The 72,089-nt window shown below is 31.4% G+C and overlaps 2 protein-coding genes across 2 annotated transcripts; one reads left to right on the forward strand and one right to left on the reverse strand.

Annotated features, from left to right (window-relative positions):
- Positions 1 to 10,045: 10,045 nt before the first annotated feature.
- On the reverse strand, positions 10,046 to 15,787 carry LOC130902898 (RING finger protein PFF0165c-like). Its single transcript, XM_057815180.1, has 4 exons — positions 15,680 to 15,787; positions 14,236 to 14,420; positions 13,298 to 14,168; positions 10,046 to 10,456 (listed from the first exon to the last, which is right to left on the reverse strand). The coding sequence occupies exons 1-4, from the start codon at positions 15,785 to 15,787 to the stop codon at positions 10,046 to 10,048; spliced, it is 1,575 nt and encodes a 524-aa protein (XP_057671163.1).
- A 3,603-nt stretch (positions 15,788 to 19,390) lies between these two features.
- LOC130902899 (uncharacterized) lies at positions 19,391 to 19,825 on the forward strand. The gene has a single exon (XM_057815181.1). It carries the CDS (start codon positions 19,391 to 19,393, stop codon positions 19,823 to 19,825), a length of 435 nt encoding a protein of 144 aa, XP_057671164.1.
- Positions 19,826 to 72,089: the final 52,264 nt, after the last annotated feature.

Here is a 72,089-nt window from a genome sequence, read left to right on the forward strand (position 1 = left end):
CACTATGCAATTCAATCAAACGTTTATTCCATAATTGTATCAATTCGAGTTAAAGATCATTATTGGAGGTATCTTCGGCTTCATTTTCCAATCCTTCATACTTATACAATTCGGAATTATGTGATTATATCAATTAAGTTCAGAAAGAAATCATTTTCATTTACGTCTCAAACGATAAGCATTCTCACATCTTATTTGAACGTTTTAGCTAGTCTCCATTATAATCTATAATTACTCAACCAAGTCACATACAATCAGAACTTTTCAGGACATTTCTCCATTACTCGTTTAGTTCGATTTGCACATATAATGTTGAATTTGTACAAAGTGATTAGATTGGTTAAATGGTAAGTGCCTTGAAAGTTCTTATTTAAAAACAAAGTGATACGACAAAATTCATTTATCAATAATTTATAATAATAAACATCTCAATGCAAAACTTATTTCCATTAGGCTAGTTTAGAATTTTTAAAAGAAATCTCTAAGAAGGTAAAACCTAACCGTAAGTACATTGCTGATTATTTGAAATATGGTTTTTGTGGTTACTGGCACAGATGACGACCAACTACTTCAGTGCGTTTTATGTTTCGAGGTATTTGCTGATGAGAATATGAAACCTTCAAAACTCTAAAGACTTTTCACAAAAAAAACATATGTATTTCTTTTAGTATGAAGAAAAAAAATTCTTAAAGTCAAACTCAATAATAAAAACATCAATTTCTGGTGAGTAAAATAGACAAGCTACAATTGCATCATATCGCTTATCCTTATTGATAGCTAAAAAAGGAACAGAACACACTGTAGGGTAGAATCTGAAGTTTCATTCACAAAAAAATCGGTCAAATTCACAGTTACAGTTTTAAAACAAACTTTTCACTCCAATTTGATGAAAGTACTGAAGTTGCTGGCCAGGCTAATCTATTTGCCTCTGTTAGGTTCGATCCCAATGAAAGCATAAAAAGAGTACTTTGTTGCAAGTCTTTATCATCAAAACCACAGGAGAAAAGGCTTTTAGATATCTCGATGATTTAATTACAGATAACGAAATAAAACGGACAAAAAGGATTGGACGGATGACTGATGGTGCTCGTGCTATGAACTGAAGGTTGTAACTTTCGCGGCCGAAGCAATGCCGACTTTTTAACATTCTGTGCGATAAAATGAATGAAAGTACTGTCAATATTGTTTGAGCTTGTTAATGAATTATGATTGTTTTTGTTGTAAAATGACGCGATGGGGCATAATTTTATCTTTTTGATTTCCTTATTTCTTTTTCTTTCTTTCTTCATTTTACACTTTTGACTTTTCTGTTTGTTGTTTTTTGTTTTCAGCATCATTTTCCTCATCCGAGGAAACATTCAACATCCGAGTAATGATTATAACTTTATATTATTCACCGAATTCCACATCTCCATGTATTTCAATTTTATTCCAGAGTCGATATATATTATCGAGTATCCTATCATCCGAAGTTTCATATTTATCTTGTCTATTTTTGAGGTATTCTGTAGATTTTTGGATTAAAAACGATGTATCATAACACATAATACACTGAGAACGATGAAGCAAACTTAACGATAGTTTGTTATTGTTTTCCCGAATCCGAAAGCTAACATGACATTATTCGAACATGTGCCATGAAAAAGGTAAAAATTGAGTTTTAAAAAATGGATATAAACATATGATTGCGTTATAGCTGGTTTCAAAGAAAATGAAATATTCGAAATATGTGTATTTAAGGTATTTTTAAAAATAATAAATTGATTCAATTATATAATTTGTTGTTGAACTAAGTGGTTTTTAAAATATTTATTTTGTCAATCTATTGCGAGATTTTAAAATATCAAATAAATCATTAAAAATTGAAACAAATTCAGCTGTAGTACCTGCATTATGGAAATATTTATTAATATCAGTTCTCGATAAATAAAGAAGGACATCTGTTGTACTTTTACTCAAAATTTGGGTTGCCAATTTTAACTTTTCTTTTTTCCTTTTCATAAAAAGTATGACTTGTTTTAATTTTTGTCCACAACCTAAGTCTTTCATTAACATGAAGTTGCTTGGGCGATGAGATGGTTAAAAATTGTTTTTAAAGAATTTAAATTTGGAAAATCTGCCCGTAAGACTTAACTCTTTGCCAATTGGCCATGGCACCGTCAAAAATCATTGACAAAACATTTACCCAACTTTCACGCATAAATTCATGGCACTTTTTTTATCAAATTAGCTTTTTCGCTACCACAAAGTCCTTGCACAAAGAAGTAAGTACCCAACAGGTCCCTTGCTACGGGTAATTCATCAATATTCACGTTTGTTCCAATGTCGACATACCCTGTAAAGTTTTTTCCTCTTCATTCAATCCGTCTTCTTATTGCAAATTTCATCCCAAATCAAATTACATACAATTTCCCTGTCACATAATTCTTTTGCTTTTGGTTTTAGAGCACTTAAAGCTTCTCTGCACCAGCTCGGTGAACCATCTGCACTTTAATACCATTTTGGAATGGTAACAATGTGCGGTAATGATTTATGGAATGAAAGGTTACACGACCTTAACTCTGGAGAATACTTTTCTTTACTTCTTTTCAAAATTTCATTAGTGCTGCATGGAATTGAAGCCTAAAAATAAAAGTTTGGCTGTATGAATTTTAGAAGATTAACTTTCATTTGAGACTAGAGGGAAGTTATTTTGCTCTCAATCAAAGTTAATCAAACACCAAATAAGTGTTTTTGATTTAAATGAAGCACAATAGTTATTAAAATACATTTCTTAATAGCCTGCTTATAGAAGATCTATTATTTTTGAGAAAATTGTTACTTAAATAACTTACCAACAAAATTTTTTTGGCATTTTCAATAATTAAAGATTTTTCTTTTAGAACAGATACCGGAGATTTGGAACAATTTACTTTAGACCCTAGTCTTCGATCAGGTTGATGGAGTCGCTTAATCTATTTTCTCTGAAGAGCCACTCTATTTTTCAGAATACTCATATTTTTTCTTGTCCTTCTTCGGTGTATCGAAATTAGAACTACTGAGAATTCCTGCAAAGTTTCTTGTTTTTTTCTGGAACATATGTGTAATATATGCAAGAAAACAAACCACAAAGAAGAAAACTGTTTTTATAAGAAAAACTGAAATTCAAGTAGTCACTCCAAACATGCAAAAAATGACCAAAACAAATTAGCATTGCTGTCTCAGGGTTCCTCCAGCAAATTTTAAGAATTTGTCGTAGATTCAGGATGTACTTCACACATGACTAACAATGTAGAAATCTTTAACTGCACAGAAAACACAAAAAGTGATATATTTGTTGCGAAAAAAAAATGAGAAAATGCAATGCAAAGGAAATATAGTAGGTGAAAAGTACGTACTGAATAATGTGCTATTAGTATCAGAGTTGACCAGAAATTAGCTTTCAGTAAATCCAGTTGTTGAAAATGGGGGCGAAGTCTCCGAAACTGTCTCGAAAACTGTGTTTAAGAGATTGGCAAAAAAATTAGCACATATAAATTTCGAACAAGTTAAAAAACTCCGAAGAACAAGATAATCCTCATTGTAGTGGATTATCTTGTGGATTTTTCAGGCTATAGATTTGTATTTTACTTAAAACAAAAATCAGAAGTTATTGATAATTTTGAAAAATATATTGAAATGACCAAAAATTAGACAGGATGTCATATAAAAAGACTTCGAACAGATAATGGCCTAGAAAGTAAATGGGTGCTTAAACAAAAAAGTGGTTTCCAACAAGACTACGATAACGAACTATATGAAATCTACGCTCCTGTAGCCAAGTTGAATATATTTCGTATGTTGCTTGTAGCATTTTATAAAGAAAAGGATAGTAGAACAGTGACAATGTTAAAACCATTTGAGGCAAATTTGCACACCATCTAGTTACTTTTACGCTTGTACTTCATAAAAATGACCCGTAGCTTAGTACCATCTTAAATAAACAGCATTATTTTCAACAACTAAATTTTTTTGGAAAGATCTCAACTAAATGTGAAGTTTTCTTTATCTTCGAAATTCGAACAGACAGTACATTGTTGCCGATTTTACTTTTTATTACGAAAGTGACACAAATTACCTATTCGATAGGAATCTTTACAATAGATAGATAGGGTGTATTTTGAAATATCTTGTCTCTAATAATGTTATAGCATGTATTCATCTTGAACCGAAAATAAACTCAATCTCAGTACTAATTATTGGTCACCAATTTCACTGTATAAAAAAAAGATTTTTGTAATGAATTCGTGTAGCACTAGCAAATGAAACAAATAATTTTTCATTGTTCTGTTAATCACTTAAATTTGGGATAGAAAGAAGGATCCTTGCACAAAAGTATATAAAATATATATACTTCCCTTTGGTGACTGAAATATTATGATTTTCGAATTCACAACCTCTGTCATGAATGTATTTTTGAAACATTCATATTTTGATGATATTTTGAAGAGGCGAAAAAATAAGTTCTGGCTATTTTGTATGTTTTTCTAATTTTCAGTTGATTTATGTGATTTATCCATTTTCCCCTTTCTTCCTGGGAAAAATATTTTTGATTTTGTTCCGCTTTCGAACGGTATTAATATATTTGAGAAAATCAAAAACAATAACTTGTAAAAAGTTCTAACTATACTAATATTTTAAACGTAACGTGATGAAATATACTAAATGTATCATAATACAATATCGTATTGATAATTCAATTAATGACATTGTAGAATTCTTCAATTGTGCAATATGTCCTTTCTTGATATTCGGAACTTACTAAATCTATTTATTGCTTATAATTCTAAAGATACCTAGATGATAATTTTTTAGCATGAAGGTTCTAGAACAGTAATAATTTATAATATTATTGATGTTCTAGTTTTCGAATTTTTTCATTAATGTCAGCTTGGGACCAACAATTTTATAAAACATTATTCTTCATAACAGTAGCTGAATCAACGTTATCGAAACGTTGACATAAAAAAGATTTTATTCTTCTATGATTCCGCATCTATTATACCTCCCATTTGGATTCATCCAACAATACCATTTGTCAGATAGATTCAGGGGATTTTTCACGTCGGACAGGTATCTGTACTTGTCGCAAGAGTCGTAATACACGTAGAGACCGACGTTTCTGAATTCTTGAAGTGATCTCATTTTCTCGTAGAAACTCTCGTTCGAAAAGTTCATATGTTCCTCCTCTTTCACATCCTTGGAATTGGCGTCGCTACAGTTCATTGGTGGTGACGAATCGAACTTATTTGCAGCAGTCACGATAATCTTACCGTTAGCATATTTTTCCTCCTTTGGAGCTTGGAATGATACCATTGAGTTTTGGTCTTGATAAGTTTGTTTTTTCTTCTCCTTAACCAACTTCAACCAGTTATTGAACTTTGTCACTACCAAATTTTTGTAATACAAATTGATTTCTTTACTCAAAAACGACATTTTAAAATTTCTATAATTTTAATATACAAAAAACACTTACTTTCATTCACTTAAAATATTTCTGACAATTGTTGACTTTTAAAATTCAAACACTTTCAAATGTTCAAAATAATCCCTAATCCACTGGCTTTTATTTCACTGCCCTTTTTTGCTACACAAATATCTACATTTTTCTCTACAAAATTTTTAAATAGGCTTTTATCATTAAACATGAGGGAGGTAGAGCCTGAATATAAAACAAAAATATTGTTCTTATGTGTAATTGGTGAGGTTTCCTACTCTATTTCATAGGATGAAAATTACACTATTTTATTTTTATTATGTGAAACATTTTCACCATGCCTATTCCTAAAATAACAATCATTTTCAGTGCAGTTAGTTTCTTTACACATTGTTTGTCTATTGTTTCACAGTTCTTAGCATAGTGACCTCCCTTTCCGCAGTTATAACATTTATTTCACTTGTCATATCTCTATCCCCATTTCTACGCAAATGAGTAATATCCCCTTTTTTAAGCACCTGTGATATACCATTGCATTTACATTAAAAGCAACCAAGTGACCTTTCTCTTTATTTATACATGTTTCATTCTCGGATATTAACAAAGCTGTAAGATTCTTGAAGGTTGTCTTATTTTTTGAGGTGGATTTCCAAGCAGTTTTAGAAAAATTAAACCTATCCGGCCAAGAACTTAAAATTTTTGATATTAACATATCTGTTATATCCAAATCGGCGATAATCCAAATTTTCTAACCTAGTCATATGCATGGATATATCACACCGTTTTTCGTAAGAATAATTTAAAAAATCCTGTAAAATTCTACATTTTTGTTGTTCAATATCTTTCCTAAATATTAAACATCATTTTTCTTACATTTCACATGAGGTTTTGCAGTTAATAAGTACCTTCATATTTATTGTGCCAATAATGATCCTTTGTGCACGAACATCAATTTGATCCATAGCTTCTTTTTCTTATCATCTGTAATATCTCTATATTTTTCTTCACCCTGCACAATTCCAATCAAACCATTTGTCTTCGGGGTGACTGTTATCTGGAAATTACATACATCAAATGAAGATACATCACTTAGCTTTTCCACATTTGCAATTACCTTCCATGGCTCCACTATATTTTATTGTTTTATTTTAGGTTTTCTTCTTGCTCTTCAGATTTTCTAGGGCTCAAACGTTTCAAAAATATAAATATTTCTGCTTCTCTTTTATCATGAATATCAAAATAACGTGATCTATATATCAATATAAATTATCGAGAACATTTAGTTCAAATATATATATATATATATATATATTCAATATTCTAGATAACTATCTTTCTTCTCAATTTCTATTCTCATTTGGTTTGTATATTTCTTGAACTTCTAATAAAAAATACAAACAATTCATTCAACACAACAGTGGAAAATATGTAGTATGTAAGTCAAATAAATTGAATTACCAAATTTACGAATTTAAAAAAGTTGGTCCAAAGCAAGGATAAAATTTTATCCAAGCAATTTAACGAAAATTTAGGTAATCTTGTGTTTATTGACAGTTTGCTTAATGTTTTAAAAATATTTTGGTTTCAATTCAATGTAACGAATAAATGACTACTTTCAACTCTCAGGAACTATTTTGAAAACGTCTGCAAATACTTTAAAACGCTATTTAAAAAATGGAACACAAAAATGGTCACACTGAATTAAAAATTCAATAAATTAATTTTCAACACAAAAGGAAAAGAAATTGATGAATATATGGAAATTAATACCGGGAATGTTGGGCTTTACAATGGGTGGATAATGATAGTACCAAGTAAGATAAATCAGACGCAAAAAGAACTAAGCAGCTGCAAAAAAATAATTCTAGGATTAAATGAAACAAGTTGGTATGGGTCCGGTAAAATCAAACTACAAACTTACTATACTCATCAAAAAAAGACTTAGTCTTAGACAAAGAATTTGATGTTAAGATAAATAAAGAGACAATATCGAAAAATCTAGAATAGGAAAACGTATCAGGATCATATGGACTAAATTTAAGCAAAAATTTAGAGTCTTGCTAATGGTGAATGTATATACACCAACAAACCAATAAAACGTTGAAATTAAACAAGAATTCTACAAAAAAATAACGTGCAATAATCGATTGCTGGAAAATTGAGGAAGAAATAAAGAGATTAAGACAAAAAATAGTAATAAAAGAAAAGAACATAGATATAATGATAGTCGACAAGGCAATGAAATAAAAGGAGAATTGCATCGTGCAATGTCATAGCAATTCTGGCAAAGAAGGAAATTTCAAAAGAAATGTTGGATTGCAAAATAGATATTTTGGCTCGTCCTTCAGATTTTCTAGGGCTCAAACGTTTCAAAAGTATTTCTGCTTCTCTTTTCTTCTCCTTTATCATGAATATCAAAATAAGATGATCTATAGATTTAGATGCATTATATATATATATATATATATATATATATATATATATATATATATATATATATATATATATATATATATATATTCAATATTCTAGATGAGAAGTCGGTTAAATTAGCAAATTAGTATTTTTTATACAGCATTATTCTAAATCTAAAAATAACCAACTTATTAACCACTCTAACAAGTAAGCTGTGGATATTTATTTTTTTAACAAATTGGCTGAGATAAAACTCAGGTATAATCTAAATATTTTATTACAGTATAAAAAACGAATACAGACTAGATTAAATGTGCAAAAATATCGCCGTTTTGTTCAATACATTTTCAAGTATTCTTTAGTACACGTAGCGTAGCTTTAAAAATGGTTCTGCCGTCGATGGATACTATAATGTGTCTGATACTACCTTGAAATTCGACCAGATTCGTATATTTTCTTTAATAGACCTCGTTCTTAACATAACCCCAAATGTAAAAGTCTAGGGGAGTTATGTTAGGAGATCTAGGGGGCCAACGTCTAGGACTATTTGTAGCAATTCACTTATCTTGGAAAAATATTGCCAACAATATTCTGATTTCGCGTACCTGATCGAAAAATTTTCTTCGTCGGTCCATGTGCCAAAACATTTACTTCTAATTGTTCGCTTATTATGAATTGTTTCTTAGTTCTCACCTTTACAAAACAGTTTCGTTATTTCTGAATTTTCTATTCAACTTAAGAAAATATCTTCTGTCTGGCTGATCACGTTCGGGATACATTTAATCATATCGTTCGAATGCTTGAAAACTATTTTTTCTATAAATAATATAAGCTTCTAACATATAGCATTTCTGTAACTGTGTAAACACCATTTTACAAACATAGTTTTAGATCTTAATCCACATAGACTAATACAAATTACATGTTCTTTGGCAGCAGTGTAATCCTCTGATGCATGAAATGATGTTTTTTGTTTGACGAACACCGCCAACTTGTCAAAAGAATCGATAGCCAACTTGTTAGAAAGATGAATATGCTAATATGTTGGTTATTTTTAAATTTACACTGATGTTGTATAAGAGCTTTTATATTCTGTGAATAATTTGGAGAAGTTTGAGCCAAAAATATACAGGGTGTTCTATTAAAAAATATTCTATTTTTCCGATTTACTTGACAACGGTATAAGCAATTGTTTTTCCGTTTTCCGTTTTTAAATTGATTGTAGTATCTGTTTATCTTTCTCTTGAATGTTATTCATCATTTTTTACGGTTAATTATTTTCTTTCAATGCAGATTTCAATTTTTGAATATCCAAGCATCCAAATTACGGATCTGATAGTTGGATAGATCTATCAGCTAAACTTATTATCACTGATCTTTTTTGTGACATAGGATGACAATATCATATTTTGATAAAGACTCAAAGAAAATTCGAAGCGTCAAAATTTATCTTTCTTTTAAAAATTATCAAAAAAACTAATTTTGAAACAGAAGAGACCTAAAATCAAGAACATTTAGATGCATAAATATATCAAAAGGTCTAAGAAACAAGAAATTTATATATATATATATATATATATATATATATATATATATATATATATATATATATATATATTTAATAATTTTAAAACAGGTCTCTTCTGTTTTAAAATTATTTTTTATGATTTTTAAAAATTATTTCTGAACATTTGATAGCTATGTAGTTTTATAGGATATAATAGACAAATCACGAGAGATATCATTTTCATGATTAAATATTGATAGTTTATGATTTTTTTATAATACTATGAATACCCAAAATTCTTTTGACACTGCAGCTGAATTTTAGCATTTATCAAATAGTAGACCAATAATCAGAAAAAAAAATTGTGTGCAGAATGTCCAAGCATTTCTTTTATATCCGTATGTTTGAGAACAATATGAGAACCAAAATATTTTTGGCCAAAAAGTCGTTCTTTGATGCAACGATTATCTATTCTATATTCATTATAGTTAAAATTTGGACTTTTTCAATATTTCCAAAACCTACATAGAGGGAAGGATTCTACATCTACATTTGCTTAATCGTCCGTCTTATCAAATATACATTAAACTGTGTGAAAAATCATATAATTTATTAATAGTGTATAAAATAGTCATTCACTGTAACACGACACATTCTGTATTAGATTTCTAAGCTTCACTTGTCGAGTTCAACGAATCTTCTTTTTCTTCCAATGTTTTCATCAGACAAATATTATTCTCTTTTAGATTCTTGAGATTTTTTATAAGATTATCGTTTTCTTTCTTCAAGTCCATGATATGTTGTATCAATCTTTGATTTTCATTTCCGATGTTTCTAAGACAGTCCTCCAACTTCTCGTTTTTTGCTTTAAAATTATTTAATTTAAGAGTTAAAGTATTAATGTCTGATTCTAAGTTACTGGTTTTACTTTTGTGTTCTAGTGTTTGAGAATTAAGGTCAATGACAGAATCTTCAAGTCTAGTTACTAAAAAACTTAATTTTTCTTGGGTAGAAGTTATCAAACTATCTTTCTTCTCAATTTCTATTCTCATTTGGTTTGCATATTTCTTGAACTTCTCCTAATAAAAAATACAAACAATTCATTTAACACAACAGTGGAAAATATGTAGTATGTAAGTCAAATAAATTGAATTAACAAATTTACGAATTTAAAAAAGTTGGTTCAAAGCAAGGATGAAATTTTATACAAGCAATTTAACGAACATTTAGGTGATCTTGTATTTATTGACAATTTGCTTAATGTTTTAAAAATATTTTGGTTTCAATTCAATGTAACGAATAAATGACTACTTTCAACTCTCAGGAACTATTTTGAAAACCTCTGCAAATACTTTAAAACGCTATTTAAAAAATGGAACACAAAAATGGTCACACTGAATTAAAAAATCAATAAATTAATTTTCAACACAAAAGGAAAAGAAATTGATGAACATATGGAAATTAATACCGGGAATGTTGGGCTTTACAATGGGTGGATAATGATAGTACCAAGTAAGATAAATCAGACGCAAAAAGAACTAAGCAGCTGCAAAAAAATAATTCTAGGATTAAATGAAACAAGTTGGTATGGGTCCGGTAAAATCAAACTACAAACTTACTATACTCATCAAAAAAAGACTTAGTCTTAGACAAAGAATTTGATGTTAAGATAAATAAAGAGACAATATCGAAAAATCTAGAATAGGAAAACGTATCAGGATCATAGGGACTAAATTTAAGCAAAAATTTAGAGTCTTGCTAATGGTGAATGTATATACACCAACAAACCAATAAAACGTTGAAATTAAACAAGAATTCTACAAAAAAATAACGTGCAATAATCGATTGCTAGAAAATTGAGGAAGAAATAAAGAGATTAAGACAAAAAATAGTAATAAAAGAAAAGAACATAGATATAATGATAGTCGACAAGGCAATGAAATAAAAGGAGAATTGCATCGTGCAATGTCATAGCAATTCTGGCAAAGAAGGAAATTTCAAAAGAAATGTTGGATTGCAAAATAGATATTTTGGCTCCTCAAGAAATACGATGGAAGGGAGAAGAACAAATAAATAAAGGAAAATATGTTCTGTTTTATGACGGAGAAAGAAAAACGGGTTTTATGATAAGCAAAATAATTCTAAGAAATGTACTAAATTATAAGTGAGAGAATACCACACAATAAAAAATGGTGTAGAAAATAGCAATAAATAATATCTACGCATCAACAGAGGAACAGAGGAAGCAAAAGACGAAGATAAAGATGAATGCTATGAAAAACTCGTTAAGGTATTTAAGAATCTTACAAGACATGATACATTAATAGTTTTTGGAAAATGACCGCAAAACATAAAAACAAGACTAATAAGTACCAAGTTGTGTGGCTGAAAAGCACACCTTACACGAAACAACTTACGATAATCTGAGTTGACCATCAATTAGTGATAATTAAATATTAAATATAGAATGGTAAATATAGTGAACAAGACAATAAAAGGTAGAAAATGGAATTGGAAAAAACTGAAACGAATACGGAAAAGAAATAGAAAAGCAAGGAAAATATACTATTCATGAACAATGAAACGAGATTGAGAAAAGTGTTATAAATGCAACGCAGGAAGTCATTCATATAGAAGATATGAGAAGCAATAACAAATTGTTTCACCAAGAATATATAATAAAAACTAAAGGGGAAAAAGAAGGTAGGTTGAAATGAAAAAGCAACAAGCATATTATGATAATATATATAATATATAAACAAACTTGGATAATGATAATAAAAATAATGTGAATATATATTTAACGCACTATATCAAATATTAAGAAGAATAAAGGAGTCACTATTTTAAAATATTATTCCCGGAAATAGAAAATGAATACAAAGATGATATAAGCGATAATGGTTCAATACTAGAAAAGAAATACCGATGGAAGTGGCATGTAATGACAGGATATGGAAAAATTGAAAGTACCCCAAAAGTTGATATGACTATCCTAAATTATAGGGGACCGGTAATGACCACCTGAGGAATTTGAAATAAATGCTGAGGTAAGACAAAGTGATGGCCTCTCAGCGGTATTGTTTAACATTGCAATGAAAGGCATAATGAAGGAATATAATATCGAAGGAAGAATCGTTAATGAATCAAAATAAATAATAGCATTTGCTGATGATTTAACTTTAATAGAAAATTAGAAAAAGTATAGAGTAACATAGAGTAACACTAAAAATAACGTAATAATTAATTAGAGAAATCAATAGCGGTATTCCAGCAGAGCTAATGAAGTAACACACATATCTTTCAACAGCAATACTTCACTCACTCCTGATAAAAATCTGGAATGATGAGAGTAGTCCGAAAGACTAGAATAATTGTAAAAACTGTCATTCGGTACGAGATGGAGTAAGCTCATAATTATTTTGGATTTTCACTAAAAGACAAACTGCCCAATAATGAAGCTGTATTCAAAAGTGGTAACTCTTGCATTGATCATATTAGGCCAGGGAAAATAATAATGGTACAAAATGAAGCTATCTGCCGCCAACTTTGTTTAACATTGTAATAGATTAGATAAAGAGGCAAACAGAAAAAAATGAAAACCAGGAAGACTATGAATTCACGGATGACATATGTCTGTTAACAACAAATAGAAATGAAACATTTTTACTATTTAGGCAGCATAATAAATACAAAAGTGATAATTAAACTGACATCAAATCTGTTTCATACCAATGTAAAACGTTCAAAATTCGTTGAGAACTATATGTTGCTGTTGCTGTGTGATTTGTCAAATATTAAAGCTGGCACTAATACTTCAAAATTACACAAATACATTCCTTGAATATTGCCTTTGTGGATTTTATATTAATATTCTAAGTTTGTACTGATAATGATTAGTATTAAAATGTTAATCTTACTTGTTCCTCATCCCTTGCTTTAGATAATGTATTTATATAATGAACCAATCTCTTTTTTTCATTTTCTTGATCTTCTAAGCAAGCTTCCAAATCTTCTAACCGAATTTCTAAGGAATTTCGCTCTATTTCTACATATTTTGTTCTATCTAGTTGATCTCTCAATAAATCACATTCATGTTCCAATCCCATCAGAGTTTCATATTTTGATTTGAATATATCACGCTCAGCTTTCAATGCTTCCAAACATTGAATTTGTTTCCTCATTTTCTCAACATCTTCTAACTTCCTTATCATTTCCTCAAGACTGTACTTCAGATGATCACGTTCTACCCTTAATCTTTCTTTGTCTTCACATAAGGATTTGAGATTTGTTATTTTCTGTTCCATGCAAACAATTTTGGATTCTAAAATCTCTCTTTCCGCTTTTCTGTTGAATTCTTCTCCTTCGACAATAGACAATTTCCGTTTTAATTGATTCAATTCTATTTCCAAAAAATTTTTCTCTCTTCTCATTTTTAAAACACAATTCTCCAGTTCATCCACTATAGCTGCTTTCTTTTTTAAATTATGAATTTCTTGATCTAGAATACCCAGTTGCTCTACTTTTTGACTTAGTCTTTCTCGATCTATCAAGACTTCCTCTAGAAGTAGAGATCTTTGCCTGAGCACTTCAACATCGTTGAGTGAGTAGGTGTACAAACAAAGTTCTTTTTCTAAATTGCGAACTTTTTCTCTTAGCTGTTTCTCTTCATTGGTGGCTTCAATTTTGAGTTTGAGTTCTTCTATTAACTTTGGAGTGACTGGAAAGCATCCTAATTTGGAGAATGAGTCTTCATAAAAAAATATTTGCTCCTTCAGTTTGTCATTTTCTCTTTGTATGATTGACAGTTGTGAGCAATATTTTTCATTACCTCTACTTCCTTTCTTATTATTCTAACCCGCAATTCAGGTGTAATGTCTTGATTGCATTGTTGCACTGTTTGATATTCTGGTCCAATTGTTTGATTTCATTGTCCATTAGTAAGATTTCTAGGTTTTGGGGTAAATTAGAAGGACCTGCTTTTTCGGCATCGTCTTTGGAAGCAGCCTCTACATAGCAAAGTTTTTGTTCTTCATAACTTTCCTAAAATCAGAAGACGATAGTAAAATATCTGTGTTGAATAAAGCAAATACTAGGATTTGTGAACAGAAGGTAATCACAGGGAATCAAATAAGGTAAATGTTGCGATAGAGGCAATAAATTAAAACGCTAATTATTCTGCAGCAGGTCCTTATAGTACTATAAAAGTATAATCAATCTGAAGTGCAAGTGGAGATAGGTTAGTATATTAAAAACAAATGTGATTGCAAAACTTCACAATTCAAAAAGAGGACTACTAGATGTCTGAGGTAATAATGAAAAATGAAAAATTCTTAATTTCATAATTCACAATGTCAGATGCCGAAATAGAGGAATTACAGGAAGTAGTGATTGATATTTAGATGGAGAAAATGATATTTGGTATATATGTTATATTTTTGGATCAGCTAAATTAATTTTTAATGTTTACACCTTTAAATGATGCCATTTTGGTCAGGTACAATTGTCGTTAACAATCTAAATATAGGTGATCTAGATACTTTGATATAACATCAATCATAAATAGTTAATTTTAATACCAAGCATGTGAGTTCCATTGAGCATTAGAAAATATTGTGTATTTTACTCCAATTTAGATTGATTCAAGTCTCATTTTAAATTGTTACGTGGTTTTTAGCATGAAAACTAAAAAATGTAAGTAAATTTAGAGAATCCCACGAATGATATTTTATAAATTCCAAATTAGTATTGGATGAGCTTAGTATTTCTCAACTTTCCGATTCTTTCCTAAAATATATTAAAAGTTGAGGTGCCAAATGGGGGTGAGGATAATGATTCATCAATACGTTTTCCAAATAATCTCGCATATTCCAAAAGATTCCTCTCTTAATTTAATAAGTACTATTTTATGTCTGCACACTTTCTTTTGAAATTATTTAGATCAGTTTTGGTTCATTACATCCGTTAAGAATGGTCAATTGGATAGATTTAAAAATAAGTTGTTAAATGTAAGAAAACTTAATGATTTAAGGCATATTTGTCAGATGGTAGTAGCTGTTGAATACATTAACTGTGAACGATATTTTGAAAATTAACCTTCACTTCGTAAAAAAGTTTATCCATTCGCATTCTCAAGGCAATACAGGACAGTGATATTCCTGTGATTCCTTTGGAATGGAATTTTATCATTATCATTTATTTATGAGAATTACATTCTAATTTGTTTAAAAAAACCTTGTGGCTACCTCTCTATAGAACATACACTGTTTCCTAATAATTATAGAAGTATGATTAAAACTTACCACTAGATTATTCCTCAATGCAATTATTTCAGTATCTTTAGGAATAACTAAAGCATATAAATTTTCTTTAGAACCTATTGTCGTGCAATTTAAAATAAGTCTACCCATTTCTTGTTTTGACTGACTTTTTATATTAATTCTTCTTTTCTTAATATTTTGTTTTTTATTGCCATTGTTCAAGCTTCCTCTTCGTCTACAGCTTTTTCTGCCGATTTTACCAAAGTTACACCTTTCTTCCTTTTTTTTCATCAATTGATACTGTTTTGAATGTTGTGCTATCAAAAAATAATAAGTAGAAAATTTAGAACGTTTTATTTTGAAAGAGCCAGATTTTTCTGATCGACTTTTGTTTATTGGAAATTGTCTTAAAACAGATTTAATCTTCTGCATTAACCTTAACTTAAACTTTTTTTTATGAGATAAACTCGATTCAGGAATTTCCAGTCCTGAAATTATGGTTTCAGTTATTTTACTCATTTTTGTATGTATATGTGTACTTTGTGCTGGGAGCATTTTTAAAACTTGAGATGATTTTGGAGTTTGATCCACTGCATCTTCAAATAGCTTATCTATAAAAATAAGAGTCTTTCAAGCAACGTGTTGAAATAAATGACAATAAAAGTAATTCAAATGTTACTTATATCTTATTTGATAATATGGTTAATAGTAGGGTATTGATTCTCATTTATCCCGTTGTTTCCATAATTACATCTGAAAGGAAAAGGATGTTGGAAATAGTAACAAAAGTTCACGAGCCGCGTGGCGACATCTATATTCATTTATTGTAACACAATGGATGTATTGTCTTCCTTCGTTTTCTTTCTTTTTTGGTAGTCAGTTAATAAACACATTCAATAGCGTCAACACGTTGTTTGTTTTTCAGTACCCTTTTTTCAACGTTTTACCTAAAACTAAATTAGTTATCTGCTCAAATAAATTAGTAATAACAATAGGTTATTGGCCCAGATCGTTTCCAACGCGAAGTTTCGGGTATTCAGTAGTTCGGGAAGTGGAGAAAAACAGTTTTTATTTGCGTATCGCGGGCGTTTGTATTTCGCGGAAAAGATGGCAGTCAACTATTTGACGAGTGTGCCGAGGCTTTTAGGTCGCGAGAACTATGATGAATGGGCATTCGCAGTTGAGAATGTGTTTGTGCTCGAAGGCTTAAGCAAATGCCTTGACGATAAGGAAACCGATACAACCACCATTGCCAAAGCAAAAGCTAAGTTAGTTTTAACCATAGACCCAAGTTTATTTTCTCATGTGAAGGATGCAAAAACTGCCCAAGAAGTATGGACAAATCTCAAAAAGTTGTACGAAGAATTGGACTTCTGCGTTTGCTGATTTCTGCGAGACTTGAAAATCACGACAGTATGGAGTCTTATATAAACCAGATTGTCGAAACGTCTCAAAAAATAACGTCGTACCGGATTTAGCATAGATGAAGAGTGGGTGGGGTCGTTGCTGTTGGCAGGTCTTCCTGAAAAATACGCCCCTATTTTTATGGCTGTGGAGCACTCCGGAATCTCTATCACTACAAATTCCATCAAAACTAAACTGCTTGACATGCAAACAGATACCTAAAATAATGGTAACAACGGTCCGTTTGCGGCTAACAGGAATTTCAAACCAGGTTTCCGCAAGCAGTTCAGAGGGGGCGCCGGCAGAGCTAATTTCAAATGTAAATCAGCTGGTTCTGTCAGAGGTAGCCATTTTGGAATGTCAAATAGAGAACGTCAATCGAGTACAGCAATAGCTGATTCTAGTGACAACAAAAGGGATTTCAATAACATTGTATGTTTCAAATGCAAAAAGAATGGACATTTTATGTCAAAATGCCCCAATACTAATAGATCTGAAGGTGGATTCAGTGCTGTGTTTACTACAGGAGATTTCAAAGACACCGACTGGTATGTTGATAGTGACGCCAGTGTGCATTTGACAGCATTTAAACAATGGCTAAAAGATCAAAGGAATCCAGATTTGCCTGAGATTGTGTGATGGCTAAGAAATCTAAAATTAATGTGGAATGTGCTGGTGATATTGAAATTAACACAGTCACAGATAGAGCACACAAAATATTGTTAAAAGGAGTCCAATATGTCCCAGGTTTGATCACAAATTTGTTATCTGTGTGTCAATTAATTAGAAACGGAAACAAGGTATGTATTCATAATAATGGATGTGATATTTTCAATCAAAATGATGTTTTAGTGGCAACAGCTAGTCTGAACAACAATGTTTATAAACTGGATGTTTGTAAAGACAATAGCCATACGCCTCAGCAAAATGGAATGGCTGAGCGTTTCAATCGCACAATTGTTGAAAAAGCAGAATGTATGCTATTTGATGAAGATCTGAGTAAATGTTTATGGGCTGAAGCTTGTAATACAGCCCGTTACCTGAAAAATCGTTCAGCATGTTCAAAACTCCCAAAAACTCCATATGAAATGTGGACAGGTATCAAACCCAAAGTCAATCACCTTCGTATTTATGGCAGTGTGGCTATGGTTCATGTTCCTAAGATCCATAGGAACAAGTGGGATCAGAAATCAATCAGACATATTCTTATTGGCTACGATGAAATAACAAAGGGATATAGATGCTTTAACCCCGCAACAAGAAAGGTGATAGTCAGTCGTGACGTGACTATTATGGAGAAACAGCATACACAATTACCTGTCACGGAGTGCCACACACTTCAAGAAGTCCCGAGTGAGAATTCCTGTTCAGTGGGAGAAAGTGACAACCACGGCTCTGATAATGACAGTGACTATGTTCTAGCTGAGCCTTCCAATGAGCCAACTGCACTGGAAGCACCAAGAAGATCTCAAAGAGAACCGAATAAGAAAGCCTTTGATGAATACATAACATATTTCAATGGTGCTAGTACAAGTGAAAAAGCACAGGATAGCGTAGATGTTCCAAGGAACATAGAGGAAGCACTTTCAAGGCCAGATAAGCATGAATGGGAGCAGGCCATGTTAGAAGAGATTCATTAATTCAATGAGAATGAAACATGGGAGCTCGTCGATCCACCAGAAACGGGAACAGTTGTGAAGTGTAAGTGGGTGTACAAAGTGAAAAGTGACAGTGACAATAAAAATAGGTATAGGGCTCGACTGGTAGCAAAAGGGTACACACAGAAAGAGGGCGTTGATTATTTCGAAACCTTTGCTCCAGTAGTGAGACACTCAACTTTTAGACTGTTGATAGCATTAGCCGTTAAGTTAGATTTAAAAATATTACATTTAGATGTTAAGACAGCCTTTTTAAATGGGTTTTTAAAAGAAACTGTATTCATGTAACAACCAGAGGGTTTTGTTTCAAAAAATATTGAAAATAAAGTATACCTGTTAAAAAAGGCTGTGTATGGATTAAAGCAATCTAGCCGTGTATGGAATGAAAAAGTTGATGAGGTTTTGTCAAATGTTGGATATAAAAAATCCAAATTTGAACCGTGCTTGTATATAAAAAGGAATGAAGAGAATCAACTTACAATAGTTGCACTATATGTGGATGATTTTTTTGTCTTTTCTGCTGATTCCAATGAAATAAGTTTTATTGAGGGTCATTTAAATAACCATTTCAATATAAAAAATCTTGGAGGCTAAATAATGTTTAGGAGTTAGAATTAACCGCGATAATGTAGAAAATTATGTAACTTTAGACAAGAAACTTTATATAAGAGACTTATTAAAACGTTTTGGAATGTTAGAAAGTAAGGCAGTTAGTACTCCTCTTGATAATAGTGGCAACTTGAGTAATGTTGAGGGTGAGACTTGTGATCCGAAGATTCCTTACCAGGAACTTATCGGAAGCTTAATGTACTTAGCTGTAATGACTCGTCCTGACATATCTCATGCTGTTAGTCTATTAAGTCAGTATAATAACTCTTATACAAAGTTACATTGGCAATATACAAAACGTATACTTAGGTATTTGAAAGGAACTACAGATTTTTCCATGAAATTTAGTAAAAATAATTCAAAATTAACAGGATTCACAGATGCTGACTGGGGGGCAGACAAGAAGGACAGGAAGTCTTTCACAGGCTATGTATTCAAACTTTCTAGGGGTCCCGTTTCATGGAAAAGCTGCGGACAGTTGCTTTATCGACAAATGAAGCTGAGTATATGGCCTTAATCAAGGCAGCTAAAGTAGCCATATACTTAAGAAATCTTTTGTTTGAGATTACAGGAGAATTGGATTGCATTAATATATTTAATGACAATCAAAGTGCTCAAAAACTGGCATGCAATCCAGTTTTTCATGATAAATCAAAACACATTGATATCAGGTAAGAGATGCCTTATCAGAAGGTAAAATTAATATAAAATATGTGTCAAGTGATGAAATTGTGGCTGATATATTAACTAAACCATTGCAAAGTAACAAAAATTGCAAATTATTTAGGTTTAGTAAATTGTATATGATTTGTTTTTCATTAGATTATTATAGTTTGTGAACTTTCGTTAAGTGGGAATGTTGGAAATAGTAACAAAAGTTCACGAGCCGCGTGGCGACATCTATGTTCATTTATTGTAACACAATGGATGTATTGTCTTCCTTTGTTTTCTTTCTTTTTTGGTAGTCAGTTAATAAACACATTCAATAGCGTCAACACGTTGTTTGTTTTTCAGTACCCTTTTTTCAACGTTTTACCCAAAACTAAATTAGTTATCTGCTCAAATAAATTAGTAATAACAATAAAGGAAATATTCACCTTTATCTGTTTCAGAAGATTTTTGTTGTACTTTTTCATCCCCCTTAATTTGATTGTATATATTTTTGCAATTGTATGTTTCCATGCCTTCCACAATTCCTTTGGATTTTATGCTTTCTTTATCGTCTCTGGCCTTTTTGTTACCAACTTGCATTTCACAGGTACTTCTTTTGATCTTAAGAATATTAGTTGATACATCTGTAGCATTTGGTTGGTCTCTAGTAATTTTTAATACGTTATCCTAGAATATTGAATGCCAAAGTTATGTGGTTTTCAAAAACATATCTATCCCTTTTTAAAAACACACAAAATACACAATATAATCATATAAAAGAGATTATAAAATTTATAGGCTATTTTGGAAACGAAAAAATTACAAATTCGAAAAGAGAAATAGTAAATCTTTTATTGTGTTATTTGTATACCTCGTTATATTTTGAAAAAGAAAAGTGGATAAAAAAGAAGGGATTTTCCAGAAGTAAATAAAATAGACTTTGAAAAGTTAAGACAAATATGTACTTACATTTTTCAACTGAGTAAGTTTTATTTTGTCAATATTCTGAACAAGAGACTGAATATTGTTTATATACATATCTATATCTAAATCAGTCTGTACACTTTCTCCATCATTCAATAAAATTGCTACTTCTTGAGCAATAACTGACTGACAGTTATCCCCTTTAGATGTAATTGCTTTAACTTCAGAACTAACATTTTCTTTATCTTTTGTTGAAAATTTTGATATAAAAGTTTGTTCTTTAACCGTTTCTTCCTCCTCGTCTGCGCCATCTTTGTTCTCGTCTTTCACTTTCCTTTGACATTTTGATATGTGTTCTCTAAAGTCGTCGTCAGTTTCTGTCTCTTCTATTTTAGCTTTTAACTCGGTTTCTTCATCGGTTTTAGATATATCGTCAATACTAATAGATAAAGATGGTGTAGAGAATTTATAGTAAAGAATTATATCATTTCTGAAATTTTCTTCTTCACTCTTGATCCTCGAATTGGTGTTTGAAAAATGTGGTGGTGTTGATTCACTGGAAATGTTTGTTATACTGATTGATGATAGTTGGGATACGATTCTTGAACGAGTCGAACTATTATCTGAAATATTTGAATTATATTACAAAAACAGAAGAAACTTGATAGAACTAGACAAGAACAGAAATCAAACAAATTGAGGTGGCAACTACAATTGCGAAAAAAAAAGCATTTGGAGTCTTTCTGTGATAGATGAAAGTGCTCCAGTTGCAATGCCTTTCTAGATTAGGTTCAAAAAAAGTTTATATATCAGCTATAGTAAACCACACCTCCTTATTAGCTTATTTACAGAGCATTGCAGTCTCAGGAAGCACCTGATAAGGAATAGATCTAATAGACGTTGCATCTATTTGGAATATATTCTTTATTCGATATAGCATAAATTTTGTAAAAAGAATTACCTGTAAAATGTTGTTCGAGTCCTTCACTTAACACATAGGATCCGGGATAGTCTGTTTGAAATATTGATGTCAAAGAATTCTCATCTTCTTGTGTTTCTTCTATGCTTGGCTCCAGGTATTGAGGTGAGTAACCTCTGGGTATCAATGAATTCAGATTAAGAATTTTATCAGGTAGAATTACAAAAAAACCAGATCTTGCTACTACGGATGCTTTATCTTTGAATTTTTGTACATCAATAGACCATTGTTCAAAGGGTAAATGATATTTGTTAAGTGAGAAGTAGGTTATTTTAGTAGTATAATGCATTAGTTCTCTACAAGGGCATATTGGAAGTTTCTTAGCTGGTTTCACATCGTGAATATTAGAGAATTCATCACTTCCTCTCGATGTAGTTTGTGTATATATGTTTGCTTGACTTATTAGTGGACATTTTTTATTTGATTGAAGGCATATACATGATGAAATGCTACAACCACATTGAGAAAATTCATTGCATCTATGTGCTTGTACTTGTTTTGACTGCCAGGCACAGGTTGCCGTACGTATATTTTCAATAAATGAATGTTGTTCAGGTACTTCTCTTACTTCAGCTTTAATTTTAATACAAGTGCTTATTATTGGAGGAATATCTTCGTTGTATGGTATTCGTTTCATTTTGATTATATCGCTAGTAGGCATAGCACATGGTGCAACACATTTATTATTTTTAATAAACGTCAATTCCAATACACCTTTGTCTCCACCAAACATTTTCGTATTTTCAGCATCTAAAATTTCTCCAGTTTTATCTTTTATATCAGTTTCTTCAATTCCATCAACTACAGCTCCTTTCATTTCCTTTGTATCAACAACCTTGACATTTAAGATCTCAGAGCAATCAACTTCTTTCTTCTTCTCTACTGCTTTCATGATGTCTTCATTAAGCTGAATCGTTTCAATCGAATCTTTTGTCACACTTTTTTCATTCTCAGGAGCAATTTCTTCTTTTACAATTGGTGAGCCATCTCTAACAAATTCTTCAGTTTTTATTTTTCCTGCTTGTTTATTGAATATCTGTTTTATAGAATCTTTCTCATTTAAAACGCCACTTTTCTTGATACTACTCTGTTTCTCTAATATCTCAGACTCTTTGTGATTTGAATTTTCCTTTCCTTTTTCCGATAATATAAACATAATTTTATCTTTGGATGTTAATTGTCTTTCCGATCCCGTATTTTTTTTTATAGTTTCCAAGTATTCTCTTTTAACATCTAATTCGTGCGATATTACAGGAATAGTCAAATCTTCTGTTTGAGAATATTTTGATTGGTTTTTATTTGTTGATTTTGCTTCTCTAATACCTCTCGATTCTTCTGATATTATTACTATATTTTTTTCCTCGTTTGATTCCTTTTTTTTAACATCTATATGTCGATACTTCTCTCCAGGTATTTTAGATTTAGTTTCTTCCTTGGGAATAATTACAGAAGGCAAAGTATCTTGTGAAATTGTTATTTCATCAAAGTTTGGTAATATGACATCAACATCCTCTACCATTGGTAACTGGGATATTGAAATCTTTTCTAGAGATAATTTTGATTGAGGCAGTTGCTTCAATAACAAAAACGATTTTTTGGTTGCTGCAAGTTCTTTCTTCTCCTGAATATGTTCTTTATCAAGGGCATCAAAATATATTTCTTCTTCTAATTGGATGGCATCAAATTCACAACTTTCAGGATTAACCTGTTGTTTGAATAATTTTTTTTTTACTTTCTCTAAACCTTTAAGATTAGTTTGTTGTTTAGAAGAAAGTTTATTTCCTATACAAATCGCTCCACATGATTCTTTAAATAAAGGTGAAGCATTGGATTTAGTTTTATATTCCAATGATTCTTGGAATTGTTCAGATAACGTTGATGAGCAAAGATTAGGACATATATTTTCACAAGAAAAGAAATTTTTCATAATTTCTAAAGCCTTTTCTGAGTGGTCTTCGTCGATCATATCAGTAACATTGGGTTTTATTATATTTTCAGGTACCGAAGCTTTGTCATGTACTTCATTTTTCCCAGAACATTCACAAGTACTTTGTGTATTTTTTAGTTTATTAACATTTTTTGATGCTTTCGCTTCAATTTCAACCTCTAGATTATTTTCTGACGTCTTAACAACTCTAGATGTAACATCATCAAATAATGGGATATTAATATTTATAGTAGTTATTGTTTTCTTCTGCTCTTCCAAGCGTATTGATTTACACAGTTGGGGGGAGGTCTTTTGGGAATAAAATGCATTCGAATTATATCCAGGGGACATTTTTTTGCACATTTTTATATGTTTTCCTTTTTTACCGATTTGAATGTCAATATCTATTTGGGTATTCTTAAAGGTAGATTCACTTTTAGATAATAGGCATTTTTTGTGTTCGCTTTTTGAGCTATCAATAATAAAAATTTGTTCCTCTAGTTTTTCGTCTGTGTTACATGCTGTGTGACATTTATCTATTGATTGATAGCTTAAAACCTTTGCTTGTGTTTTATTATGTTTACAGATTTCGTGTGTTCTAATCTTAGTACATCTGTTGATAATCGGTTCTGTATCCATTTTTCCATATCTTACTGATTTCTTTAATTGTTCGTCTTCGTTACATGGAGCATTGCATTTTATTTTCGGTGTTTTCTTGAGGTCTCTTTCTCCTCTTTGCCTCATTTTATCAGATCTAATAATAATTGGTTCTGTGTCAATTTTTTCATACCTTTCTGGTAATTTTTCGACATGTTGGTCGGTATTATATGAAACATTGCATTTTTTTGATCGTGCTTTGGGTGGATCACTTTTATCTTTCGATTTCAGTTGTTCAAATCCGGTAATTGGTTCTTCAACAAATTTTCCATACATTTTTGGTGCTTTCTTAAATTGTCGATCATTATTACACGGCGCAACACATTTTTTTTGTGATGCTTTAAAGTTATCAGTTTCTTTTGATCTTATTTTATCAGGTGTGATAATGATTGGTTCTGTCCCTATTTTTCCACAACTTTTTGGTACTTTCTTGACTTGTAGATCGGTATTACATGGCGCATTGCATTTGTTTGGAGATAAAATCCTTTCATGTAGAACTTTTGTCAGTTTGGAGCATTTTCGTTTTTCTGCTTTCATATTAATATCTTGATCGTATTTATTAATTGTGTCACAACCCGCATAAGTTTTATTTAGAGAGATAGATTTTTCTAAAAGAGTTTTTTTAAATTCAGGGTATTTGTAGCGTGAAATTTTTTTCCCAGTTACGCATATTTCTTCTTGGTTAATTGATTTTAAAGATCCTACACAAACACCTTTACAAATAGGTTTCATTCGTAGCCTTTCTTCTTTTAATTTAGCTTCCAATAACTCCGCTTCTTCTAAGGTGAGTTCTTTATCGCCAAACAATTTTTTCTTTAAACTTTCCCTTCGAACTTGTTGAATGAAATGAATGAAAGTGCTGTCAAGATTGTTTGGGCTTGTTAATGAATTATGATTGTTTTTGTTGTAAAATGACGCAATGGGGCATAATTTTATCTTTTTGATTTCCTTATTTCTTATTCTTTCTTTCTTCATTTTACACTTTTGGCTTTTCTGTTTCTTGTTTTTTGTTTTCAGCATCATTTTCCTCATCATGGCACTTCTTCACATTACTTTCATCTTGTTTTTGACTACTGCTTTCCCCATAATCTTTCAACATCCGAGTAATGATTTTAACTTTATATTAATCACCGAACTCCACATCTCCATGTATTTCAATTTTATTCCAGAGTCGATATACATTATTCGAGTATCCTATCATCTGAAGTTTCATATTTATATTGTCTATTTTTGAGGTATTCTGTAGATTTTTGGATTAAAAACGATGGATCATAATACATAATACACTGAGAATGATGAAGCAGACTTAACGACAATTTGTAATTGTTTTCCCGCAGCCGAAAGCAAACATGACATTCGAACATAGAAGTTCCACGAAAAAGGTAAAAATTGAGTTTTAAAAAATGGATATAAACATATGATTGCGTTATAGCTGGTTTCAAAGAAAATGAAATATTCGAAATATGTGTATTTAAGGTATTTTTAAAAATAATAAATTGATTCAATTATATAATTTGTTGTTGAACTAAGTGGTTTTTAAAATATTTATTTTGTCAATATATTACGAGAGTTCGAAATATCAAATAAATCATTAAAAATTAGAACAAATTCAGCTGTAGCACCCGCATTATGGAAATATTTTATAATATCTGTTCTCGATAAATAAAGAAGGGCATCTGGTGTAGTTTTACTTAAAATTTGGGTTGTCAATTAAAGTTTCATTTTTTCCTTTTCATAAAAAGTATGACTTGTTTTAATTTTTGTTACCACCCTAAGTCCTTCATGACATTATTCTGTAGAGTTTTGTAAGTAACTAATTTAACCATATGACTGGAATAGGGAAATATAAAAAGCTTTTCTAAAAATTAAAATTAAGTTTAATATGTCACTTGAAGAATATCTAAACACTCAAAAATATTTCACTCCAACAAATCTATTCAAAATGCTTTTTCAATATTTAGTAAACAAAGGCAGCCATATTATCTCAAACGAATACAGAAACATAGCGATGTAGCATAGCTTATATTTTTTCGTAAACTTTTTCATCAAAATCATTTTCATGGTCTTGAAAATATTTTTATTTGGGAAAATAACGATAAATCTCCAAGGAAAAAAACAGAGCACTGAATGAAAACGTTAGCCCTCCAAAAAAAGAAGAAAGTATCCGATTTAAATCCGTCAAACCTACAACATCCAGTCAAAATTTTCCACAAACTGATATAAATAGAGAGAGATCATGGCGACTTGATTCCGCAAGTCTACAGACATCTAGTCAAAATGGTTCACAAACTGAAATACATGAAGAAAGAACATATTCCGCAATTTTACCGACATCGAAACATTGAAATAAATTGAAAAAATATAACGATATTCTTCCACGAAGAACATCGATCCCATTTGACGCCGTCAACATCTTATGAAAATAAATTAGAAATGGATTTTGGTGACTGCATGAATTTAAGATGCCATGGTTGCTTTGGAGAAAGCTTAAAATGAGCTTCCAAGAAATGCGGACCAGAATCTAAGTTTAATCGACATTTTACATTAACAGAATCATTTATTTACATTTTGAAAAGGTTATCACAAACCCTTTGATGAAGTAAAAATCTTAATTATGTTTTCTAATTGTTTTGAAGAAAAATGTTTACATATGTGTTTGACATTGAAGTTATGTAGATTATTCTTTCATATAAGAAATACATGAATTTTTTATCGATCTGGCTTTGTAAATACTATTTGGGAAGAGGTGATTCATTCATTAGTATTGGATATTGCCAACCTCTTTATTGCAATTTCTGTATTTTACAACAATGTCTGAAAGAGCCGCTTCATCTAAATTTTCCTACATTGAATTACTACACTCATTTGAAATTTTAAGTGCTTCTAAGAGTAAGACTAACTCTTGTAACCAACAAGAAGAATGTTCTAATAATGTCACTGATATTGAAGTTCCAATGAAAAAGAAACAGGAAACAAACATGAATACTGATGAAATATCCGAAGCAAGGGACCTATTGTGAACTCCATTTTGAAAGGACATTGGGGTAGCAAAAAACTAATTTAATAAAAAAATGCATCGAATATATTCATGAAAGTGGAGACAGATTTTTCAAATTCATCAAAAACAGTTTTCAACTGTCATATAATTTAATTAGTTAGTAATTGCTTAGCTGCTTACAAAACTCTACAGAATGTTGTTATTGAGTAGAGATTGAGTTCACTAATTCAAACAACTGACGATCTTAACTCAAATTATACTCGATAATATTTTTTTTATTTGTACAAAATATATAGAGACTAACGGAGAACATGGAAACAGGAGTCAGACAGTGTAATAGTAAGTGTGGTAATAGTAGTAGTACATGTCTTGGATTTTTCAATGTGAATATTCTTCTTATCTTAATAGTATCTTTTGAGGACTTTTACTTTTGCGATATGTTCAATTAACAAATTTTGAACAGCTGTATGTGTTGTATGTCCTCAGTGTCGATTCATTGTACAATCAACCAATCAACATGTATACCATAAGTTTTTACATATATTTATTGAAATTAAATATTTACCTCTATTATTCAATTCACTTCCCCCATTTTGTTTTCTATTAGCATCTTCATTAACTAATCGAAGTATTATCTAATGTGGAAATTTTCAATATTGCCATTCATTTCCTCAATGCTTCTTTGACACTTCTCAATTTGTCACTGTGCAATCCAATCAAAAATTCATTCCATAATTGTATCCATTCAGGTTTCAGTTTAATATTGTAGATATCTTCGGTTCCATTTTCCATTTCTTCATTCCTATACAATTCGAAATTATGTATGATTGTAACATTCAAGTTCAGTTCAAATAGTTTTAAAACAAACTTTTCACATCAACTTGATGAAAGTACTGAAGTTGCTTGCTAAGCTAATCTATTAGCCTTTGTTAGGTTTTGACCTCAATTAAAGCATAAAAGAAGAACTGCTTTTTTGTAAGTCTTTGTCATCAAAACCACCAGGGGAAAAATTTTTAAGTATCTCAATGATTTAATTACATATAACGAAATAAAACAAAAGGATGGACGGAAGACTGATGGTGCTCGTGCTATGAACTGAAGGTTGTAACTTTTATTAAGTCACGGCCTAAGCAATCCCGACTTTTTGCTATTCTGTGTGATAGAATGGGAAGTAAGCTCAAAGCATACCAGCTTCATTGTGAAGTAAGGTGGCTCTCAAGAGGTAAAGTGCTGTTAAGATTGTTCAAGCTTCTTGAGGAATTAATATTTTTCTTTTTCATATCCTTATTTCCTGTTCCTTGTTGTCCTCGATACTATTTTACACTTCTCACTTCATTGTTTCTTGTTTTTTGTTTTCAACATCATTTTCCTCATCGTGGCTCTTCTTCACATTACTTTTATCTTGTTTTTGACTTATGGTTTCTTCATTATCTTTTAATATCGTAGTTATTTTTTTTTATAATTTGTATTTCAATTTTATTCCAGAACCGATATCCATTCGAGTATCCTATCACCTGAAGTTTTTTATTTTTCTTGTCAAATTTTGAGGTTTTTTCTAAATGTTTAGCATAAGCATCTAAGCCAAATATACTTAGATTACTTAGTGTCCGTCATTTACCCTCAATCCACTTTTCCATTAAGTTATGGAAAGTATGCTGGAGTTAATCAAGAATAATACCTCATTTTTTCATATATTCTTTCATTCGTTTACTTGTAGATTCTCCATCATTTCCGCTCTTACTTATGAACTTTTGTATCAAATTTAGTTTCAATCATTTTTATGTATTCTATTATCCAGTCTGACAATTAATTTTTGTGTTCCAGTGAAAATATTATAACATTCTGAAGAAAGCATTCATCAAAATGTATATTTCCAATGTTAATAATCCGTTACGGTTTTAGGTTGTCACTAGATTAAAACATCCTCCAAATAAAAGGTTTATTGATTTTTGGTCAAATATATAACACAACGTGGTGAGAGAAAAACTACTAGCTGACCTTACAATTAATACATCATGTCGCGCCAAAAGTGCTAATGAATGGATCATTGACAAACTGCATTGTTGCCAACTCTATAATTTATAAAATCTCAACACTCCTCCTCGATTTGACATGTATTAATGAAAATCGCTCAATCAACTTAAGATATTATATAATATACAACTAAAAACATGAAGCTTTAAATTATACATATTTTGTCTCTAAGCTTTGTAAAGAGTTCTGTACCTAATGATTTAGTAAACATATCAGCTAAATTTTGGTCACTTGATACATAATTTATTTCTATTTCCCTCTTACTAATTAAATCTTTTATATAATGGTTTTTAATATCAATATGTTTGGTTCTTTTCGAATTTTCATTGCTTTTGGACATTAAAATTGTGCTCTTATTATCACAATATAGAATCGTTTTGGCAATAGTATTTAAATCCCCTAAAATACCCTTTACGTTGATTAGATCTTGAGCTGTTTGTGCTGCTGCCACATATTCAGCTTCCGCTGTTGATAAAGCCACGCAAGTTTGTTTCTTGGATGACCATGATATTGGGTTATTACCATATAAAATTATAGATCCACTAACGCTTTTTCTACTTTCCTTGTCCGTTGCCCAATCAGCATCTGAATATCCTTCAAGTATTACGTCACCATTTGTATGTTTAGTATAAGTCAATCCTAGAGTTTTAGTTCCCTGTAGATACCTCAAGACTCGTTTTCCTGCAGTCCAGGTCTCTTCAGTTACACGATCCAAAAATCTGCTCAAGTATGACACAGCATAACTGATGTCAGTCTACTAGTCGTTGCTAAATACATCAAACCTCCGATGAGTTGTCTATATGGAATGTTTGTCAAAATTTTGGCCTTGTCGTTATATTGGAATCCTTTTTCCATTGGAGTCCTCTTTGGTTTACAGTCTTTCATATTAAAATAATTTAGCAATTTGTCAATAAATTGCTGTTCGATTTTAATGATATCTTCTGTTCTAGTGATCTTCATTCCTAGAAAATTATTCACCTCATTCAAATCCTTTGCTTGAAAACAGCTTTTCAATAAATTCATAGTCTCGTTCACATCTTTGTCTTCTCCTATTAACAAAATATCATCAACATAAATAAGTATCCAAACCTTCTGATTACTGTATAGACAACAGTCATATAAGGATCTCTTAAAATTATTCTGAATTGCAAAATCATTAAATGTATTATTCCACACCTTTGATGCTTCTTTTAATCCATACAGACCTCTGTTAAGTTTTAGTATTTTTGATTTATTCACTTTAAGTCCGGCTGGTGCATATATGTAGACATCATTCTCAAGTTTTCCATTTAAAAATGCAGTCGGGATATCCATTTGTCTGATCTTAAAATTATTTTGTAATGCTACAGATAAGAGTAACTTAATCGTTGAAATTCTTGCAACTGGTGAGTAGTTGGGTTCAAACTGATCCTCCTCCTTAATTTGGAACCCCTTTGCAACTATTCTTGCCTTTTTCGTTCCATCTTCCTTTGTCCTGAAAACCCATCTTGTTTGAATAACATTTCCATTTGTTGGTAGCTCCGTTTCTGTCTACGTATTCAATCTCTCGTGCGCATCTAGTTCCTTTTTCATAGCATTTATCCAATCTTGGTCCTTTACAGCATCTTTATAGCTTATAGGGTCATCTTCTTCTGCTGATATTAGACAATAAGCTGTGTAGACTTCATATTCATTCAGATATTTTGGCTGTCTAGTTTTTCTTCCTCTCTGTGTACTCTCTACTTTGGGTTAGCTTTCATCTACATCCTCTGACCTTGTACTTTCTGTTTCATCATTATTATTGCTGAAGTCAGTCTCTTCTATTGCTTCTTCCTCTATGGCATTTGGTTCTTCTTGTAATTCATTTTCGTATTGTATCTCTATGACCTTTTCATTTATACTTTTCTTCCCACTAGCCTTAATAATTTCATTGTAATCTGTTGTTGTTTCATCAAATCTGACGTCTCTTGATTGAAAAATTTTGTTGTCCTCATAATTCCAAAGTCTATTTCCAGCTTTGGTATATCCCATCATGATGCAAGGTTGTGCTCTTCTTTCTAATTTACTTTGTCTTGGTAAAATTACTGCCCATGCTTGACTTCCGAATATTTTCAATTTTCCTAAATCATTCTTCTTGTACCATCTGGTTGCTGGTGTTTCCCCATTGTTGGCTTGGGTTGGCGTTCGATTTAATTCATATGCTGAGCATAAAATAGCTTCTCCCCATAATTCTCTTGGCAAGTTTGTTTCGGCAAATTTGGTGCGTACCTTGTCCAGTAGGCTTCGATTCATTCGCTCGGCTACTCCATTTTCTTGTGGAGAATGTGGCATAGTGTATTCAAGCTCAATACCTTTACTTCGACAAAAATTTTTAAAATCATTTGATATGAACTCCCCACCATTGTCAATACGAATTCTTTGCGTTTTTGAATTATGTTGCGTCTTAATCAATTTAATAAAGTCAATGATATTCTGATCTGCCTCAGTTTTCTTTCTTAGTAGCTTTACTATCAGAAAATGTGAATAATCATCAATCAAAACTTGGAAATATTTGTACCCTTCTGGTGTAGCTACTGTAGCTGGACCTGCAATATCTGAATGTATCAATTGACCAATCTTTGTACTGGTTTTGTTACATGAAAAAAATGGTTTACGTGTACTTTTTCCCTCCATACAAGCTTTACATATTTCTAAACTATGGGGTAAACCTAATCTTTTCAAATTATTCCTATTTATGTGCCCTAATCGCCTGTGCCATAAATTTACATCAGTATTACTATTATTAATGTATGCTACATCATCTGGTTTATTATTAAAATCAACATAAAGACAAAATAAATTATTTGACATTTCACATTTAAACTTAGAATGTTCTTTATCTAAAATTGCTTGTCTTGTCCCATTAATCCCATTAACAAATGTTACCTTAAAATTCTTTTCTAGTAGTTTTGATACAGAAATAAGGTTGTGTGACATACCTGATACAATGAGCGCTTCAATTTTTATACCTTTACCTTGACATTTGCCATTTAATGTCCCTTTTTTGTTTGCAAACAAAGCTTCACCATTCTTTGCAGTTCCAATTTTTATTGTGTGGATATCTTCTATTTCAGTCATATATTTTACCATTTCTCCCATAACCATGTGCTATGTGCATCCAGAGTCCAAAATAAAAGTTTGCACATCAGATGTTGCTATATTGCAGCTAGCTTCAGTGCCACTTAAAGCAATGAAGGCTATTTCACTTGCTGAATTTGCTTGTGATTGACTACTACCTTGATTTTGCCCATTATATGTGTTGGAATTTCCAGCTAAAAATTTTTCTCGGGAAGAGAAACCACCTCGAAAATTTCCTCTGGGATGGCCTCTAGAATCCACTCTCCTTTTTTGTCGACATTCAGACATTTTGTGTCCTGGTTTGTGACACTTATAGCAAATGAGCTGTAGACTAGTTTGAAACGACATTTCATTAGTAGATAATTTCTCCTGCCTCGACTTAAGCTTCATTTCTTCATCCAGTAATCTTGATTTTACAAAGTCCATTTTAATACTTGTATTCATTGTTTCTATAGCTGTGATCACTGATTCATATTGTTCATTTAACGATAATAGTAAGTGGCATACCTTGTCTTCCTCCTCCAGTTTAGATCCTGAGTTTTCTAAATCTCTTATAAGGGTGTCAAATACTAAAAAGTGATCTTCTAGTTTTTCGCCTCGCCTTAGCTTCAATGTCAGCAGCTTACGTTTAAGAGTTAGCTTTGTGAACACACTTTTTCTTTCAAATATATTTTCTAGTGCTTTAATCATTTCTTGGGTAGTCTTGGCATCTTTAACCAGATCTAAATGCTTGTCAGTTAGACATTGTACTATTATGCTTTTGCCTTTCGAGTCCTTGGCTCTGAATTCTGCTTTTTGCCTTTCTTCGCTGTAACTTTCTTCTGTTTTCTCCAAAATATTTGTCTTTCATCTAATAATATGGTAACTCTGAACTTCTAGTTATTGAAATTTGTCGCAGTTGTGAGTTGAGGAAGGTTAATTATGGTATTGGCCATTTTATTAACTTATTTAACTTCTAATGTCTTAAAAATTTTATTTCTTTCTTATTCGCCTTCTGGGCCCATAACCTGTTAATAACCCGTTACGGTTTTAGGTTGTCACTAGATTAAAACATCCTGAAAATAAAAGGTTTATTGATTTTTGGTCAAATATATAACACAACGTGGTGAGAGAAAAACTACTAGCTGACCTTACAATTAATACATCATGTCGCGCCAAAAGTGCCAATGAATGGATCATTGACAAACTGCATTGCTGCCAACTCTATAATTTATAAAATCTCAACATCCAATATTTTTTATGCTTATGTCATGTTTTGCAGATTTCATCATGCTTTGGTCTTCTAGTTTTTTAAATGTGTACTCATTGCCTCTCATTGTGGTTATTATTAACGCTTATGAATACAGATATATTGTCATTTCTCTTATAGGTATAGCTGAAAAATTTTTAGTGACCTTACCTTTTAATTGTTCTGTATCTCCTTCATACAGCTTAGACAATTTTTCAAATATTTCCTAATCATTTACAAATACTACTTGGTATGCGGTTTATAAGCAAGTCCATAATTCTATATGCTTTTAAAGTTATTCCACTTATTTTACAGTTTCCAGAAAAGAGTTTTTTGTTCTAATGAATTTTCGTTTTTAGTTTCGTAATCCGAATTATTTATTTATGCATTGAAAAGTCTCGGATCCATAACTTGTTGTTTTTGATATTATTAGAATAAAAATATCCTTTTTATGTTTATAACTTAATATAATGACAGATACGCAATAACCTAAGCTGTCTAATCACACTAGAAGTCAATTTCACAACGTACTGGTATGTTGCCGTTTTCCCTTTCAACACAAAAAATATTCTAGGCACCGTTGTAAAATATTATTTTGGTTATATTACGATGTCTACATAATATATACTGTAATATCATTGTATAAAGAATATTCTTAATACAATGGTAATACTATTATTACTCATAAAGGTAAGACTCCTATATGGACAGTTGGTATTACATATATGTCTACATCTTTTAATTTTATTTGTTTCAGATAGTTAAATCAACGTAACTATAGCGGTTTTATTTCGTGATGTGCAACGCGAAAATACGTTTTTTTCTTATTTTTCATTTCCGATACGTAAAGATATCATCAATTGATGATTTCGATTGGTTAACGAGATAAACATTTGAAAGTGTTTGATTTCAAAAGTCAACAATTGTCAGAAATATTATTTCAATTGAATGAAAGTAAGACGGTTAATAAGTGTTTTTTGTATATTAAAATTATATAAGTTTTTAAATGCCGTCGTCTTTGAGTAAAGAAACCAATTTGTATTACAAAAATTTGGTAGTGACAAAGTTCAATAACTGGTTGAAGTTGGTTAAGGAGAAGAAAAAACAAACTTATCAAAACCAAAACTCAACGGTATCATTCCAAGCTACAAAGGAGGAAAAATATGCTAACGTTAAAAATATTATAGTGACTCCTGCAGATAAGTTCGATTCGTCACCACCAATGAACTGTAGCGACGCCAATTCCAACGAAGTTCTAAACAGAAAAGATGTGAAGGAGGAGGAACATATGAACTTTTCGAACGAGAGCTTTTAATCAATTGAAAGTGGAGAGAGGGAAATTTGTAAACTCATATACAGGTTTATTATTTTTTTATATTGAGTTTGTAAATGTTGATGGCTATGTACAGTGTGATTAATCGACTTTTTTTCGTAATCTATCTTAATAAAAATCCTGAAACGACACAAGGTACTCGATAATGGAGTTAGTCAAACTGTGTATTGACGGATAACGATTATTTTCAGACGCAATACCACGTGGCATTTTTCGATTCCGACGCAATGAATAGATCTTGGGTGGAGGCCGAGAATTTGAAACCGTTCTTGAAAAATATCGACGATAACCTTGTGCTGAACGATAAATTCAATAAATTCAATCTCAGGATGGATGTAGCCGTTAAACAGACTAAAAAAGCCGTCAAAATGAAGCTGCTCAACAGACTGAAAAAGTACAGCTTCATATATAGATATGCGAAATCTTCGAGAAAGACGAAGCGACACAGATACGCGAGTGAGGATGGCGGCGGTAAACGGAAGAAACGTGAGAAGTTGTATGATGAGACGGAATCTTCGGCGGATTTCAAGGAAAAATTTTCGTTCTAATTGTTGATAAAAAATTTTTAATTTTTTCAATAAAGTTTGTTAAAAAATCATCTTCATTAGCCATTCGAAGTATTATCTGATCTGGAAATGTTAGTATTGGTATTGCCTTTCGTTTTCTCATTGCTCATTTGACCCTTCTTAATTTGCCACTATACAATTCAATCAAACATTTATTGCACAATTGTATCCATTCCGGTTAAAGATCATTATTGGAGGTATCTTCCGCTCCATTTTCCAACTCTTCATACTTATACAATTCGAAATTATGTATGATTGTATCAATCAAATTCAGAAAGAAATCATTTTCTATTACGATTGAAAGATAAGCATTCTCACACCTTATTTCAACGTTTTAGCTAGTCATCATTATAATCTATAATTACTCAACCAGGTCACATACAATCAGAACTTTTGAGGACATTACTCGTTTAGTTCGATTTGCACATATAATGTTGAATTTGTACAAAGTGATAAGATTGGTTAAATGGTAAGTGCCTTGAAAGTTCTTATTTAAAAACAAGTGATACGACAAAATTCATTTATCAATAATTTATAATAATAAACATCTCAATGCAAAACTTATTTCCATTAGGCTAGTTGAAAATTTTTAAAAGAAATCCCTAAGAAGGTAAAACCGAATCGTAAGTACATTGCTGATTATTTGAAATATGGTTTTTGTGGTTACTGGCACAGATGACGACCTGCTACTTCAGTGTGTTTTATGTTTCGAGGTATTTGCTGATGAGAGTATGAAACCTTCAAAACTGTAAAGACTTTCTACAAAAAAAAACATTTAACAAAAAAGAATTCTTAAAGTCAAACTCGATAATGAAAACATTTTCTGGTGAGAAAAATAGACAAGCTACAATTGCATCAAATCGCCTATCCTTATTGATAGCTAAAAAAGGAACCCAACACTTTGTAGGGTAGAGTCTGAAGTTTCATTCACTGAAAAGGAAACAAATATCTTAAATATCTCGATGATTTAATTACAGATAACGAAATAAAACGGACAAAAAGTATTGGACGGACGACTGATGGTGATGGTGCTGTGAAGTGAAGGTTGTAACTTTCAAGTCACGGCCTGAGCAATCCCGACTTTTAACATTCTGTGCGATAAAATGAATGAAAGCGCTGTCAAAATTGTTTGAGCTTCTTAATGAATTATGATTGTTTTTGTTGTAAAATGACGCAACGGGGCATAATTTACCCGTATTTATTTCCTTATTTCTTGTTCCTTGTTGTCTTCATTTTACACTCTTGACTTTTCTGTTTCTTGTTTTATGTTTTCACCATCATTTTCCTCATCATGGCTCTTCTTCACTTCACTTTCGTCTTGTTTTTGACTTGAATTGACTAATAATTATAATAAATAAGCATATTCTCATTAAAATCCTAAATGTTTGCCTCATGAAGGCATGAAACGTCACATCGAAGATTTGTTGGTACATGTCTATAGTAAATTTGTATTCAAATAAAACTAGTATTTGATATTATTTCATCCAAACATTCTATGCTAGATAAAACAAAAGCATAAACGAATACAGTTACATAGCAATTTTACATAGCTTATATTTTTTCATAAACATTCTCGCCAAAATTATTTTCTTGATCTTTGTTTAGATCAATTGTGGGAAATATTGTGTATTAACCAAATTTAGTAAGAATTAGAGCCAGATTCTTATTGATTTTTAATAATATTACGATGTATAAATAAATATTTTTGAAACGTAACATGCATCCAGATAATAAACAAATAAATTGTAAAATTTGACAACATTGAGGTTTACTGTAAGTTGGCTTCAATTATATTCAAACATGCCAGCTGGGTTCATCCTTTTTATTCGTTCAAGATCAAAGTAAACCAAAGTTTCAATAAAAGGAACTTCGTAATTCATTATAATGATAGGAACGGAAATGGTATCTAGTTGGAAAAATTACTTATGTTTAAGTTTTATACGTGAAGATTAGGTGAATATAGTTTAAGTAATGAAGTGAATTTTGACAAAAAAGGTATATATTTTTTAAATATTGATTCTTATAGTAGGTATGTACAATTATTTTTCACATTTTCTACACCTTTGATTGATGTCAGAGGTTTGAACTTAATATACCTATACGTACTTGTGTATTTTAAAATGATCACGTACACACCACAATGTTTTATTTTGATGAATACTGGAAGTAGTTTACAAATAATTTATTTTTAGTAAGTGAAGACTCACATAGTGAAGTAAAAAAGTAAATTGGTGAAATGAAAGTAATATTTGGTGGAAAATATTAGCTGAATAACTCAGTTGTAGTAAATTTATTAAGGTTAATGAAGTCGTTATTAATATTAAATTAATTAATTTCTATGGCCTTTTCTGTTCTGAATGGTAACCAACAAACTAATGTACCCAGAAGAGAAAATACTAAACATCCCAAATCCGTAAGTCACGAAATGATGTTTCCAATTCCGAATCGACTACTCTTCAAACCCAAGTAATCTCGCATGATTCAGAAGTACAAAGGAAGTGCCTTTTCAAAGACGAAAATTCGGGTGTGACGTATGGAAATCATATCAGTTATTATTTTCAAACCACGTAATTTTCCTTTAGGAACTTTGATCGGTAAAGTAGCGAAATTCCATAGGTATAAAAAAAAAAATTATTCAAAACGTCTGTGCGTCGTTTCCACTCGAGATTCTTTTTCAATTATTTTTTACGTTCCGTCTCGAGTGGTAAGTGTACATGGTCATTAAGTCTCGCCGAGGGTCGAAATATGATGAAGTAATTGATACTATACTTAACAAAATGGAAAAATGACAATTGAAAAAATATTAATGATATATGATGTTTCTAAATTAGTAATTGACAATTCAGAAATAAAGTGCGACAGTTTCTGGTATCTAAATTCAAAGACCAAGATCTTAAAGAACTTGTCGTAACGAACTTTGGGTTAAAATTATAAAATGCGATGGACATCCTTTATATTAGCATCTAATTGAAGTCTTTAGTGTCGATTTTTTCAAGTATTACCAGAATTTCACTTCTCAATCGAAATATTTTGATACAATTTATATTATATATAGATTTTTTTCGTATACGAAGTTTTATTGTCAATAACTTTATCATTATCGTTTGTAATTTTATAATTGATTTTCAAAACTATACAATGACAACGACTTTTGACTCCTTTTGAATATACGAATAGGTCCTGTTAAGTGTATTTAGTGCACTAGCAGGGTACATGGATGTGCACATAGCTTCTCAACTCACATACAGAAAATTTAGGAAAAACGAGTCAACATTTGTCCATACTTTTTTCTTTGCATCTACAACTTTTCTTGAAATAGGGTGTCCAGTAAAAATCGTCGTCTTGTGTTCTTAGTGTCTGTTTATGGAGAACAATCTTGTTTTCCAAATGCTATATGTACCCAAAAAAAGACGTTTTTTGGAAAAATCTGGTCCTTCTGAACGCGTTAGACCTCTCCAAACTACTATCATCGAATAAAACAAATCTGGTTTCGTTCGAAAAAGGATAATTCGTTTAGAGCTATAATCCAGCGTCTATGTTTTACAGGCAAGCTCCTGGGAAGTATCTTGGAAGTTAATGGTATCAATTAGGATAATGTTTAAGTCTTCTTGCTTTCCTAGTAAGGCGAGAAGACTTTTCCTCAATGGATAACCATTATCAATATTATTGAAGATTTTTCGAAAGCCAAACATTGATGAAATCTATGTTATAATATCTGATGTTTGAATTTACGAAAATAGACGTTCGGTGGTCCGAGTAGTTTTAAAATTTGAGTTGTTTTCATGTGGTAAACAAAAAAACTAACAGCGACATTTGCTGCATATACATCAAATAAATTATGTCTGCTTTTACATCCGTCTGCTCTTTGAAATGATATCGACTAAAGCACACGCTATTAATTAAAATGGTGTCATGCCGAATTTGAGATTAAAAGATATTCGCATAGTCTAATGACGTCCTCGACGCCGCCCGTCTCCGCCGCCGGAGAAGTCCCTAATTTTTTTTTTCGTTTTAACCTAGACATCCGACTGTTGTTAGTGAGAACTCCAATGTCGAAACGGTTGATTGTGCAAACGTGATTATTATACGAGGTTTCTTACAAAAGTTCTCATAGATATTTGGAGAATCGGAGTTTAAAAATTAAACACGTAGATTGAATTATTTTACAATTTTCTTATTTTATTGTGCGACCAGTAAAAACCACTTGGAAGCTTAATTCTGTAGAATAAACTAAGGTCTCGTAATATATGTCCATTCCGGTCAGAAATACCGAGCTCGAGTCTACAACTGCTTTTCTATATTTAACAACGACCGTCTGCCGTTTTTTTATCCTTTTCCTTTTTGCCATCATTCTAGGTTATTATGGCCCATAAAACGTTAAACTCATTCGAAATAATAATCTCCATGTTTATTAGAGACGAAAAGCACAACGGGTGGTAGAGAGAGCTGCATAATCTCGACATATTTATATATACATATTCCCTTAAGGGCTCACGGAGGTATTATCTTTATATTTTTCCGTATTTTGTGCTTTGCCATAACTTTTCTACGTCGAAATAGATGAATTAGTAGTTTAACAATGTTTGTATGTGTTTTTTTTGGTTGTTTTTTACGATACAAGATGATCAATTAGATTACGTAAAATTTCTTTAACGAATTTTTCTAAAGCTATTACTACTTTGAGATAAAAATGTCATCAAAAAATAAGTAACGAAAATGTTAGTCTCGTCAAATCCTAACAACGTCCACAAACTCCTTGTCTATAAAAGGAACAAAATTTTTCTATCTTTTTATTGGGGTGGTTTACTCCCCTTGTGGTTTTTGCTAAAGTTTTTTTTTGGTCCTGTCTTCTCCTTCAATTCGATTTCTACAGGTATTTCCTCATCTGTCTTTGTTTCTTGCCCATAGACCATAGAGGTATCTATTATTCTTTTTACAAATTCTCATTATGTGTCTCGCCAAATTTAGTCTTTTCTATACCTCACATTTTCTCCTCCCAGTTCTTACTCAATTTCTTTATTTTTTTTGCAATCTTCTTCTTCTTCTTTTTTATGTATGACGGTTGTTTCCACGGCGTACGCAATCTTAATAATTGTCAACAGCTTTTTGTTGCGACTAATGCGTCTTAGTACTTCGTCGTTGGTGATTCAGTCAGTCCAAGGTGTCTTCAAGATGCGTCTATAGAGCCGTGTCTCAATTTGTTTGATCGTTTGAGCTATCCAGGTGAAAATTTCTTTTTCTACAGAAGGACTGACCACAAATAACATTCCATGAATCCTATTCAGACGTGTAGGTTTAGATTTATGTTTGCAAACATTGACAAATACCTTTCGAACCATTTGATCTTGATTTCTTCATCTACAGTTTCAAATGCGTATTTCTGTGTCCTTATACAATATACAGTACGATGTGATGTAATCAGAGAAACTGAAACTGCAGTTCTAGGACTTTAGGAAAGTAGGACTTATAAACTAGCGGGAAAAAAACGAAAAACAGGAAGTTGTTGAAGGAAATGATCGAGGATTTTAATGTAATTATAATATTGAAGATAGATTCGACGTTTATGTGTGGATTTCGATTCAAATTTGTTTTTTTTTTGTCTTTCAATTACCTGGAACCGCGTATGTTAATATAATGGACCTGATAATGCCCCTTTTCTTACATTTGCATTGTGCAAATACGGCAAATTTATGCATTAAATTTGCTCTCTTCTATTCAGAAGTTCCCTCATTTTTCAACATTTTACACAAATATTCTATCGTTTCCTAGAAATAATTCTTAACACACAAAGTGATTTGCGAAATCCAAATTTGTATTTACATTAGTTACTTTTTTTTGAGGAAATCCATTTATTTTTATTAGCATTTTTAGACCGCGCAATCCGATTCAAACAGTGTCTAATTGAATCTGACACCGCTCAGACGTATAAAAAAGAAGAAGGATATTTCGAGGTTATAATAAGTATGTTGGATACAAATAATCAATTGTAATAAATAAAATGTTTTTTTGATGTTAAGTTAGTTAAATTTGACATCAACGTCGTTCGTATGTCAAATATTGATATAAATTGAAAACCGATATGTCTAGATTGAGAAAAGAGAAGCGTTGCTTTTGCGATGCAATTAAACCGGGTCCTTTGAGTTATAAACGCAAAATTATGGAAAATTTGAGAAATGAGACACCCGCTACGGATAGTAATAACGATTGTAGTAGCATCCCAACGAGTTCGAGCGCTAGAGATAATTCTAAACCAACACCCGAAGCTACCAAAGAAGAAAACATCAAACATCGAAGAATGAAGAGATTTAAAATACAATCGGACGGTGTTATTACATCTATTAATTGCGGTACGTCTGAAGATAATGAATTTTCTTATAAAAAAGACAATGTTAAGGATAAAACTAAGAATAGCGAAAGAGTTTTGTTAATTGAAGCACAAAATGTAGATATTCAGAATCATTATTATACAATTTCTTAAACTATTTCGATTATTCGTATTTACTACCAACTCCGGGAGTTTCTTTTCCAGCCTTTTTCAAGGTAAGTTCATCCTCAAACTTACTCTTATTTACCGATACCTTCCATTTGTACCTAACCATAGTTATTAACCTCTAGTTTCTCACCCCTTTTCTTTCCAAATCAATCTTCACATCATCTAATATCTTTAGATCATTATTCTCGATCATCCAACTTTTATTTTCATTCCTTTCTTTCATTGTTTCTAACATAAATGTAACATAAACTTTTGACTTTAAACAGCCCCTCAAAAAAAATTCGCAGCAGTTAAATTTGGTGACTTATAACCTATTTCGAATTTTCCAAAACTTGAAAAAAACTCGTGGGGGTACATGATAGATTTTTGCTCAAAATTACATTATAACAGAATACAAAAATATTTTTCGTACGGATGTTTGGTACAATAATTTCTATTTGTAGAAAAATCTACACTTTGAGCCGTTAGGGATTTTAAATTATTATAAATGTAATAACGAGAGAAACTATTAGTTTTTGTATGCACAACTCCGCGCGCGATTTCCCAGGCAGTTGTGTCAGAAATATACGTGACCACAAAACTGAATTTTCCAACTATCATATGTTAATAATCATGTCGAAGCTGCTATCAAAGCACTGCTACTAAAAGATATAAAAACGGAACTTAAATTTTGCATATACCTCGTAGTATTCAAAGCCTCGTGATATTTCTGACAATTCCAGTATTAAGTTTAATCACAAATTCAATCGGATTAAGATTTAAATTAATTAAATTTTGAGTCTTAAACTGGTATTTGTTTAAACGTAATAGCACCCCAAAAGCCGTTGGGTTATAAAACGACGACGCGCAGTCATTACCATTTTTAAATTACCCAATCAAAAAAAAAGAATTGAATAATTGACGTTTCTTGAACAGAGACGATTTTTCAAATTTCAAAAATGTTCATTTGTAGATTATTTAAACCTACGAACTTTTGATTTGAGGTTAACTCAATAATTAAATCACCCCGCGTTGTTCAAAACGTACCGTTTTGATACTGAATTCGAGCTTATGACGTTATTAATCTTTATTTTTGATAATGAGGACAGTTGAGCTTTTGTACTGTACAATTTATCTCGAAATAATGATTGAAATTGTACTTTTAATTAATTAGAGAGAATCCAAAGGAGCTGGTATCAGATCTCATCCGAGTTTGTGTGTAGTTTTGCCCGTTTCTCCAAGGATATATTCAAAAGAGAATTCTCTCGTGTTTCAATACGAAATTGTTTGTAATGCAAATTCAGTTTCATTATAAAATTTCGTTTCTATATACGTGTATTATAATCAATTTTAATCTCTTCCTCGAAGAGCTCCATAATCAAAGAATCTTATTGTTCCTCATATGGGATTTTACGATGTGTCCAGTATAGGCCCAGACTTGGACCAAGTGTCCTAAACTTGGTGGGACTGTGATTTAAACCCGGTTGAGATAACGTATAACTATCATTTATGTATCCCAATAAAGTTGGGATAAAGTATAACCATCATTTATGTATCCCAATAAAGTTGGGCTAAAGTAAAACTATCATTTGTGTATCCCCAGAAAGTTGAGCAAACGTATAACTATCATTTATGTATCCTAATAAAGTTGAGCTAAAGTATAACTATCCCAATAAAGTTGGGCTAAAGTATAACTATCATTTATGTATCCCCAGGAAGTTGGGCTAAAGTATTACTATTATTTATGTATCCCAATAATGTTGGGCTAACGTTTTTAATAAAGTTTTTTTTGAGAGTTATTCACTACGCATAACATATTGTGGTGTTTTATTCTAATATGATTGGAGGATTTCAGTGGGGGGTATGAGACACCCAAAACGTTTTATTTTCTTTGGTTGTTGTTGATTTATGTATGTCAAACGATTTGACCATACATTCCTCAATTTTTTTTCTTTGGTTCAACTTTTTTTATTTCTTTTTTATTTACTCAATGAGTCTTTCTCGCGCGTTTTCAGTTTGTGGTTTAACGAAATGGGTCATGTGGATATTTTTTCATTGCAATTTCAACTAAACACTGTCCCAGTTCTACCAGAAGATTACGTAGTTTAGGAGTTATTCCCGTCGCCACGGCCGTTTAAGGGGATCATCTTCATCGGAAAACCGTAAAATAGCCGCATTACAACGAAGTCCTGTATCACCTTCCAGACCATTTCCGTTTTATCGTAAGATATATGGAATATACGTCAGAAAGTAACTTTTTTTAAACCCTTTCAATTTGGACTCGCAGAATATGTTACCAATAAAACGATTGTCGATGTGATTACGAAAATAAATATATTGTATGAAAGAAATTTATATAAAACGACGATTGTTATAATGATAATCCACTGAAATGTTTACCTGCAGTTTTTGAAGACAACATAGTTATATAAACGCGAATCAATCAGTGTATTTGTGAATGTTGTCGATTTAGCTGAGAAAGTTTTACAAAGTCTTCTTCAAGATCAAAAATCCATAGTGATTCTACGAGGTCCAGATTCGAACAACTTTACTCAACAAAATCCCCACCTAGTGCAGTTTTTCCAAGACTTTTTCGACAGGTAGAGTTTCGAGGATTACTATAAATGGAGAAGTGCAATTCCGAGGAATCAGATACCAAGGCACGTCTTTCCCGAACAGAACTTCAAGACAGTTTTATTTAGAACATGGTTCTGTTTTGTAGTTAAAACTATCATTCATTCGACGTAGAGGTGGTTTTCCTTTGGTTTTGTAACAATTTTGATATATTCTTCTTTGAAACCAATTGGTGAGTCGATTGCTTATCACTTTTTGAAAAGAGAAATAACTAATTTAGTCGCTTTGCGTGACTGTTCAGTGGTTTACGTTCATTTTTCAAATATTACGAAGATACGAACGAAATTTTTAATAACATGGTGACTGTTTTATCATTTTCGAGTGTCGTTTCAGATCCGAATGTTATATGCAAATCATTATTATACCCCGTATGGATATTGAGGATATTATTTCAATTTTAGTATTTATGCATGCGAACTTTTTCTTTAACAAAACATTGAAGTATCTATTGAAAGAAAACCAAATAAATATCTACGTAGGGCAATAACCAACTGAACAAACAAATAGAGATTCGTGTAGATATGCCCAAATACAAATTACATATCGTTGATTATTCATACATAATAATAATTTCGCCTAAAGGATAGAGGAACATGTCCGCCGCAAAGCTGCGGTTCGTTTTAATACTTTCCAGCCCTGTGGGCTCTGGTAGTTGCTATGCATAGATAACGTCCCCCCACAGATATAACGAATAAACATGGACGTCGTTAAATAATTATTTACTAAATTTGTATAAACACATTCCATAATCGGAAATATTTCCGATTATCAATTTCGACACCTTATGGATTTTATAAGTTTATAGGTAAAATAAATATTGTTCACGGTGTGATCATGAAGTAATTTTGAATTAAAGTTCAAGCGATCATTTGTTCGGTACCTACTCTCTGTATTTATCATCAGTTAATAAGATTCGTCTTAAGAGACTTTATTTTTCAATTAGAAACCAAAATTTGTTGGTAGAAACTCTATTTTCCAAAAATAAAAGAAAATTCCTTTTAAGAAACTTTGTTTTCCAAAAAGCAAACTATAATTTTTCTTTGGGAGTGCCATTTAAAAAAAAAACACAATTCGTCTTTAGAAACTTATTTTTTAAGAAAAAACTGACATTTGTAGTAACGAACATTCTTTTTGAAAACCAAAAACATTTGTCTTAAGAAATGTTTTTTTCCAATTATAAACCAAAATTTGTCTTTAGGAACTTTGTTTTTCAAAAAAAATAGAATTTTGTCTTAAGAGACTTTCTTTTTCAATTAGAAACCAAAATTTGTTTGCAGAAACTCAATTTTCCAAAATAAAAACAAGGAAATTCATCTTAAGAAACTTTGTTTCCCGAAGAGCAAACCAAAATTTTTTCTTTGCGAATTTAAAAAAATTTAAAAAAATAAACCAAAGTTCGACTTTAGAAACTTTAGAAAATACTGACATTTGTAGTTACGAACTTTCTTTTTGACAACCAAAGACATTTGTCTTGAGAATGTTTTTTTTTCCTCAATTATGAACCAAAATTAGTATTTAGAATTTTCCGTTTTTGGAAAAACAAACCAAAATTTGTATTTAGAAACTTTATTTTCCGAAAAATAGACATTTGTCTTAAGAGACTTTCTGTTTCAATTTGAAACCAAAATTTGTTTGTACAAACTTCATTTTTCCAAAAATAAGATGAGATTCGTCTCAACAAAATTTGTTTTTCGAAAAGCAAACCAAAATTTGCCTTCGGGTATTGCCATTTCGATAGAAAACAAAATTCGTATTTAGAAATTTCTGATTATGGAAAAACAAACCAAATGTTGTGTTTAGAAACTTTATTTTTCAAAAAAAAAATAGACAAACAAACCAACGAATTGATTAAATAAAGTTTGTAAAAAGAAAAATTTCTAGGAACCAGAAATAAGTGGACTTAGGGAGAGATACATAACCTCTAAGGAAAATAAGATCCGAGATTATTTTATATATCAAACAATACATGTGAACGTCCATTTTCAAAATAGAATAATTTCGACTATTTAATCAACAATAATTGTATTCAACGATCTAATTTAATGAACAGTTACAACAAAATTTCTTTGTAACACAGTTTATAAACTCGACGATGAGGTTCACCTTTTGTGAGCAGTGGCTATATAACAAAACAGACTGAATACATTGTTCACGCCGATATAGATTGACGCGCATTTCGATAACCAAGTTATATCATCTTCAGAAACTGAAGATAAACTGTGTATTCTAAGTGCATTTAAGCCTTCGAAAGCTCCTGCATAGATATCTGATTTTTCGAAAGCTTTGTCTGACTTTTGTATATGTTAATATTTAATTTCTTATATTTTAAACCTTTTAATATGTTTATACTTCTAAATTTTCTTGATTTTTGGAGTCTTTTGTTTTAAAAAACGTCAAATTTTTATTTGTATTTCAAAAATTACCAAAAAAAAACGGAAGAGGCTTAGAATCAAGAAGAAAAAGAAGAAAATTCAATGAAATAATGTCGAAAAATAGACAAAAAGGATACTAAATATGTAATTGTTATTGAAAATTTAATAAAAGAACGTCTAAAAACAAAAATATACAAAAACAAAAAAAAGTAACGTGTAAGTCTTACATTAAACGGAGTCAAAGAAAAATATTTAACAGTGTAATATTTATTTTAAAAAATGGTAGTTTCGTTGTTGTTGAGTTCCAACCTAAAATTCATCACCTTGTATATGTTGAAAACGATAAAAAAATCAAAAATAATTGCTAATAATGGATAGAACAAATTTTTAGGAAAATATAGAAAACCAAACACGTTTATCGGTTAAATAGTCACGCCCCGATTCACATCAATTTGCTTTGGGTTTCGTGATACGGCAACACTGATGTGAATATATGAAATCTGTCATTGTCATCATAAAGTTTGACATTTGTAATGGCGAACGTGTTGTTTACTAAGATTTTCGACGTAGATTAAACTAATGTTGAAGAATTCGGTGATGAAACCCAATCTCGCGGACGTTGTTATGAACCCACGTTTCATCTATAACATAAAACGGTTTTATTTCTGTTAAACGCTCGATGTAAACATTTTCGCGTCGATGGTTTTGTTTCAATGTGCGCAAACGCGGCATCCATCTTGTACTCAATTTTCTAATGTCAAAATTTTCAGTTAAAACACGATGTACATGTCGAGTATGTTTGCTATGAATAAACTGAACGATCCACGAGATTTCAGACAGTTTTATAGTCAATATCCTTCCCAAAATGAAATTTCGTTTATTTTTTCCCAAAAGATAATCATTTTCTTCTCACTTCTCATTTTGAAAACATCGCTATACATGGTTTTCCCTAGCTAGTATCTAAAAGATTCAAGAATGAATGTTGCAACGGGACGTAAAAGTGCTTTTTACGACCCCCGATATTAAATAGAATCATATATTGCAGAATTCTAGGTTTAAAAACTACACCAAGAAAAATGTTGAAAAACTCATCAATTTAATCGAAAGATATATTCGAAAGACTATGGTAAAAACGGTCTAGAAACATCATAGAAAAGAAAAAAAGGAAGTTTCAAAACGCATCTAAATAGGAAAAGAACAAATTATAGTCAAAACAAATAAAAATTTAAGCGATTTTTTATCAAATTGCAGCGTTTTGTTAGTTTAAGTTGAATGAAATTCATAATTTTATCATATCTCGTATACGAGTGAAAATTTTCTAAATCTGTTGATTGTATTTTAGATTTTAAACCATGCAAAACATTTTAAAAAGAATAATTTTTTTTCGTAATATCAACAATTAAAAAGTTAGAGTAGGTAATTTTTAATTTGTTACATGTTTCTCAGTGTACTTTTATATAAAACATGGAAATTCGTAATAAAAGTTGCAGACGGTGGTAAAATGAAGCTGTTAAAGTAACGACGATGCTCAGAAACTATAATTTTGTATAATGTTCAAAAAAACAACAACTTATATATATTTAAATAAATGTATTCATACAATTTAACAAATTAAAGTTATTTATTTGAAAAAATGATTGTTAATAATAACATTATGAGCTCTAATAGTAACTATTCCAACATCATCTAAATTTTCGGGATCATTGTCTGGTTTTTCTTCACGATTAGAAGTATTGACAGCGTCTTCATCGAAAGCTACTTCTAGTTGAGGTATTATCGTATCTTTGTTATCGTTTTCAATAATAGTACCCAGTTTGAGATCTTGTTTAGAACTAGAAAGTTCGCTTAACATAATAGGTACCTTCAAATCTTCAACGCTTCTTTCAACTGAACTCACGAATCTTGGTGGTACTCGAGGTAATTTCTCCAAAAATACAATGGGGAATGTACATTCCGTTTGCGTGGAAGTATCGCTGGTTCTTCTTATCAATATATTCATGTTCATTATTATAATAAACGATTCAGTAATTATGACAGATGTCAAAACAGATCGGTCAGTTTTGATATATAAACTGTCAATTATTGTTGTAGAACTAGATATTAGAATGTGGGGTTTTTACGTAAAAAAGCAAACACAAATTTTGAGTATATGGAAAAAAATTTTGAAATAAAAGTTATAGATCTTTTAATTTTTTACAACTTTGTCATTTAACTTTTTTTTATCAGACTTCTTTAAGACTGCCAGAAATCGTGATAAACGGTTTCTCATCGAACTATTATTTTTTTTTGTTTAAAAAATTCTTCTTCTTTTAATGCTTACCCATTAATGGATGTTCGCTTCTCTATCTCTAGCGGTATGGATCAATGTCTGAATATCTTATATACTCGTCCACTGCCTCAGGTTCCGCAGCCATGACATCCTCTTCCGTCCCAATACTCTCTTACCTTCAATCTTGCCCTCGACTATCAGCTGAAGGAATTGATATTTATGGCCTCGCATTATATGGTCAAGATATGCAATCTTTCGTTTCTTCACGATGTTAAAGAGTTCACGGTCTTTATTGATATGCCTGAGAATATCCTCATTCCTCACTTTGGCATTCCATGGTATCTTCAGGATTCTACGATATACCCACATTTCGAATGCCTCTAATTTGTTGATGTTTTTCACCTAAGTGTCCAACCCTCCATCCCGTAAAAAAGCACTGACCAAACGTAGCACCGCACAAGTCTCAGTCTAAGATCAAGATCAAAGTCGGTACATGTAAATACATTTTTAAATTTTATGGATGTACTTCGAGCTTGTTCAATTCGGCATTTTATTTCACCGACCGACCACCATTCTTGATATAGCCATGTTCCTAGATATTTAAATTTTTCTACCCGTTCTATAGGTTTTCCATTAAATATTTGTTACTCTAGATATTCTAAACGTATTCGCTTCCCTAGTGATAATCATCATCAGTTTTTTTGATGTTGATGTTTAATCCCATGTTTTGACTATGTCCGCCTACTATATTAATTAGTTGTTGTAGGTCATCTATATTATCTGTAATCAGTACTGTGTCATCGGCGTAACGTATATTGTTGACACCGACTCCATTGACTTTGGTTCCAATGTCTCTAGCTTCAAGTGACTCTCGAAAGATGGCTTCAGAGTATATCTTAAACAGGAGCGACGACAATATATAACCTTGACGTACTCCTCTGCGAATCCGAACTTGCTCAGTTAGACCATGATTTACTTTAACTTGCGCTTTTTGGTGCCAGGACAGATTTTCGATACAACGAATGTCTTTTTCGTCCAAATCCAATTTTTTAAGGAGCTGCATAAGTTTGTGATGTTGAACTTTATCGAAAGCTTTTTCGTAGTCTATGAAGCATAGACAAACATTTTTTCTTTGGTCATAGCAGTTCTGTACAAGGACCTGTGTTGCGACTAAGGCCTCTCTTGTACCTAACCCCTGTCTAAATCCAAATTGCTAGTCGCTTATATTATTATCACATTTTCTATATAATCTCTGATGTATTATTCTTAGGAATATTTTTAGGGAGTGGCTCATAAGGCTAATTAGCCTATGATATGATAGAAGATCCAGTTAGACATTCTTCTGCATCGAGTTCTCTGGTCTGGTCTGGTCTATTGTCGTCAAAAAGTTTTTCTACATAGTCTTCCAATATCCTGTATTTCTAATGATCTTCTATAACTATCTAGTTGTCCTGGTTGGTTATTATACCCAGACTTCGTTTTTTAAATATACCAGCGGTTTCCTTTAATCTTTTATGGATGTTGAAATCATCGTGTCTTCGTTGCAGCTGTTCTATTTCGTTGCACTCGTTTTTAAGCCATTCATTTTTTGCAACTCTAATTTTTGATCTTATGAATCTCTGTAAGTCTCTGTACTCATTTATGTCCTTTTTTAGTTTTCTACGCTCATCCATTAAGAGCAAAATTTCATCGGTCATCCATTTTTGTTTTTTATTTCTAGATTTGAATCCTAGAACACTTTGTGAGGTATTTCTTAAAACACTTGCTATTTCTACCCATGATTTTGACGGGTCATCCTCTTCGACCGTGAACTCTACGACATATTTTATCAGGTTTTTGGATATTATCCTATATTCTATCCTATATATATATATATATATATATATATATATATATATATATATATATATATATATATATATATATATATATATATATATATTATTCCTACCCCTTTTCTGTGATTTCTGTCCTGGTTTCCTGAATAATAGAAGACACCATTTTCGACGGGACATATTCCACAGTCGGGCCACCAAGTTTCTGCAACTCCTAGAATATCTATCCTGAGTCGAGATTTGCCAATTTCCCAGCTTCGAAAAGGCTTTGGGTATTCCAAGTTCCAATTTTTAAAGTTGTACGTAAGTTTAGTCTTTCTTCTAAGACATTCAAGTCAGTCCCCCCCGGAGATCCGATCGGGGGACTATTTAAGACTCAGGAAAATTTTGCTCGAATGTATCCATGTGGTTCTCTTGGGAAATATACACTAGGTGGTTTCCCGTTGCCTTCCTAGTTTTGCTTCAACCGCTCCTAACCTGGAGAACAGACGTTGTTTGCAGCCGCCCACTCTGGGTCAGACGCTGCGTGGGAATCTTCTTAGTTTCACCTTCATCACTTCGAGACCTTACCGGCATGGGTGGCCCTACCGATAGCTACGCTACCGCCGGCATCGTTTCCTGGATATAAGGTTACTGAGCGCTCTCACCAACGACAAGGTTTTGATTCCCCTAGAGAGGGTTTCAAAAATTATCAACCAAGATTTATGTGCTGATGAATTATTATCTTTTAATACGAGGGCGGTTCGCATATAAGGTAACAAGCTTCACTGGTTACATATTTTTGGGATTTCTTCAGAAGGTTTTTTATCCCTGGACAACTCGGACAAACTCCTCCATCGAGCTTCAACTTCTTCGCGAGCTCTTAAGAGTTGATTCGGAGAGACGTTTGGAGTTTTGTCAAATCTTCATGAGGAGTTATGATGAAAATCGATTTTTTTTCATAATTTACTAGTTTAAAGTTTTGTTTCCCACTATAATCTGGCCGGTCGGTAGTGAGAGTAATAAAAACGCGTGATCGGCTCATGGGATGCTAGTGGTATCTTTTATAACGATTCCTATTGGCTGAAGCATTGTCTGAGAAAGTCAAGTTCACACAGCTGCACGTTACATTAATTTACTATTATTATATTCTAAAAATCTTATATTAATAATTATTTTAAGCTTTTGTTTTATTATGTTATTTATTTACTTTGATAAACATGCGCTTTTACAGTAAGAATTATGTGACTGTATAATAGCGCATGTTAAACATGTACTTTAGCTTTTATTATTCTTTAATATGTGGTATTAAAGTTATGTTATACATTGAATATCCTCTATTTTAAAATAAATTTTATTATTAAATGTGGCTGTGATCGATATTCATGGAACTAAATTTAAACTGTCTATTTATCAAGGTCGTTCATGTAACAGCTGCGAGAATTAGTTCTTATTTTGCAAAACATTTTGGTAGTTTCAAATCTTCCGCCTGGCTATGGGCGTGACTTGAGGAAGCATGTAACATTCGAATGCACATCGCTTTACTATAATTGTATATGCCTTTTACAAATTCTTGTTGAGTTCATGACTCACTCATGTTTGTGCCTTTTTGCTGTTACGTCTTCGATTAGTTGCCTTTAAGTGTTTATTATCTGTTTTACAAATGGATGACTTGATGGCAATGCCACCACTATCATCTCCTAAAAAAAGGGTGCAAAGGCATCTGTCATTAGAGGAGAAAATAATGATTACAAATGTCTTCAAGGCAAATCTGCTACAAAACCCAAGCAAGACTAAATCTCAACACGTTGAATTTGTAGCTACGGCAACGGGTAAGTAATCAATGCAATTAGTCTACCGCATGTAAATTAATTCAGTAATAAAGGAGTAGTTTGAGTTACCGTATTATTTTAAATATATAGATAAGCACATGGCTTAATATTACGTTATTATTTTAGGTTCAAGTAATGCATCAGTATATAGAGTCCTTAAAGAACACAAGGAAAACATTTTGACGGAACCTAAAGAATATTCTAGACGATTAGAAGAATCGTACATTCTGTTTTCTTAATCAACGAATTGTGAACTGTCCAAAAAATAATGATGGCTATTGAACGGCATGAAGACTTGCCGACCTTAAAGAAAACAACCCTGAAAACTTTACTCGAATATTTTGTTCATTGCAGTTTCAAGGGCCGTTCTAGGAACTGTGTTTTGGAAGAAAAAAAAACGAAATAATCAATTGGAGAAGAAGATTTCTAAGGGATATTAAAAAATTCGAGGAAGAAGGAAGAAAAATATATTATCTTGACGGGACTTGGGTGAATGCCGTTCACACAGTGAACAAAGTATGGACTGATACTACAGTCTTAAGTGCACGAGATGCATTTATCCGTGGCCTTTCAACGGGTTTAGAAAACCCGACGCGCAAAGGACAAAGATTAATAATCTTACATATTGGCTCCGAAAATGGTTTTGTAGAGAATGGTCTAGATATGTTTCAATCCAAGAAAACGGGTGACTATCGTGAGGAAATGAACTCAGATAGGTTCGAGGGTTGGTTTAAGGGAATTTTAAATAAACTTGAGGTCGGACCAGTCATCGTAATGGACAATGTATCCTACCATTCCAGAAAATTAGACCAGTGTCCCACAAGTTCCACAAGAAAAGCGGACATACAACTGTGGTTAAGGGAACGAAATATTAATTTTGAAAACAATATGGTGCGGGCAGAACTATTGCCATTGGTTAAAGAGAATCGGACATTAGTCCAAAGATATGTCGTTGATGAGATGGCCAAAGAGAAAAATGCAATTGTTTTACGTTTTCCACCTTACCATTGTGAATTCAACCCAATTGAACTCATATGGGCACAAATCAAGGGTGAGGTGGCAAGGAAAAACACAATATTTAAAATTAGTGATGTCCAAACTTTATTTACTAAAGCTTTAAATAATGTTACCCAAACCAATTGGAGTAAGGCAATCCAATATGTCCGCTTTTTTCGAAATAAAATGTGGGACATTGATAATTTAATGGAAAAACAAGTGGAGCCTCTAATAATAAATTTAAGACCTGATTCGTCCTTGTCAGAATCAGATTCCGATTTAGATTAAAATAAAAATTCATCCGCCCTTATATCCCTCTCAACCACCTTTTTTGAAAACAAAGAATTTATTCAGGAAAGGACCTTGTGTTGTTTATAAAGATTATTATTATTATTTATATCGTTTTGTACGAATTTACTTTATAACCTTTGATACGTATTTGAATAAAACATACAGCACGACATTTCTTTCTTAGATATTACTTTACAGTATTAGGTACCCTTACATTTTTATTTAATATACCATAAATTTGAAAAACTGTCTAGCTATTTAAGGTTAGGGAAAATAAAATTACGGTTAAAATAATAATTATATATATTTATAGATACTTTTAAAAAAATCAAGGCAACGTGTGAAATATGTAGGTATAACATTTAGTAGTGTTGAAAGTTATGGATAGGTAATCGTGATTATTAGGTTTTATATTTATAAATGAAATACACAGTGGTTAACATTCATATATTAAGTCTTTATTTAAAAGACTACGTTTTCGAGAAGCGTCCTCACGCTTGAAAAAGTCGGTTTGTACTAACTGAAAAACTAATAATAAAATATTTACAATGAGGTCTAAGCCTCTTCTAAGAATCGTAAAATTACAGATGTTTTACTAAAATATATGCATTACTCCGAAAAGTAAAAAGAGTCCTTTGTGTGACCCATGTGTCCGGGGTCATAAAACAGAGGTAGGACTTACTTTTCCTTTTCTAAAATATCTTTCAACTAAATGTTAAGTTTCCTTAAACATAAAATCTAAGCATAATGTTAAAATGTTGAAAAAAAATAATTTGTAAAATAGGATTCAATTTTGCTCAGAGAAATTCAACAAGTAGTTAACTAAGTGAACGAAGATTTTAATGTATGAATGCTATGCAATTGATAAACAAAAGTATTATTCATATAATATGATACTAAAATAAAGTATTTAAAATTCAAATAGAAACGTTAGTTTGAAGAAAGCATTTAAAATTCAATTCAAATTTGCCACTAAATGCCTTTTAGTGTTATGTATGGTGTGATTCAGGCTTACAATTTCTCTCTCGTGCACTATGCACGTGATTACTCTCTGTAATGAGCGGCCATACTACAGATCGTGTCAAAACACACCACAAAAATGAACGATCCTTATATATTGAATCTGAATGTAAGAAAAAAGACTTGGACCAAATAATATCTCTCGTGTTTCATAAAAATATGTTCAATTAGGAAAACTATCAACGGATTTTCCTCCTAAAAGCTTTACAGCCTTCATATTCTGTCATATTTATTATTTTAATCCGCGTTGAAAGTATTTATATAACGAAAATCCGGTAGGATGTCTTTTTCGTGTTTACGTTTTGTCATTTTGCAACGAATTTATGAATACTTTTCCGTGATTTTTTTAAATAAAATTTTTACACAATTTCGTTCTACTTTTTATACCCTAATATGATGACAAATATAAACCCCATCAGTTAGCTATTAAAGCAATGAACGTTATCAAATTTATGTTTTCAATATGAAGATTGATTATTTTTGTTTTCCTGTGTAAATGCGAAATTAACTAAATTCTACAACAACACGCACCATATTGCTTTCAAATTAAAATGGTTTATCATAAAAATCATGGTGTATAGAGACAACCTTATTGGAAATACAGCCAATCACAAGACTGCGCGGATTTAGATGTTGGATGCTATGATGACACAATTACATTCATTTATTGTTTGTTTGTTTTTTTTTTCACGTCAATCAATGTTTGATTTAAGAAAATATAAAATTTGAGTTTGAGCTAAATAATTTAAAATAATATAACTGTCTAGGTTATTATTTTCAAAACAACAATATTATGATTGCATGGCAATATGGCGGTGTTTCGGAAGTGTGTAGAACAGGTCGAAAATTGTTATACATATAAAATATAGTTTTTCTATTTTCTTCTACTGATTAATAGACGGCGCTAGTCCAATTCACATCACGATATTCAAAGGAGATATAATGCAATATTCGACGAGTTATTAGCCAGGAAAGTAGTTGGTTTCTTTCTTGAAAAACGTCTGAATACATTTTAACGTTAAACTGATACAAAATTACGAAGTTAATGATAAAAATGGACGAACCAAATAACTGTAATTGTCAAATTGAAGGAAAGATATTAAAAGATTATATAAAACGATGTACAAATTGTAAACATTCTTTTGTTGCTGTAGATGACCGGCACCCAGATCGTCCTGTGAATGTTTCAACTCCGGAAACAATCAATCAAATTGTACGTGCAGATCGTCGGATGAACATCCTTATGGTGTTATAAATAAAGAAACAAAAATCTGACTCCTGATCAAAAGCGCTGGCGTCAACGGGTCTTCTCATATTTCCTTGAAAGCTTAGAAAAACTATCTGCTTTGAAAGGGATCCGATTTGAGTCAATGGCAAATCAAATAATAACAAAACTCCTGAAGGTACTTACTGAAGAAGACTTGGTAAATGAAAAAAAAATGTATAGATGTACTATAAACAATTGTAATATTAATTAATAGTGTACTGAATAATGACAAAAAATTCATAAATTCCGATGATTTTTAGGTATCTATTATAAAACGAATTCACCTCGTATATATTATTACTCATCGGGTTTTAAATTTAAGTACGACTCATCAATTTGATATTTGATGATGATCAATTCAAAAATTGTGAGAACAAATATTATGAAACACAAAAATTTTATCTAGTCGTAGTGAAATAGAAAAATTTCGTTAATAAGGGTGTTTCGCAGCTGCTATAATTCAATCTATTGGTTTAATTTTAAGTGGATTTTCTGACATCGTAATCAGCCGCTTATTTATATTGCAGTAAGTACGAAGCTTATGGGGTTGTGTTCTTCTTAATTAGCTAATTATGCATAACACAGAGTATATACCTATTGTACACGCGGCGAACTTTCATTTACCGTCGAAATAAACACGCTGCTAATTAAAAGTTATTTCACTAGTTAAACTCGTCTACTCGATGGGGTATTAATTTTGATGAAAGTTTCCCGTTTTAGATTGTGTCGGATGTACGAATTCACGAATTTATTTCATAATTTTCATATTAAAACATTTCGTTTCAGTTATTTATTATAAAATAAGCCTACTAAAGCCTAAACGTCAAGCTTTGTTAACAAGACAAATTTACTGAAAAAATCATCATCCAGAATTTTTAATAAACTTTGGTCTTATATCTAGTCACTTATTTCATCAATTCCGTATTTCTAAAGCGCTCGTTGCCAAATTTCAGAATTCCAAAGTATCTGTTACCAAAATTTTGCACTTCTGAAGTACCAGTTGCTAATAATCACATTTGTAAAGTGCTTGTTGCCACAATTCACAATCATTTACTTTACGTAAATATCTTTTGCCACAACGTACTGTTTTTAAAGTGTTCAAAGCCACAATTTACGATTCTAAAATATCTGTTGTCCCAATTCACTATTTCTGAAGTTAGTGAGTCTTTTCTAATACTCTCATTATTCCGGATTTGTATCAGGAGTGAGTGAAATATTGCTGTTGAAAGACATGTATGTGACTGTATTAGCTCTGCTGGAATACCGCTATTGATTTCTTCTAATTACTTCTTCCGTGATATATAGTGTTAGCTATTCTATACTTTTCTTGATTTTCTATTAAAGTTAAATCATCAGCATATGCTATTATTTGTTTTGATTCATTAACGGTACTTCCATTAAACAATAACTCTGAGGGTCCTTCACCTTATCTTACTCTTCTTCAATTTCTTGTTTCTTAGACCTTTTGATATATTAATATATGTGAATGTTGTTGATTTTAGGTCTATTCTGTTTCAAAATTATAATTTATATCAATAGAAATAAGCAGATTGTCAGTATCAATATCATATTTTGATAGACTTAAAGAGAAGTCGAAACGTCAACATCTATCTTTCTTTGAAAAACTATCAAAAAAAAACTAATTTTGAAACAGAAGAAACCTAAAATCAAAAACATTTGGATCCATTTATATATATATATATATATATATATATATATATATATATATATATATATATATATATATATATATATATATAAAGGCATTTTCTATCTATTCAGGTAATAAAAAAATATCCTGGTCTTTCTTTATTAGAATCTCGGTGAAGGACATGACCAATAAAAATTAATATTGGTCGCAAATTATTGCTAGAAACTAAATTCGGACCATTTCGACGAAATTCCAACATGCATGATTTGCGAAATTTATCAATGCAAAGGTGAAAACAATGTAACGGATTATTGAGATGATTACTGAGCAGTTATTTTTCCTTTCATTCTCGCTCAACCATAATAGCTATGAAAGTTGAATTGGCACCCAAATTTTATGTACAACAGATGTTCTTCTTTATTTATCGAGAACAGATATTAATACATATTACCATAATGCAGGTGCTACAGCTGAATTTGTTCTAATTTTTAATGATTTATTTGATATTTGTAAATCTCGTAATAGATTGGCACAATAAATATTTTAAAAACCACTTAGCTCAAGAACCAAATATATAATTGCATCAATTTATTATTTTTAAAACTACCTTAAAACATATATTTCAAAATATTTGTAGTAATGTGAAGAGCCGTGATGGGGAGAATTATGCTGAAAAGAAGTAAGAATGCTTATCGTTTGAAACGTATATGAGCATGATTTCTCTCTGAATCTTGAAGGTACAATCATACATAATTTCGAAAAATGATCTTAAATCTGAATGGATATAATTATGGAGTAAACGGTTGATTGGATTGCATAATGACAAATTGAAAAGTGTCGAATAAGCATTAAGAAAACGAATGACATCAATAGTGACAATTCCAAATCAGATAATACTTCGAATGGCTAATGAAGATGATGATAGAAAACAAAAGGGGAAAAGTGATGGTTATTTCATAAAATACGTGAGAACAATTTGTGTGCTGCATTTACTACTACTACCATCACACTCGCTATTACACTGTATGACGACTGTTTCGATGTTCTGTAGTTTTTATGTGTTTTGTACAAAACAAAGATATTACCGCGTACAATTTGATTTCAGATGATCGAATTAGTGACTCACTAAAGGCATTGAAAAAAATATGCAATTTGATCCATTTGGTCGAAAGATACAAAAAACTACAGGAAGAGGTGATTCATGAGATATCAACTGTTTGTTGTTATTTGTTATTTGTTATTTGTAATAACTGCAAATCATCAATGGATTATTTCTTGAAGGAAATATTAGCTATCATTACTCAGACTGAATTAGAACAACTTCCAAATTCAGTGGTAAGTTCAATAATTACTCATCTTGTACTGGATATTGTGAACAATTTGAAATTTTTGTATCTCTTAGATAAACCCCAACAAATTGGTATTGTGTGTTACATATCACACAATTTGATTTGAACTATACGACGATGTATTGATAACTTGGTAGCCTAGACTAGTTCCATGCATAAATAAAATATTGCGTTACCATAGCAACGAACAATAACTTATTAAATGTGTTAGTGTTAAGTTTTACGTCAAACACTTAACACCAGAGTTATGCAATAAATTGAAAGAAAAAATATGTTCACCGAAGTTGTGAAAATCGAAAAATTGGATTATCGAGCCAAGTTCATCTACGATTTTTTTCTCGGGATTCTTGTCTTAATAAATACATCAAAAACAATTTGAGATAATTCCATAGAAACTCTATGTTTAGATAGATGTTTAAATGAGTGAATTTTGAAGTATATCTATTCTGTCGTAAGAGTTTTCATTCAGTGTCTTAGTTCTGTCTGAGAAACTTGGAATAACTTTACCTTCAACTCCAAGTAGAGTACATGGATATGCACATAGCTTCTCAACTCGGATACAGAAAATTCAGGAAAAACGAGTCAACATTTGTCCATACTTTTATCCACTACATGTGTTCAGTAAAAATTGAAAATCGTCTGCTCCCGATTTTTCCAAGTTGGTTTTCACATTTTCCCAGTCGAAATTTCGTCAATTTACTATCACCCTTCTATTATGATCAATATTAATTTTAGATAATACATGTATAATACAACAACCAAATGTTTTTAGTTTAAGTAATTCTTCGCTCACTGCTGTTTTTGAGAGTCTCCAAAAATTTTCTATCTAGTCTTTTTACGATAAGCAATAATATTCTAAATCTATCTATCCTTTAGGATAAGCAATAATATTCTCCCCTGATTGTGACGGGAAAAAATGTTGAGAATCTTTCATTTGTGCATCGAGATTACGCGAAAAAAATTGCTATTTTCGGCTTGACAGTCAAAGAATAAATTTACGTCATATTTATGAAATTTCTGTGCCAAATGGAATTGACGAAAAGGGACACAAAAATGATTGGCAATGCGGTCAACGTGTTAATCATGGAATTACTCATATTTATGACGCTTTAAGACGATATAATTGAATTTTTATTTGGAAATTCAAGGAAAAGGCATGAAAATGATAAAATTTGGCAAAAAAAAATCATTTGCATGAAAATAATTGAAAAATAGGATTTTGAAACAAACTTTATTTGAGAAAATTAACAAATTTTTATCAAAAATTTGAACGGAAATTTGGATTCCAACAGAAAATTTTTTCAAAAATAGAAAACAAAATCGGGATAGTGAATCGAATAATAGAGGTAAAAAATTATTTAATTACAATAAATATATGTAAAAACTTATGGTATACATGTTGATTGGTTGATTGTACAATGAATCGACACTGAGGACATACAGACAGCTGCCGAAAATTTGTTGAATGAACATATCACAAAAGTAAAAGTCCTTGAAAAATACTATGAAGATAAGAAGAATATTCACATTAAGAAATCCAAGATATGTACTACTACTATTACCACACTCACTATTACACTGTCTAACGCCTGTTTCGATGTTCTTCGTTAGTCTCTATGTATTTTGTACAAAACAAAAATATATTACCGAGTATAATTGTAAACTCACTAAAGGCATTGAACAAAATATGTAATTTGATCCATTTGGACTATTTCTTGAAAGAAAGTCTATCATTACTTAGATTGAATTAGAACAACTTCCAAATTCAGTGGTAAGTTCATTAATTACTCAACATGTACTGGATACAGTGGACAATTTAAATTTTGGTATCTCTTAAATAAATCCCAACAAATCATGTGTTTTTTATATGAAGCCCCGTAGTGATGAAAAAGCTACTTTCGAGTAGATGAACTCAAATATTTGAGATTCCTAAAAACCTCTTCGCTTTTCTTAGGTGATGGGATGTTAAAAAATGTTTTTAAAAAATTTAAATTCTAAAAATCTATCCCCACTTTCATGAATAAATTCAAGGCATTTTTTTTGTAAATTAGTTTTTCCTTGTCCTTGCAGAATGGAGTACCCAATAGATCCCTTGCTTCGGGTAATTCATCTGTGTTAATGTTTGTTTCCTGTTTTAATTTTTTTAGTGGAACCTCAATATCAGTGACATTATTAGAACATTTTTCTTATTGGTTATAAGAGAGTCTCACTCTTGGAAGCACTTAAAGTTTCAGATGAGTGTAATAATTCAATTTAGGAAAATTTAGATAAAACGGGTCTTTCAGACTGATGTAAAATACAGAATATGCAATAAATATGCATATTGATGAGTATGATTTACACAAGCTAAATTCTTTTAAAAGGTTGACAATATCTAATTCTAATGAATGAATCACGTCAAGAAATGCGGACTCCCTTATTTCTTCATTTTTCTTCCGATCGAGTATGTTCTGTTATTGATCTCAAAGGGACATGTGCGATATTCAGGATGTAGTAAGATGGGCAAGAAGCCATAGAAGAGAATGGCGAGACTATGTTGACAGAATGCCAAATGAACGGTTAGCAAAAATTGCAAAGGAAAAGAAACCAGACACATCTCGACCTCCTGGACGACCACCTATAAGGTGGTATGAAAGCTGGTCCTCAGCATCTCAACTACTCCTGGTAAACCCTTTATGAAAATACAGGACCTAGTCCTAATGTAAGAAGAAGAAGAAGAAGAAATAAATGAATCTGTTAATGTAAAACGGTCGATTAAATTTAGATTCTGGTCCACATTTCTTAGAAGCACATTTTAAGCATTGTCCAAAGCAACCATGGCATCTTAAAATCATGCAGTCACAAAAATCCATTTCTAATTTATTTTCATAAGATGTTGACGGCATTGCCGCGTCAAACGGGATCGATGTTCCTCGTGGAAGAATGTCGTTATTTTTCTTCAATTTGTACACTAATGTCTCTGGATGGCGACAGATTTGCGGAAGCATATCGAAATGGGTTTTTTTCATTTATTTCAATCGGTGTCTTATACTGATTCGATGTCGGTAAAATTGCGGAATATGTTCTTTCTTCTTGTATTTTAGTTTGTGAACCATTTTGACTAGATGTCAGTTTGTGGTTTAGTTGTAAGTGGATATAGATATGGAGGGCTAATGTTTTCACTGGATCCTTTGGATATTAGCGGGATTGCGGAATTATACCGAGACATCTTAACTAGACATAATTTTTTCCTTGGAGATATATCGTTATTTTCCTCTTGCAGTATTAAATGGGATTGATGTTCCTCGTTGAAGGTTATCGTTATATTTCCCAATCTGCACAATAGTCTCTTCTCTATGGATGTTGTTGGCCTGGTAGCGTCGAATCGAAGCGGTCTTTCTTCATTTATTTCAGTTGCTGTCTCATTTTTACTCGATTTTAGTAAACTTGTGGTTTGACAGTAAACCTCAATGTTGTCAAATTTTACAATTAATGTTAATTATATGGACGCATGTTACGTTTCACAAATATTTATTTATAAATCGTAATATAATTAATATCATGATGAATCTGGCTTTTGTTCTCACTAATTTTGGCCATTTTACCGTTTGCGATAAAATGGCTGCCTTTGTTTGACTATTTGGATATTTTTCAAGTGACATTTTAGTCTTATTTTTTTCATTCCATAGGGGAGTATCAGTGGAGTAACGCAACCTTATTTGTTAATAAATCGATTAACTTTTTACAATATAAAATAGTAGATTTCGTACGAAGGTAGAGCAAAGACAAAAGTAGCTAGATGCATTAAAAATACAGGAAAAAGATTTACCAGAAGAAGTTTATATTTGTGGATCTCATTTCAAAGTAGACAATTTTCAATGGAGGAAAATCCTGAAAAAATATTTTTGTAAAAGAATATATGATTGATAAAACAATTCGCTTATTTACAGAGAATATTGTTTTCGGGCAAAAAGTTATGTTAAATTTGGGGATATTAAAACAGGGACTTCTTGGCAGTGTTTAGACTCAACATCTGAAAGGTATTTATTGTCAGTTGGAAAAATGTTGTTAATGCATACTTATTGCTGATTTTGTATTTTACATCAGTCTGAAAGATCCGCTTCATCCAAATTTTCAGAAATTTAATTATTTCACTCACCTGGAACTTTAAGTGCTTCTGAAAGTATGAATAACTCTTGTAACCAACAAGAAAAATGTTCTTGTTGGTTACAGCAACAGTTCAGTAGTTCTGATTTCGATACACCGATGAAGGTCAAGAAAAATATGAGTATTTTGAAAAATAGAGTGACTCTTCAAAGAAAATCTCTCTTCAAATTAAATTCAAAATCTGTGAAAAAATAGATTTTACGGAAATTATTGATAAATTTGCCACTCACAAAGCCAGAAATATTATTTTATAATTAGGTAATTATAATGATTAGGTACCTAGTCTAGTTTGTTTTTTATTTTGATAAAGTATTTGGTTGATATTATATAAGCTGGCCAAAAAAATGAAGTTTTCAAATTTTATTTGCATTTTTTCTCATGAATCACTTCTTTACAACGATTGTGACGTGGGAATACGATAAAAATACATAAAAATACGTAACTATCTAATCTATTTTTTCCTAAAAACTGAAAAATGACAAAACTGCAGCATAACTATCAATTTAAAGGCATCAATGAAAGGCATTTGAACAGAAAAAGAATTTAGCCATCGGCGCTTGATAATACAGTGAAGGTTGTAAATTTCATCAAGTCGCAGCCTAAGCAATCCCGACTTTTTGCCATTCTGTGCGATGAAATGAATGAATGGAAGTGCTGTCAAGATTGTTTGGGCTTGTTAATGAATGTTTTTGTTGTAAATTGTAAATATTCTTCCACGAAGAACATCGATCCCGTTTGACGCCGTCAACATCTTAAGAAAATAAATTAGAAATGGATTTTTGTGACTGCATGAATTTAAGATGCCATGGTTGCTTTGGAGAAAGCTTAAAATGAGCTTCCAAGAAATGCGGACCAGAATCTAAGTTTAATCGACATTTTACATTAACAGAATCATTTATTTACATTTTGAAAAGGTTATCACAAACCCTTTGATAAAGTAAAAATCTTAATTATGTTTTCTAATTGTTTTGAAGAAAAATGTTTACATATGTGTTTGACATTGAGGTTAAGTAGATTATTCTTTCATATAAGAAATACATGAATTTTTTATCGATCTGGCTTTGTAAATACTATTTGGGAAGAGGTGATTCATTCATTAGTATTGGATATTGCCAACCTCTTTATTGCAATTTCTGTATTTTACAACAATGTCTGAAAGAGCCGCTTCATCTAAATTTTCCTACATTGAATTACTACACTCATTTGAAATTTTAAGTGCTTCTAAGAGTAAGACTAACTCTTGTAACCAACAAGAAGAATGTTCTAATAATGTCACTGATATTGAAGTTCCAATGAAAAAGAAACAGGAAACAAACATGAATACTGATGAAATATCCGAAGCAAGGGACCTATTGTGAACTCCATTTTGAAAGGACATTGGGGTAGCAAAAAACTAATTTAATAAAAAAATGCATCGAATTTATTCATGAAAGTGGAGACAGATTTTTCAAATTCATCAAAAACAATTTTCAACTGTCATATGATTTAATTATTATTAATTAATTAACCAATCGAAGTATTATCTAATGTGGAAATTTTCAATATTGCCATTCATTTCCTTAATGCTTCTTTGACACTTCTCAATTTGTCACTGTGCAATCCAATCAAAAATTCATTCCATAATTGTATCATTCCATCAATTTCTTGTGAGCCAAATAGACAAGCTACAATTGCATCATATAGCCTATTCGAATTAATAGCTAAAAATAGAACAGCTCACTCTGTAGGCTAGAATCTGAAGTTTCATTCACTGAAAAGGAAACAAAAAAAATCGATCAAATTCACAGTTACAGTTCTAAAACAAACTTTTCACATCAACTTGATGAAAGTACTGAAGTTGCTTGCTAAGCTAATCTATTAGCCTTTGTTAGGTTTTGACCTCAATTAAAGCATAAAAGAAGAACTGCTTTTTTGCAAGTCTTTATCATCAAAACCACCAGGGGAAAAATTTTTAAGTATTTCAATGATTTAATTACATATAACGAAATAAAACAAAAGGATGGACGGACGACTGATGGTGCTCGTGCTATGAACTGAAGGTTGTAACTTTCATTAAGTCACGGCCTAAGCAATCCCGACTTTTTGCTATTCTGTGTGATAGAATGGGAAGTGAGCTCAAAGCATACCAGCTTCATTGTGAAGTAAGGTGGCTATCAAGAGGTAAAGTGCTGTTAAGATTGTTCAAGCTTCTTGAGGAATTAATATTTTTCTTTTGCATATCCTTATTTCCTGTTCCTTGTTGTCCTCGATACTATTTTACACTTCTCACTTTGTTGTTTCTTGTTTTTTGTTTTCAACATCATTTTCCTCATCGTGGCTCTTCTTCACATTACTTTTATCTTGTTTTTGACTTATGGTTTCTTCATTATCTTTTAATATCGTAGTTATTTTTTTTATATTTTGTATTTCAATTTTATTCCAGAACCGATATCCATTCGAGTATCCTATCACCTGAAGTTTTTTATTTTTCAAGTCAAATTTTGAGGTTTTTTCTAAATGTTCAGCATAAGCATCTAAGACAAATATACTTAGATAACTTAGTGTCCGTCATTTACCCTCAATCCACTTTTCCATTAAGTTATGGAAAGTATGCTGGAGTTAATCAAGAATAATACCTCATTTTTTCATATATTCTTTCATTCGTTTACTTGTAGATTCTCCATCATTTCCGCTCTTACTTATGAACTTTTGTATCAAATTTAGTTTCAATCATTTTTATGTATTCTATTATCCAGTCTGACAATTAATTTTTGTGTTCCAGTGAAAATATTATATTATTCTGAAGAAAGCATTTATCAAAATGTATATTTCCAATGTTAATAACCCGTTACGGTTTTAGGTTGTCACTAGATTAAAACATCCTCCAAATAAAAGGTTTATTGATTTTTGGTCAAATATATAACACAACGTGGTGAGAGAAAAACTACTAGCTGACCTTACAATTAATACATCATGTCGCGCCAAAAGTGCTAACGAATGGATCATTGACAAACTGCATTGCTGCCAACTCTATAATTTATAAAATCTCAACATCCAATACCTTTTATGCTTATGTCACGTTTTGCAGATTTCATCATGCTTTGGTCTTCTAGTTTTTTAAATGTGTACTCATCGCCTCTCATTGTGGTTATTATTAACGCTTATATACAGGTTTATTATTTTTTATATTGAGTTTGTAAATTTTGATGGCTATATACAGTGTGATTAATCGACTTTTTTCCGTAATCTATCTGATAAAATTCCTGAAACGACACAAGGTACTCGATAATGGAGTTAGTCAAACTGTGTATTGACGGATAACGATTATTTTCAGACGCAATACCACGTGGCATTTTTCGATTCCGACGCAATAAATAGATGATTCGGTGAAGGCCGAAAATTTGAAACCGTTCTTGAAAAATATCGACGATAACCTTGTGCTGAACGATAAATTCAATAAATTCAATCTCAGGATGGATGTAGCCGTTAAACAGACTAAAAAAGCCGTCAAAATGAAGCTGCTCAACAGACTGAAAAAGTACAGCTTCATATATAGATATGCGAAATCTTCGAGAAAGACGAAGCGACAGAGATACGCGAGTGAGGATGGCGGCGGTAAACGGAAGAAACGTGAGAAGTTGTGTGATGAGACGGAATCTTCGGCGGATTTCAAGGAAAAATTTTCGTTCTAATTGTTGATAAAAAATTGTTCATTTTTTCAATAAAGTTTGTTAAAAAATCATCTTCATTAGCCATTCGAAGTATTATCTGATCTGGAAATGTTAGTATTGGTATTGTCATTCGTTTTCTCAATTCTCATTTAACTCTCCTCAGTTTGACACTATACAATTCAATCAAACATTTATTGCACAATTGTATCCATTCCGGTTAAAGATCATTATTGGAGGTATCTTCGGCTCCATTTTCCAATTCTTCATACTTATACAATTCGAAATTATTTATGATTGTATCAATCAAATTCAGAAAGAAATCATTTTCATTTACGATTGAAACGATAAGCATTCTCACACCTTATTTCAACGTTTTAGCTAGTCATCATTATAATCTATAATTACTCAACCAAGTCACATACAATCAGAACTTTTGAGGACATTACTAGTTTAGTTCGATTTGCACATATAATGTTGAATTTGTACAAAGTGATTGGATTGGTTAAATGGTAAGTGCCTTGAAAGTTCTTATTTAAAAACAAGTGATACGACAAAATTCATTTATCAATAATTTATAATAATAAACATCTCAATGCAAAACTTATTTCCATTAGGCTAGTTGAAAATTTTTAAAAGAAATCCCTAAGAAGGTAAAACCGAATCGTAAGTACATTGCTGATTATTTGAAATATGGTTTTTGTGGTTACTGGCACAGATGACGACCTGCTACTTCAGTGCGTTTTATGTTTCGAGGTATTTGCTAATGAGAGTATGAAACCTTCAAAACTGTAAAGACTTTTCACAAAAAAAAAACATTCAACAAAAAAGAATTCTTAAAGTCAAACTCGATAATGAAAACATTTTCTGGTGAGAAAAATAGACAAGCTACAATTGCATCAAATCGCCTATCCTTATTGATAGTTAAAAAAGGATCCCAACACTTTGTAGGGTAGAGTCTGAAGTTTCATTCACTGAAAAGGAAACAAATATCTCGATGATTTAATTAGAGATAACGAAATAAAACGGACAAAAAGTATTGGACGGACGACTGATGGTGATGGTGCTGTGAAGTGAAGGTTGTAACTTTCAAGTCACGGCCTGAGCAATCCCGACTTTTAACATTCTGTGCGATAAAATGAATGAAAGTGCTGTCAACATTGTTTGAGCTTCTTAATGAATTATGATTGTTTTTGTTGTAAAATGACGCAACGGGGCATAATTTACCCGTTTTTATTTCCTTATTTTTTGTTCCTTGTTGTCTTCATTTTACACTCTTGACTTTTCTGTTTCTTGTTTTATGTTTTCACTATCATTTTCCTCATCATAGCTCTTCTTCACTTCACTTTCGTCTTGTTTTTGACTTGAATTGACTAATAATTATAATAAATAAGCATATCCTCATTAAAATCCTAAATGTTTGCCTCATGAAGGCATGAAACGTCATATCGAAGATTTGTTGGTACATGTCTATAGTAAATTTGTATTCAAATAAAACTAGTATTTGATATTATTTCATCCAAACATTCTGTGCTAGATAAAACAAAAGCATAAACGAATACAGTTACATAGCAATTTTACATAGCTTATATTTTTTCATAAACATTCTCGCCAAAATTATTTTCTTGATCTTTGTTTAGATCAATTGTGGGAAATATTGTGTATTAACCAAATTTAGTAAGAATTAGAGCCAGATTCTTATTGATTTTTAATAAAATTACGATGTATAAATAAATATTTTTGAAACGTAACATGCATCCAGATAATAAAAAAATAAATTGTAAAATTTGACAACATTGAGGTTTACTGAATATAATAAGAATATAATTGAAGCCAACTTACAGTAAAGTTGGCTTCAATTATATTCAAACATGCCAGCTGGGTTCATCCTTTTTATTCGTTCAAGATCAAAGTAAACCAAAGTTTCAATCAAAGGAACTTCGTAATTCATTATAATGATAGGAACGGAAATGGTATCTAGTTGGAAAAATTACTTATGTTTAAGTTTTATACGTGAAGATTAGGTCAATATAGTTTAAGTAATGAAGTAAATTTTGACAAAAAAGGTATATATTTTTTAAATATTGATTCTTATAGTAGGTATGTACAATTATTTTTCACATTTTCTACACCTTTGATTGATGTCAGAGGTTTGAACTTAATATACCTATACGTACTTGTGTATTTTAAAATGATCACGTACACACCACAATGTTTTATTTTGATGAATACTGGAAGTAGTTTACAAATAATTTATTTTTAGTAAGTGAAGACTCACATAGTGAAGTAAAAAAGTAAATTGGTGAAATGAAAGTAATATTTGGTGGAAAATTTTAGCTGAATAAGTCAGTTGTAGTAAATATATTAAGGTTAATAAAGTCGTTATTAATATTAAATTAATTAATTTCTATGGCCTTTTCTGTTCTGAATGGTAACCAACAAACTAATGTACCCAGAAGAGAAAATACTAAACATCCCAAGTCCGTAAGTCACGAAATGATGTTTCCAATTCCGAATCGACTACTCTTCAAGCCCAAGTAATCTCGCATCATTCAGAAGTACAAAGGAAGTGCCTTTTCAAGGACGAAAATTCGGGTGTGACGTATGGAAGTCATATCAGTTATTATTTTCGGACCACGTAATTTTCCTTTAGGAACTTTGATCGGTAAAGTAGCGAAATTCCATATAGAAAAAAAAATTATTCAAAACGTCTGTGCGTCGTTTCCACTCGAGATTCTTTTTCTATTATTTTTTACGTTCCGTCTCGAGTGGTAAGTGTACATGGTCATTAAGTCTCGCCGAGGGTCGAAATATGATGAAGTAATTGATACTATACTTAACAAAATGGAAAAATGACAATTGAAAAAATATTAATGATATATGAGGTTTCTGAATTAGTAATTGACAATTCAGAAATAAAGTGTGACAGTTCACAATTCAAAGACAAAGGTCTTAAAGAATTTGTCGTAACGAACTTTGGGTTATAATTATAAAATGCGATGGACATCCTTTATATTAGCATCTAATTGAAGTCTTTAGTGTTAATTTTTTTAAGTATCACCCGAATTTCACTTCTCAATCGAAATATTTTGATACAATTTATATTATATATAGATTTTTTTCGTATACGAAGTTTTATTGTCAATAACTTTATCATTATCGTTTGTAATTTTATAATTGATTTTCAAAATTATACAATGACAACGACTTTTGACTCCTTTTGAATATACGAATAGGTCCTGTTAAGTGTATTTAGTGCACTAGCAGGGTACATGGATGTGCACATAGCTTCTCAACTCACATACAGAAAATTTAGGAAAAACGAGTCAAAAATTGTCCATACTTTTTTCTTTGCATCTACAACTTTTCTTGAAATAGGGTGTCCAGTAAAAATCGTCGTCTTGTGTTCTTAGTGTCTGTTTATGGAGAGCAATCTTGTTTTCCAAATGCTATATGTACCCAAAAAAAGACGTTTTTTGGAAAAATCTGGTCCTTCTGAACGCGTTAGACCTCTCCAAACTACTATCATCGAATAAAACAAATCTGGTTTCGTTCGAAAAAGGATAATTCGTTTAGAGCTATAATCCAGCGTCTATGTTTTACAGGCAAGCTCCTGGGAAGTATCTTGGAAGTTAATGGTATCAATTAGGATAATGTTTAAGTCTTCTTGCTTTCCTAGTAAGGCGAGAAGACTTTTCCTCAATGGATAACCATTATCAATATTATTGAAGATTTTTCGAAAGCCAAACATTGATGAAATCTATGTTATAATATCTGATGTTTGAATTTACGAAAATAGACGTTCGGTGGTCCGAGTAGTTTTAAAATTTGAGTTGTTTTCATGTGATAAACAAAAAAACTAAAAGCGACATTTGCTGCATATACATCAAATAAATTATGTCTGCTTTTACATCCGTCTGCTCTTTGAAATGATATCGACTAAAGCACACGCTATTAATTAAAATGGTGTCATGCCGAATTTGAGATTAAAAGATATTCGCATAGTCTAATGACGTCCTCGACGCCGCCCGTCTCCGCCGCCGGAGAAGTCCCTAATTTTTTTTTTCGTTTTAACCTAGACATCCGACTGTTGTTAGTGAGAACTCCAATGTCGAAACGGTTGATTGTGCAAACGTGATTATTATACGAGGTTTCTTACAAAAGTTCTCATAGATATTTGGAGAATCGGAGGTTAAAAATTAAACTCGTAGATTGAATTATTTTATAATTTTCTTATTTTATTGTGCGACCAGTAAAAACCACTTGGAAGCTTAATTCTGTAGAATAAACTAAGGTCTCGTAATATATGTCCATTCCGGTCAGAAATACCGAGCTCGAGTCTACAACTGCTTTTCTATATTTAACAACGACCGTCTGCCGTTTTTTATCCTTTTCCTTTTTGCCATCATTCTAGGTTATTATGGCCCATTATGTTAGTCTTGTCAAATCCTAACAACGTCCACAAACTCCTTGTCTATAAAAGAAACAAAATTTTTCTATCTTTTTATTGGGGTGGTTTACTCCCCTTGTGGTTTTTGCTACAGTTTTTTTTTGGTCCTGTCTTCTCCTTCAATTCGATTTCTACAGGTATTTCCTCATCTGTCTTTGTTTCTTGCCCATAGACCATA

This window comes from Diorhabda carinulata, chromosome Y, assembly GCF_026250575.1.
Source record: "Diorhabda carinulata isolate Delta chromosome Y, icDioCari1.1, whole genome shotgun sequence".
In the NCBI taxonomy this organism is placed as follows: Eukaryota; Metazoa; Arthropoda; class Insecta; order Coleoptera; family Chrysomelidae; genus Diorhabda; species Diorhabda carinulata.

Bases quoted from the DNA above. Each gene is read 5' to 3' on its own strand.
- LOC130902898 (XM_057815180.1), bottom strand. From the start codon at position 15,787: ATGGGTAGACTTATTTTAAATTGCACGACAATAGGTTCTAAAGAAAAT. The intron at 14,169-14,235 runs GTTAGAATAATA...AATCATACAAAG, and splicing joins ACATTACACCTGAATTGCGG to AGAAAATGACAAACTGAAGG. The intron at 10,457-13,297 runs GTAAGATTAACA...ATTTTTTATTAG, and splicing joins AAGCAAGGGATGAGGAACAA to GAGAAGTTCAAGAAATATGC.
- LOC130902899 (XM_057815181.1), top strand. From the start codon at position 19,391: ATGTTAGAAAGTAAGGCAGTTAGTACTCCTCTTGATAATAGTGGCAAC.